We start from the raw sequence: 60948 nt of genomic DNA, 5'->3' as shown, positions 1-60948 counted from the left end.
ATAGAGATTTCTTATTAAGTGAGAGTCTTATTCAAGAATATCTTACTGAATAAACTTATATTCTTAAATTGAAGTTTGTGTACAAATAGAAAAGATATTCTTTGGATTCGGTTCTTGAGCGAATTCCTTAAATAACACGCTTTTCCAGAGTCTTCGGGGATTCTAGCTTATCCCGTGGATTCAGATGATTCTTCCTTCGATATTCGGTCAAGGCGAATCTTATGAATTCGACTGTCGATATTGTTCATTTCTTACTCTTTGGGCGAGATCCGATAATCACTTGAAGAATATATCTTGTACAGCTCGGTTCCATTATAATTATGATAGAATACGGTATCCATCAATAATCTACTGAAGGCCTGTTTTTACAAAAGGAGAGTATATTTTTACAAATAGACAATCGAAAAGAGATATTTTTTTTTTAAAGAAAATCTATTCTTTTCAATGGTAAAATAATAAAAAAAGGGCAAATGGCCTTTACAAGACTCGAAAGCGAAAGTAGGAGTAGTTGACGGCGACACGACGAGGCACCTCCCCAATTTTTGAGTTTAACACTACCATCGGAAGGTCAAGTGCATCACGTAAACACCAAAAAAAGACAGAAAAGAGCGAGTGTGTGAAATAAAGGCCAGAGAACAGGCGGGTGGCTGCAACACCACTTTATCCAATTATAATCTCTTTCCTATACACATTTTTATTATCCTTTTTTCTCCACACGATTTTTCTTTTTCTTTGTCTTCTCTCTCCCTTTTTTCTGTTCCTCACTGGCTAACTGACTCACTCGACCTCTACTATCCCATGGCTCTGCAAACGACGTCGTCGACGTCCGCGCAGCGTCTCTTCTACTCCACTACTAATAACACTACTGCAAAGCCACCGTGTTCGGTTCTAGCGCATACGAATCATTTGTTTGTTGATTTTGTTGGACTCTACTGTAAATCCAAGAGACGAAGCAGGCGATTCGGCCTCTCTTCTTCCAATTCATCCATTGCTCGTAACAGTTTGTCTCGATTTGTGCAAAAATCAAAGTCAACTCTTGTTGCTCAATCACAACCCGATTTGAAACCTAAGGTATTGCTGTCTCTTCCTAAAATTCTTGATTTTTTAACTGTATTTAGCGACTTGGAATCCACGAATGGATTTATATGAATATTTGTTGTTATTTCGAATGAACTGATTGGTGAATTATACGAACCAGTGGAATAGAATGAAGGAATACTGAATTGATTGGTGAATTATATGTCGCCAATTAATGTGGGATTAATTCAATTTTAAGTTATCAATTTCGACACGGCAGCTTTACAATTTAGTGTTCATACATTGTTTCTATTTTAGTAATTTCCAGCTGGAAATTTACATTTTTTTTGAATAGTCTAACAGTAAGGAGAGGTAAATATGCATGCTGCAGGAACAACCTTTTTGTTTCAACAATGGCATTGGAGGGGAATTCTCCTTGTTTAGTATATTGATGTATTTTCATTAACCATAATCGAGGAATGGACGTTTTATTTGCTTCTATTTACTTGGTCTCCGCACTCCTCAGGTTGCTAACTTGGATGACATTATATCAGAAAGAGGTGCTTGTGGAGTTGGGTTTATTGCTAATTTGGAAAACAAAGCATCACATGGAGTTGTTAAGGATGCCCTTACAGCGCTTGGCTGCATGGAACATCGTGGTGGTTGTGGGGCAGACAATGATTCCGGCGATGGATCAGGGCTGATGACTTCAATTCCATGGGATCTATTTAACAATTGGGCAGACTCGCAAGGGATTGCTTCCTTTGATAAATTGCACACAGGTGTTGGGATGGTGTTCCTTCCCAATGATGATAATTTAATGAAACAAGCCAAACAAGGTGAGTAGTAAGAATTTCGAGCTCTTTCAAATCTATGTCTTTTTTGGGGATTAATTATAGTTAAGTTTTGTTTTACATGAGATGAGCATTTTATTATATGTATTCACGTGCATTTTAATTATATCTACTTTGATGTTCTTGTTTAATATTATTCAAATGGAGGTTATATCTCTAACTGTTGTTCTTCACATGACAAATTTTCCTTTGAGTTTGATAGGAAGCTTAGTTCTTTTTGTTTGATGGTGCTATCTGATGATATTGTTAGTACTATGCTCAGATACATTCATTCTTTTATTAGAAAACATTGTTCTTATTCACCAATATTTTAGGTTGATATTAGGAGTGTCTCCGACAACCAAGTGAAGTGTGTCTTTACTATTGGCATGTGTTGAAAATATTCAAAACTTCTTTTTTCATTGTCGTTTCTCAGAATGAGTGGTTGATGAGTGTGGATTTCTATTATGTTATATAGGCAAAATGTTTTTTTTTATATCCATAACTTTAACTATTTTGTCAATTTTATCCCTAAAAGGTATTTTGACATTTTCGTTCGCCAGTTTTATAAATTTAGACAAATATATCCAGTCCTCAATTTAAACTTATTTTGGGTACATAATTATCATTTTAAATCAAAATAACCCTTCCTAAACTAAATTAAAGATCAATTATGTAAAATAATCATTCATGCAATCAAAAACTTATAACAATAAATCTCAAAAATATGTATAATTTGAAATTTGGATATATATGGCTTAAAAATTGACGGACTAGAATGTTCAAATTATATTTTAGGGATATATTAACAAAATTGTCAAAATTGTGGATATTCAAAATCATTTTGTCAATATATATATATATATATATATATATAATATTATGCAGTGAGTTCTATCCTTTCGTTGCAATCTAATCTATCTATGTAATGCTTTGTTTGACAATCCATACTGTTGATTGGATTTTTGATTGCAAAATTCTATTGTTTTTAGTTGTTGGAGATGTTTTTAAACAAGAAGGTCTTGAGGTGCTTGGGTGGAGGCCTGTTCCTATAAATAAGTCGGTTGTAGGTTATAATGCAAAACAAACCATGCCCAACATACAACAAGTGTTTGTTAGAGTTGTCAAGGAAGAAAATATTGACGACATTGAACGAGAATTCTACATATGTCGGAAGCTTATAGAAAGAGCAGCTTCTTCAGAAAGTTGGGCTGATGAGCTTTACATTTGTTCTTTGTCTAATCAAACAATTGTTTATAAGGGAATGCTTCGCTCTGAAGTTCTTGGATTGTTTTATTCTGACCTTCAAAGTGATCTTTATAAATCACCTTTTGCCATATATCATCGAAGGTTTAGTACAAATACTAGTCCAAGGTGGCCTCTTGCTCAACCGATGCGTTTTCTCGGTCATAATGGAGAAATCAATACCATACAGGTTATAGAGTTTGTTCTTACAATTGTTAGTATATGTCATGTGAAATTCACCTTTCCTGATTCTAAAATGTAAATGCAGGGGAACTTGAACTGGATGCAATCTCGAGAAAGTTCATTAAAATCTCCTGTTTGGCATGGTCGCGAAAACGAAATCCGTCCTTATGGAAACCCAAAGGCATCAGACTCTGCAAATCTAGATAGTACAGCAGAGGTACGAGCTAGTACTTTTTTTTATAAATTGTTACTTTACATACATTTTCCATTACTGCATTACAATCTAGAAAATTGTTACATTACATACATTTTACATACAACCGAATGAGGACAACCGAATGCAGAAGCCAACATTTCCAGTTTAAGTCTTTACAACCTAGTTGTGCAATCTTGCTTGCTTTTGGTACTCATTTGAAATTAAATACGGTTGATCCTATGTTTTTGCATATTTACATATAGAATACAGATAGACTTGATGAATACTTGCTCAGAAAATCATATTTTCATTTCCTATCAGAATATGATGTCACTAGGTTTGTTGACTAATAACATGTTCATTTTCTCCTTTGCTTTACCTCTCTTCTGAATTTTCCTTGTTTCTGCTTTTTTCAGTTGTTAATAAGAAGTGGTCGTACTCCTGAAGAGGCTCTGATGATTCTTGTCCCAGAGGCATATAAGAACCATCCGACACTAATGATCAAATATCCTGAGGTACAAATTTTTAAGTCCAAGGTTCTATGTAAGGTGCATAGGGTTGAGGAAATCCGACAGAGACCGAGCCTATGATTTTTGGTCTTAAATTTGGATTTGGTCGGTTCAGTTATAGGATTTCAAAATTTGGCTTTCGGTTCGGTTTGAGATTTGGATAATCCAAATTAGCGGAACCGACCAAATAAATTGAATATTTGTTATTTGTCATTTTTTAAAATTTATAATTATTCATTTTATTTTTGTTGGTTTTAACCGAACCGACCAAATTGTCGACCTATTCGCTTTGGTTTTGAATTTTTTAATTTTTCCGTCAGTTTGGTTGGTTCGGTTTTGAGCATTCGGTTGATCGTGGTTAGTTTGGTTTTGGGATTTCCTACTCGGTTTTAACCAAACCGGCCGAATGCTCACCTCTAAAGGTGCATATGGAGTCTGCTATTCTAAAGAAATTTCTGTCTTGTTGCACTTTTATTTGTTACTTTTAATCAGATGAATATTTTTGGTTTCTATTTTTTTCTTTTCTTGCAAAGATTTGGATTTGGGAGTTTTTATGTCTAATGATAACTCATTTTAATGTAGTCTTAAAAGTGGTGTCTTTAGCTTTAGTTTCTGGATCTTTTCTTATTCACTCAGCTGTATTACAGTATTTGGTAATGATTGGTATTCTTGGCTCTTTTGGTTGCTTTCAACGCAGTGTTTTCCTTTGAATTATTCAATGACTGAAGTTGAATAATTAGTGCTAATTTATTTGAAAGATACCTCTTCATGTTTGGCTTTTATGTAATTTCTTCATCGTCTCCAGATTGTTGATTTTTATGACTATTACAAAGGTCAAATGGAAACTTGGGATGGGCCTGCTTTACTCTTATTCAGGTAAGCATTTTAGGGGCCTACTTTTATTTCAAATATCACTGGTTGATAATAGAACTGTTTGTCTTGTCTGCCAAAGTACTGGTCTATATTTTGATTCTATAGTCAGTCTTAATAAGCTGTTCCTGTCACAAATACTTCTGTGTGCTTGAACTTTGTGCTCAAAGTGTGAATACATCCAGATAGTAGTTTATATCTGTGAGCTGCCTGAAAATAATTTAGAATTGTTCAATATTGTGAAACTTAAAAGTGGTAGCTGTGCAAGTTTTAGAGACACTAAAGAGCAGGTGCAAGGCACAATGCATGGGGGAACACCTAAGCTAGTTTGGTGCTCATCATTGAAATAAGGCGTTATGGTTAAAAAAATCAAACCTTTTCGACTTTTTGCAAATCTAACCATAACTTTTAATTTCAGCAGTTATATTCCAATTGTAAAAATTGACAGCAATTTTAGCTAAATTCCAAAAATTTAGTTAATTGATATGTAAAATTATGCATAAGAAACTTAATTGTTAGAAATTAAATATGTAAAAATACCAAAATAAAGTGAAAACATTCAAAAAACACATATACAATTTTATCATCATTTAAAATACTAAAAATACATATCAAATTGTACAATTATTGAAGTTAGCCAAAATTGCTGTCGATTTGTAAAAGTGGGATAAAATTACTGAAATTAAAAGTTTTGGTTAGATTTGTAGAAAGTTGAAAAAGTTTGAATTTTTTAGATGATCAGGCCTTGAAATAAACTATCTAAGATTTTATATCAGATAGTCCCTCTACAAAGAAGCACGGGGATGAAAACATAAGATAGATGACCTCCGTTGATGTGCAAAGAAGAAGGGGCCTCTTGCCATGTGCTCTTCACAAGAAATTTGTATGGCCATATATATAAGGACAAAATAAGGCTAAATTACAATTTGTTCAGTTGGCCTATAAGTTACTGCACAAATGTTTAAATTGTTGTCTGGTGAATTTGAAGCACTTAAGTTAAACAACCATTAAATCATGCAAACTGAACCAGTTGAATTGTTCCATTTTCATGTATTTTCGAAGTACCCCTGATCCTGTAGCAACTCAATAATGGTGTTTTATCAAACTTTGTGCAGTTCTTTATATTGTTTCTCTTTGGTCTTCTAGATTATTCAACTTTATGACAATGTCACAAAACGTTTGATATGATTCACTACACCTTAAAATGAGAAATCAAGGAAATGACACAAATCTACTATCTTACAACGTGAGACTTTCTTCTAGGCTAGGTTCGTGTTTAGTACTTCCAAGTATGCTAGAATTATATGCTTCACCTAGGGACAAAAACCTATAACTTTTGAGACAGCATACTATTAAATGTCAAGTGCAGTGATCTTTTTAACTAAATTAGGTTATTAAGTATTTGTGGCTTTTTGTTCATATGCATGTTTGTACTATCTGTATAGTGTTTCTTGACTAGAGATATATGCATAGCGAAAGTGGTCTATGAAATGAATTGAAGAAGATACATGCTGCTACGGATTTTATGTGATACAATCAGGCTTTATACATTATGTTGTTGTCTATGTTTATTAATATGAACGGTAGTAAAAAGATTGCATGCAAATGCACTTATACGAACCGATTGATGTGTATACATCTATCTGTAATGCAAGCTATAGGTGCCACATATGCATTTGAATCTATAGAGAAATAATTTGGTTTTGGGAGTTATATTGTTTAGTTATACATTTGTTTTTCCCAGGTGTCCTCCTTTCTGATTGTTGATATTCTATCTAAATGGCACAGTGATGGAAAAACAGTTGGTGCATGTCTTGATCGAAATGGACTTCGTCCCGCCAGGTATTGGCGGACAGTAGACAATTTTGTATACGTTGCATCTGAGGTGTGTTCTACATCTCCTATTGGCCTGAAAATACTTTATCATTTAAAAATGTGAAGGAAACTAATTTCAAATGTATAGTGAAAGTTAGAGCTCCTCTTGATGTTTAATTAACTTTCTTCCATTATGCTCTCTAATTATTCTCTTAAGATGTTGCATTATGCTGTGGACTCTTTATTTAGAGCATTAACCATACCTTCTGTTATTCAGGTTGGTGTTGTACCAATGGATGAATCAAAAATAACGGCAAAAGGCCGTCTAGGTCCAGGAATGATGATATCTGTGGATTTGCTTGGTGGTCAGGTTTGTGTAACGTTCTTTGTTGGTATACCTTGATACTTAAGTAAATTGCTTTTCATGTAGCTTGGTGATTATTGCTGATCCTTAAGATTAAAGGATTTGCTTATGCTGAAATTCTTTCTTTAATGTGTAACTCAAATTAATTTAAGAAGTTTATAATTCATTAATTTTAGCAGCAATGCTATGATTGTATGTAGTGTTCTTAGGTGTTGATAACTTTTAGTTTTGGTGTTTGAAGAGTTTGATTATGCTTCATTGTCACACTATGGGCAAACTAAAACCAATCGTCGCTTTCGTGAGGACTATCGAAAACAATCAAATAATGTTTGATGTCTAGATGAAGTTGCTATTCTCTAACTTGCAATGGATACTCTGCTGTTTATTAAGATGATCATCTGTGTACCAATATTTATAGTTGAAACCTCATTGGGAAAAATATGATGCGTTCCGAAAATGACTAATTGTAATCCAGTACAATAGAATGTTGGCTCTAGTATCTCATAATTTAACTATTATTCACCCAGATGGGATTAGCAGTTGCAGCAAGGGTTTTCTCCAAAATTTAGCTTAGTAGGCTGTATTTGAGAAAGATTAGAACTTTTCAAAAACTGTTCTGAAGCAAATCAGATTGTATTTTAGATAGGTCAATCTTCAACATTTTAAAATATAAACTCACGAGTTCTCTTGTAGTTTGATATTTTCCACAAAGATATGAGGCTTTGATAATTTATTTAAGTTTTGGAATGACTCCAATTTTCAGGTTTATGAGAACACTGAAGTTAAAAAGCGAGTAGCTTTATCAAATCCATACGGGGAATGGGTCAGGGAAAACCTGCGATCCCTAAAATCTGCAAATTTCCTATCCGCAACAGTTTTGGATAATGAAGGAATTTTACGGCGCCAACAGTAAGTGTTTTGGTTTCATCTGTTAATTGAGATGCATCAGATTTGTAATATTTTTGTTGGAAATTATTATTGATACTAGACCTAAGAAAAAAGAGCTAACTGAGAATTGGATCAATGTTTATAATCATGTCACTTCCGTGTCTAGATTATGCTATAAAGAGGTTTTTATTTATCCTATTATGAGAAGTTTCTAACTAGCTTTATGAATAAACTTTTTCCAAAAAACGGTGGTGTGTGTTTTTTGAAATCCAGAGTATTCTAAGTTTACTCACCTCTGCTAAATAAATGGTATTTGTAAATTAATTAATTTCACATTTTTTGTTGAACATGCAAAGGCCCCTACATAAATTTAAGATTCACCTTCCATTTTTCTTGAATAATGCGAGAGTCCCAGTGATTTTAGTTGATGCAAATCAAACATAGGATTTCATATTCCTTAGGCCTTGCTGAGGACCCAGCATTCACCACTGCTGATTGAGCAAGGAGAAAATACGAATAACTGCATAGCTGCAACTGCAGTCTGATAAGGTACAGTTTTGGTGAGTAATGAGCTAGGTACTGTGTGGAAGTGGACAAATTGGGCATATTTCTGGTAACTGGCTCATTTTAGAGAGAATAAACGGAACCAAAAGATAAACTTTGGACACCGGAGCTTTATACTACATGCACGTTCAGATTCATGCATGTATTGATACAGATTATACTGTAACGGCTATTTGGTTACTGCTCACCATTTCACTCATGTAACAGGGCCTTTGGCTACTCCAGTGAGGATGTCCAAATGGTTATCGAATCTATGGCTTCACAAGGGAAAGAGCCTACATTTTGCATGGGTGACGATATTCCATTGGCAATATTGTCCCAGAGGCCGCATATGCTTTATGATTATTTTAAACAACGGTTTGCACAGGTACCTTAAATCTGTTTTTCTTTTTTCTCCCTCCCCAGTGACCTTTTTTTAATCCAGTTAGAAAATCACTTTATTTTTCTGGAATTTCTTATGATCGGTATGGTTGCAAACCATATGCAACTACTTGGTAAAAAAAAAAAATATGCAACTACTTGGTTGATATATCTTCATTTTCTGTTCAAAACATTGCTAAGATGTTCTCTATTATGCCAATGCATATTGACACGCTCCTAACAATTCTTTTGAATACATGTGCAATTTACTAACGTGTGATCTTTTATATATACTATTCTGTGAGGGAACATGTTTCAGTATCCAATATAGATGAACCACATGATAAGAAGTGAAGTGTGCCTTTGATTTCTTGTTTAATTATTTTTGTGTGTGCATACTTGAAGGTGTGAAAGCTTCACCTATATTCCAGTGCATTGCTGCCGCCAACCCCCCACATCTGTCTTCAGCTAATGAGCATACTCTTTCTGGAACCTCTTAGCATTTGTTTTCAGCTCCTAGTATATATCCTATATGCTATGTAGTCTTGGTCTAGAGTGTCTATACCCATCTGCTTTGGGGCTTTTTTTTCTTGATGAAAACTAAAATTGATATCCTATATTTGTTTAATAAAGTTTAAGATGCCTAATTTAAGTGTTGAGTTGCTTCTCGCCATGTTTAGGATTTTTTAACAGGTTCAGTTAATTATCTTTTTTTAAGAACTTCTACTATTTATTTGTAACCATTGTGAATTTTAATATGAGTCAATGTCAAACAGATTCCTACTTTTCATGTTTATTACTCTATGTGCACAGGTTACAAATCCAGCTATAGATCCTCTTAGGGAAGGATTAGTCATGTCACTTGAAGTCAATATTGGGAAGCGAAGAAACATATTGGAGGTTGGACCTGAAAATGCTAAGCAGGTGCCCTTCTACTATCGTATTTATTTGAATCGAAATGGTGCATATGATGATTCTTTGAATCAATGTTCCTTAATTATAATCGTAGAATACAATTAATACTTCAGTATTTTGGACCAGGTTATCTTATCTAGTCCTGTACTGAATGAAGGAGAGCTCGAGTCATTGCTTAAGGATCCCTATTTAAAACCTCAAGTTTTGCCGACCTTTTTTGATATTCGTAAAGGGGTTGAGAGTACTTTGGAAAGAAGACTAGCTAGACTTTGTGAAGCTGCTGATGAAGCTGTTCGAAATGGTTCCCAACTGCTTGTTCTCTCTGATCGGTCTGATGAGCTAGTAAGTTACATTTAGTATCTTCCAGCAATGAAGCCTTATGAAATATATGAATGTTGATTTAGTTGAATGATTCCTATTTCTTGTTCTTCCCTAGTGTTTGTCCTTTTTCACTTCATTGTTTTTAATCAACAATTGTTTGTAGTGGAATTATTAAATTTGTTCAACTTCTTTTTTGTTGGTGCTCTTTCTGGCATGTAGGTTTAAGAAAAGACTGCTGATTATTCAGTCTGTTTTAGAAGGTTACCTTAGGGGAGAGGGGAGGAGAGAGTGGGTAGGGAGGGTAGGGGAACTGTCTTTGTGTCTGAGAGTGTGGGTTACTCATGCGCATGCGCATGTCAATTGCTCTGGTATCTGAAACATGGGAAGTTGGCTGTTAGGTTTATACAAAATTATAAGTAAGCCTATAGCTGATCTTGAAGTCCATTTATCTGATTAAAGGCCAAATTTATTTTCTTTTTCTTCTACGCACGCAGATGTTTTCTGCCTGTGTGCATTGCATCTATAAGGTTGTAATGTTGTATTATAGCATCTACTAATATGTATATGCGTATATATATATATATATATATATATATATATATATATATATATATATCTCATGCCATCCGGGTCCTTCAAGGAAGTTTGCTTTGAGATTGGTGCATCTTGACACTCAATGATGTCATATTTTTCTTTCTCAGGAGCCTACTCGGCCTGCAATGCCAATTCTTCTTGCTGTTGGTGCTGTTCATCAGCATCTTATTCAGAATGGATTGCGAATGTCAACATCCATCATAGCAGACACTGCTCAGTGCTTCAGCACTCATCACTTTGCCTGTTTGATTGGATATGGTGCAAGGTCAGTTTCATGTCACTTTCAATTGATATGTTAAAAATGGTGGGGGTACAATTTGTTTTAAAATCATTTACATTATATATTATGATACCTGATGGCACTCTCAATGCTTTTGCTCACCTAGGGTTAAAGTTAACCTTTGGTCTTTCACTGTATTGTACTGTATAAAAGACATGAAAAAACTTACATACTGATTATTGTATCAATTGAGTTGAATTGAAGTTATTATCGGTCACATGAATATCGTTTGTACTTTCTTTATCTTAGGACCTTTAATTTAAATAATTATTGTATTAACTGTTTCTTCTATATTAATTACTTTAATCCTGCCCTGTATATTGTACAGCTCTTATGATGCTCTACATTCATCTATACAAAATTCAATGTCATAACTGTTGCATGCTTTGTTTGATAACCAATATAGGGCCAGTCTCTTGTTCGTGTTTGACATCCACATTAAAAATTTGATTGCTTAAATTATATTTCAGTGCTGTATGTCCATATTTGGCATTGGAAACATGTCGGCAATGGCGTCTGAGTACTAAAACTGTGAATTTGATGCGAAATGGCAAGATGCCTACTGTAACAATGGAGCAGGCTCAGAAGAACTTTTGCAAGGTTAGTTAATTGTGTGTGTATATATTATTGGTTGTTCCGTACTAATTATAAATAGTGCAAGAGCACTGGGATGTGTTTTAAGTGTTATGCTAAATACTTTTGTTACTAAACAATTGAGAATGAAATTCTTTGTATTTTATGTCAACAAATGCATTGCTATTTATATAAGTACATAATTATATTCTAGGAAGGGAATTCTAATCTACGAAATAATACCTTAACAATCAATCAATAATCAATTAGTCTATAATCTATGGTTTTATGTTTTTTGGTAAATTAAGCGTGCATGAGTGTATAATAAGCATCGATAGAGGACTGAGATTAGAGTTTTATTTTAATGTCTAAAAAATGTCAACATGGCCCTAAGTTACCTAAAGCCGCGCCTCAAAAGCGCCTTACCTCGTGAGAGAGGCGCCAGAGGCACATGCCTTTGGGAACTCGCCAGCCTCTCTCGGCGGTTGAGTTGCCCAGGCTGGCGCCTTAGGAGCCTCTCGCCTAAGACTCGCCTTTGATAACATTGCCCCATATAATGTGGGACTGAACTCATATGAGTATTGGTCTAGGCAATAAAATCCCAATGCTAGTAGTGTGTAACAACTGTTACTTATAGGGAGGAATATAATGGCTTTCTAAATCTGTTATTCAGATACAACATTTCGTGTAATTTGTATTTTGTTAACCGTCAATGATCCCTAGTACTTCTCCGTAGTTTTTCTGTTTATTTGGGGGTTTTAATCCTGACGGTCACTGAACTTCTCATTTTTTTTCATTTCAGCCACTGAACTTTCATTTTTTTTCATTTCCGTCACTAAACTTTTATGTTTTTTCATTTCGGTCACTAAAAACTTTTTTCTTTTTGGTTAATGAACTTTCATCTTTTTTCATTTTGGTTGTTCCGGACAAAAATACCAAGGTGGCAGCCGGAATTTGACATGTGGCAACTGGATTTTCTAGTCTTATCCTGAAAATTTATCAAACATGCATAATTCTAGTTTGGAAATGAGTTTTTAGCTCAAATTCTGCATACATTTCAAGTTTTCAGGTAAAAATAAATAAATTCGGCTGCCACCTAAGTATTTTTGGCCGGAAAAAACTAAATTGAAAAATAGTTAAAATTTAATAACTAAAAAGAAAAAATAAATTAAAGTTTAGTGATCGAAATGAAAAAAAGTTGAAAGTTCAGGATCAATGACCTGTTTATTTGTTAATAAGTCTTGGGAGTTGTGAGCTAGATAAATTTAGTTCTCTCTTATTAAATGGGTAAAAGCCCTGTTTGCATTTGGGAAACACTCATTGACATTGATAATTTTTGGAAAGATGATACTGAAGGTCTATGGTTTCAGCCTTTAGAATATCATTTAATTTTGCGCATAATATTAGTACAGTTGACCTGCAGTACACTGATTATCTTTTACTATTCCAGGCCGTAAAATCTGGTCTTCTAAAAATCCTCTCCAAGATGGGCATCTCATTGCTTTCAAGGTGAACATTTAATTTCTATTTTCTAGGACTGTTGTCATTCACATCAATTTTGAAGATATGCCCCTTTTCCATGTCTGATATGCTTTCTTTTCCTGTATTTAGCTACTGTGGTGCCCAGATATTTGAGATTTATGGATTAGGTAATGAGGTTGTTGATCTAGCGTTTTGTGGGAGTAAGTCAACTATTGGTGGAGCAACTTTTGATGAGGTACTAAAAGCACGGATTTTCATATACAACTGCGTCTCACTTTCTTAATGTGTTTGTGTTTACTATTCTATTTTATTTTAATAACATGATCCATCAATTATTGGCATGTGCAATGAAGTCTTTACTTATTACATTAATGTCTCCTTTAAGATTGCTCCAAGTTTTGTTTGCAACTCTGCGGCAAGATATGATTTCAATGTTCATGAACTATGCTGCATTTACATTCACTACTTTCTTATACTATTAGGTTATGTTTGGTCCATTGAATGAATTAGACATGCAATGGAATAGCTATTCGTAACGCATGGAATAGATGTTCTTTTTTTTTTAGAGGAATGCTTATTCATAAAATCACGGAATAACAATTCCATGGAAAAAATATTCCATGAACCAAAGCAAGGAATAAGCATTCTATATGGAATAGTTATTCTATTCCTTACCTATTCCATTAACCAAACATATAGCCTTAGATTTAAGAGGCGATAAGATCAAGTTCCAAATCTTCAAATTAGCTAACTATTGATAAGGGAATGCTGTCCTTTTCTTAGCTTGGAATAGTATGTACATGAAATGATATTGCGCCTAACTATTTGAAAAATAGATATAACTACTGATGCTTTTTTTGATAGAATATAACTACTGATGCTTGAACTCAATTTTGGGATCATGAAATTGGCGATTTATGAGATGGTCATCCACACAGTTGATTTTATCTATACTTTATTTTTACCAACATACCATGCAATGTGCTATTTTTTCAATTTCAGGCATCAATTATCTTTAACATTTTTGTTCTACTTACCAACAGTTGGCAAGGGAGACTTTATCTTTTTGGGTGAAAGCGTTCTCTGAGGATACAGCGAAAAGATTGGAAAATTTTGGGTTTATACAATTCAGACCTGGAGGTATGCGTTTTGACCCATGTATTTTTCATTGTTTCAAATGGCTCATTGTCCAAATCTAGTTATTAAAACCTTGTTGAAATCTTATCTCAACTTTTTTGGCGATAAGTCTAAGGTTTAAGTTCGACTTTTACAAATTTGATATTAAAAAATAATTTATGAAATTTCAAAATTTAAGGTTTTTTTTTTGAACATTCTGAAGCAAACTTTATTATATCTGTTACGTAATACATAACAGGGGAGTATCATGGAAATAACCCAGAGATGTCAAAACTACTCCACAAAGCGATTCGGCAAAAGAGTGAAAGTGCATTTTCTATTTATCAGCAGCATTTAGCTAACCGGCCAGTGAATGTGAGTGCCGAAGTTGATTAATATACTATGGTCTTTGGCGTATTTGGTTTATCAATTATTGTCTTTCTTCTGCTGCACTTGGAGTTTTATAAATATATTGATGTGATTGCAGGTTCTACGTGATCTTCTTGAATTCAAGACTGATCGTACTCCAGTTCCTCTGGGAAAGGTTGAACCTGCTTCCTCCATTGTTCAACGCTTTTGTACAGGGGGAATGTCACTTGGTGCTATTTCAAGAGAAACTCATGAGTCAATTGCTATTGCAATGAACAGATTAGGTGGAAAATCTAATTCAGGAGAAGGTGGTGAGGTAGTTTGCTATCTATCTATCTATCTATCTGTCTATCCATGAAATGTTTTGGACGGGCCTGGGGAGGGATAAATGTTTCCCCACAAGGCTACCCAATCTCTGCTATGTTATCCATACATGACACTCACACAACTGCATGCACATATTAACTCTGAATTTGTTCAAATTGAAATCATGAAGCTTGTTCTAAGTGTCCTCATTTTTTCCGTTTTTCATGTGTAGGATCCAATTCGTTGGAGCCCACTTTCAGATGTCACTGATGGATATTCTCCGACACTACCACATCTCAAAGGACTTCAAAATGGTGACACTGCTACCAGTGCTATTAAGCAGGTCTTGATGATGAATTCTGCTTGTGAATGAATTCTATATGACACCATATGCAAGTGATAAGAAGTAGATTTTGGGTCCCTGATGTCAATTGCATGTCTTGCGAAGAAAAAAAATCTACTTTCTTTTCGAGCTAGTTAACTAGGATTTCGGCTTGTCTCTGAAAGTTCTACACAGAATTTACTTTCTGAAATTGATGTTTAATTCTTCAGGTTGCGTCAGGACGTTTTGGGGTCACCCCTACATTCCTGGTCAATGCAGATCAGTTGGAAATTAAGATTGCACAAGGTGCCAAGCCTGGCGAAGGGGGCCAATTGCCTGGGAAGAAAGTTAGCGCATATATCGCAAGGCTAAGAAATTCTAAACCTGGAGTTCCACTTATCTCTCCACCCCCTCACCACGACATATATTCCATTGAAGATCTTGCACAACTGATATATGATCTTCATCAGGTGATTTAAGCTCTATCTTGAATATGTTTTTTCTTGACTGAATTTTAATTATTCCGAGGTCTTATAATAGCTTAATCACTGTTGTTAGACTTGTACGAGTCACGAGTCGACTCGTCCGAGTCGAGTTGATTCAGTAGCAAAACGAGTCGAATCTACTAGGAGAATCGAAATGTGGGTAGAATCGGTCCTGAATCGTTCGAATCGGACCTGAATTGTTCGAATCGGACCTGAATCGTTAGACTCGGACTGACTCGGTCGATTCAAACGATTCTTGTAAAAGCTTGAAAAAATGTAAAAACATTCTGTTATGTTTATGTAAGCTTTGTTCATAAGAGACTCAGTTTTAAAAGAAAAAAGAAGCAGATGAGAAGAGGTTTAGAGGTGGAATAAAAAAAGAAAAAAGAACACAAAAGAAGAAAAAGAAGAAAAATTGTAGAGATAGAGAATAGGTTGAAGATGAAGAGGTTGAAGATGAAGGTACGAAAAGAATAGGAAAAGTTAAAAAAGAAACACAAATTAAGGAGAGTAGAGGGTGGAGTGTGGGTAGAGTCTGCCTGATGTGACAATTAACTTTTTGACATGTTAACAAATTTTGACATAAAACACATACCCTAAACCTTAGATAAAAAGAATAACATTCAAATAAAGAACATAACCAGTTCATAATTTTATATTCATTAGTATTTATACTTAACATATTAAAAATTAAAAGATCTGCAATATCTATTTTATAGTTCCTCAAAATAAAAATTTACTTTTATATAATATATTTTATTTATAATTAAAATTATCAATTACACCGAATCTTACGATTCGATTCGATTCTCGATTCAAAAAATTAAAATTTCGATTCTCGATTCGAATCTCGATTAACTATGAGCTTAATATCTTCTGAATGTACAGGTCAACCCTAAGGCCAAGGTATCTGTAAAGCTAGTGGCAGAAGCTGGTATTGGTACTGTTGCTTCCGGTGTTGCAAAGGGTAATGCCGATATCATACAGGTACCTGCTCATGATCTGTTTTCTACTTATTATTGGCTTTTTGCATCCATGTCATTTCAAGATCTTCCAATATTTGGAACATCCAGTCCAGCATACAAGTTTTTCTTTTTGCTGAAACCAACTTTCTTACCATTAATCTTAAAATATTCTAAACAATTTTTTATTTTTTTTATGATGTAAACCAACTATTCGGTTTTATGCGCTAGTAGAACTTAGTTTTCCATTTAGCATGTAAAGCAAAAGGTAAAACAGAAGCCTGATTTTTCTTGATAGTTTGAATTCCGGGTTCCAGATGGTATGTTGGTTGCTGTAATTTCTTTTTCCCCTCCTTATTTTTGCATTTGTTCCTAAAAACATTTACTTCAAAGCAGTATTTCAGAAGCCTGTACTGATGTCTATCGTTGGCTTTTCAGATATCAGGGCATGATGGTGGAACAGGAGCAAGCCCTATAAGCTCCATTAAGCATGCTGGTGGTCCTTGGGAACTTGGACTTACAGAAACTCATCAGGTTATTATACTTCTGTGCCTTGTGATTTGCTTATGAAAATTCAATATTTTACTTTGATTAAAAGTTTCTTTTACAGACTCTCATCGAAAACGGACTCAGAGAGAGGGTAATTCTTAGGGTTGATGGTGGCTTTAAAAGTGGAGTTGATGTGATGATGGCTGCAGCAATGGGTGCTGATGAATATGGATTTGGTTCTGTTGCAATGATTGCTACTGGATGTGTTATGGCTCGCATTTGTCACACAAATAATTGTCCAGTTGGTGTTGCCAGTCAGGTATCATTTGAACCTCGTCTCGGGTTGCATTGATATCTATAAGTTTTCAGTGGTTTGATTCTACTATGGATTTTACTGTAGAGAGAAGAATTACGTGCCCGGTTTCCTGGTGTTCCTGGAGATCTTGTTAATTACTTCCTCTATGTTGCTGAGGAGGTAATCTGTCTCTCTGTATTTTTATTGGCTGCTGAAATTATTGCATTTATAGTTTGCACTGCAGTTTGACATATTCTGTTATTCTAAAATTGAATCCTCATTTCAATTAAGTCTTATTTCTTGCAACTAATTAATTCTCAATTTTGTTCTCTAGGTAAGAGGCATGCTTGCACAATTGGGTTATCAGAAGTTGGATGATATTATTGGACGAAAGGATTTGTTAAGACCGCGAGATATTTCTCTAGTGAAAACTCAGCATCTTGACCTCAGCTATATTGTTTCAGTATGTGTTTGTACCATTATTTTCTTAAATAAGATGATTCAGTTTGGTGGTGGCTTAGTTATTTATTCTGCAAAGTTATTGTTTTTATATCTAGAATGTGGGCTTGCCGAAACTCAGCAGCACTGAGATCAGGAATCAAGATGCTCATACTAATGGTCCTGTTTTGGATGATGTTCTACTTGCAGATCCTGAGGTAACACAAGTTCTCTAATATATGAATGTTTCTAGTTTAGCAAATTGTATGTATTTTAATTTGATCCTTGTATATGTAAATGTAGATATACGAGAGACCATAGCTAAAAAGTGAGAGGAATTTTAGCTTTAAGAGTTTGGTTCATTGTTGCAGATGTATAAGCTCGAAGTTTTTGTGATTTTGCTTCTGTTGACTTCATATTTAGATCTAGGATCAATAACTATGATTATGATCTTTTTTTCTTGTGAATTTTTCATTTTTGAAAAATTAATTTTGAGCTCCTTCACCTTTTGATCCATCCAACCGAAATACCGCAGTCCGTTGAAAAAAATATCATTCCAATAGTTTTTGGTGTTCAAAGACTTGTCAAAAGAAATAGTAATTGGGAAAAAGTTCAAGAAAATAACCCAGTAAGTTGAAAACATAATAATACTATTATGTTAGGAAACTTGATCAATAGAATTAATCAGTAGGAAAAAATTCGAAGAAATAAGCCATTAAAAGCATCCTTGAAATACAAACCGAAATCGTTTTACTACAAATCTTTTATCTCTCTATATGTTGAATCAAGTACCTCACTTTTTTGGGTGATTAGGTTTTGCAACATTTCATGCAATTGTCACTTTGAAGTGTTTTGCTTAGCTGCATTACTGAAATATGAAATTTGTGTATTCCAGATCTTGGATGCCATTCAGAATGAAAAAGTTGTCAATAAAACGATTAAGATATTCAACGTGGATCGTGCGGTTTGTGGTCGTGTAGCAGGTGTGGTTGCAAAGAAGTATGGTGACACTGGTTTTGCCGGGCAGCTGAATATAACGTATTTCCTGGATTCCTTGTAGCAAACATTTTGATTTGGAGAAAGCAGACTGGAAATCTTGATTATTCAAGCCAAATGATTTAATTTCGTATGCACAGGTTTACTGGAAGTGCTGGGCAATCGTTTGGATGCTTTTTGACACCTGGAATGAACATTCAGCTGGTTGGAGAGGCTAATGATTACGTGGGAAAGGTTTATTTTTTAATTTTAACTCTATGAATTATTGGATGGCTGAATTTAGAACTCTTATGTGTTATTTAGATCAGCCAATAAGGCCTAGTGAGTTTTTATCTAGTTATTTGCACGTTTGTTTCTCTATACAATTTAATTTGATTAGTAGCTAGGTTACTTTTGTGACCCTAATGGATACCACCAGACTTTAAATAATTAACTTTTGGAGTTTGATGGTTGATTTATGTTGTAGAAACATAAACCGAAATAGATGCTTATTCTGTCAGTCAACCAGGGAGTTATTATTGGTACATGATTCTGAACTGTGAATCTAAATGTTTTCAGAGTATGGCCGGAGGAGAGTTGGTTATAAAGCCTGTGGAGAATGCTGGCTTTTGCCCTGAAGATTCTACTATAGTTGGGAATACTTGCTTGTATGGAGCAACTGGTGGCCAAGTATTTGTCAGAGGGAAAGCTGGAGAGCGTTTTGCTGTTAGAAACTCACTTGCTCAAGCTGTAGTTGAAGGCACCGGAGACCATTGTTGTGAATATATGACTGGCGGTTGTGTTGTTGTTATTGGAAAGTGAGTGTTGTCTGTTTACCTTGCTTATTTTCTGTAGCCTTGGAAATATAGATAGGACAGAATTGCTGAGCCCCTATTGTGTTTAAATTTTGACAGAGTTGGTAGAAATGTTGCTGCTGGAATGACTGGAGGACTGGCATATCTTCTTGATGAGGATGACACTTTGATACCTAAGGTTTGTACCCAATACATCCCATCCTTTAATTTTCACTTTGTTGGACAGCTGTCTCTTATTAGATATGTTAATCTTAAAAGTGGCAATGCTAGTTATGAAGTAGTTCTACATCCTCCAGTTATCACTTGTTCTCAAGCCATAAAGAAAAGCCTTAACCTCAGAAAAATTTGCAGCTTTTTTTGTCAGTAATGTTACTAAAGTCTTTCATGGCCATTAGCTTCTGGAAATTATATTCTTCCATCTACTTCAAATATGGAATCTCCACCAATAAATAATCCTCAAGAAGCATAAGAATTCCATGAAGTTCAGATTATGTTGCTGCCTCTTATGCTAGTATTGATTTTGTAGCATGAGAATCCATTTAGCCGACTCAGACTTCATCGAGTTCAGTTTAGTGCTCTTAAAAGTCCTTTCATGTTCATTAGTTCTCGCCCATTATCTCATTATATTTGTCTAAAGTAAAGAATGGAAATTGCTTTTCTTTGAAACACTCGAGACTTTACTTTATCAGGCCAAGTAATAAACAGAGGTTGTCGGGGTATGGTCTTTTAATGATCTCTCTCAATAATCTCTCTGTTTCATTAGTGGCTATTTTCTCCTTTTCAACGCTCAAGGGGATGATATTTCTTATGGGATAGTCATCTCCCATGTCCTTTGTCCTTTGTTCTTGTTGTTGTTTCTTTAACATATATCTGTATGGTCTCTTGATTTATAAACAAGGCTACCGTGAATTGGTCTCCATATCACCTCTATTTGATAATGGTTGAAATACTGTTTAGTTTTGTTCCATTTATATACTCCCTCTGTCCCACTTAAGAAGGGACATATCCCTTTTACACATAGATTAAGAAAATAATAATTACTCTTGGCATTTCTTATTTTACCCCTATTAATTACTGTCTTGTAGTTTGAGTGTAGAGTATTAGCTTTAATTATAGAAAGAGAAAATGGGGGTATAAGAGAGAATTCCTTGTAAAATGGCACAATAACCATGATTTGGCCTTCTTATGTGGGACAAAAAAAATTGAGATATGTCCCTTCTTAAACGGGACGGAGGGAGTATTAAATAGGAACGTTACAACTATAATTCTAGGCAAAAAGGCTGAAAAACTACCCACCTTTCATTTTTTTTTCAATAGCACCCTGACCTTGTAATCTTTTCAATAGCACCCTATTTCGTATTTTTCGGTTTCAATAGCACCCTAAAGCATTAAATTGAACTTTTTTCATCTGGTTAATATTAAAAAAAAAATCCTTCATATATATCATAAGTTCTAAATATCCTACGATGTTTTAAATTATACATAAATGCTATCTTCTTCACAAAATAAAAAAAAATATGAATAAATGTTTAATTTTAAATAAAAAAAAAACCGAACCCGCTCCGGAGGGCTCGTCTTCCTCGGAAGACGAGCAGCTCGTCTTCCGAGGAAGACCAGCGGCTGCTGGTCTTCCAACATGGAAGACCAGTAGGAAGACCAGATCTGCTGGACTTTTTTTGATTTAAAATTAAATTATTAATATATATTTATTTATTTTTTTGGATTTATTTGAAAGGTTTTTAAGTGAAGGGACTTATTTGAATTTGTCCAAGTAGAAAAAAGTATAAAATGACCCTTAAATTTAATTATTTTAAAAAGTTTAATCCTTATAATAGTAAAACCATCTTTTTTTTAAAATTTAGGGTGCTATTGAAATCGAAAAATACGAAATAGGGTGCTATTGAAAAAATTACAAGGTGAGGGTGTTATTGAAAAAAAATTGAAAGGTCGGTAATTTTTCAGACCTTTTGCCATAATTCTATACATCTACTCCCCGTCAAGTTGGTGAATAGATATCACACATGCCCAATTTGGATAGTGAAGCATAAAATGAGTCACCAGTAACAACATGAGTTTTTTTTTGATGAATTAAAATGTTAAGTTAAAGAAAATGGATTAGCTGGTTTGCAGTTTTAATGATGTTGTGCTGGATTGTCAAGTATCTAAATAGCTGCAGTATTATCACAACAAAAAACTATAGGTTTCTTTTGACAAAATCCGAGTTCTTTTAAGATAATTTTTAACAAAGTGAGTCCCTGGTGGCTGGTAGCATGATCGAAGAGCACAATATTCGACTTCAGCATCTGACAGTGACATATTTTGTTTCTTATTCCTCCAACGAATGACATACCCTAAACCCTTCTATCTAATTCTAATATAGAGTCGGCAAGTCAAAGTCTGTATAACCCAAAATATTTAAATGTTCATGTTTGGAGAATATAATACCTTTGTCCGAAGAGGACTTCAAATAAGCCAAAATATACGATTAATTGCATTCATGTGTCGGTCATTTGGATTGTGCATAAATTGACTGGCAATACTTACCGCATATGATAAGTCAGGCCTCGTGTGGGTTCGATAGATTAATATCCATGACTAGCTTACAGTATCTCTCTTTGTTACTTGGAACCTAGTTAGGATAGATAGATAGGCCATTAGTCACCTTAATGAGACTATTTACAAGTTCACAGGTAGAATTACCAATTTCAGCTAAAAGATCTAAAATATACTTTCGTTGGGAGAGACAAAGTCCTTGCTTGGACCGAGACACTTTAAAACCCATTGAGTTAATTAAGATCCCCAAGTCTTTCATCTCAAATTCCTCGGCCAAATAGCTTCGAAGCTTCTATATCTCACTAGCATTACTACCTGTAACAATCATTCATCGACATAAACAATTAGTAAGATAATATCATCACATATCTCAAAGTCTATCAACTTATTTGACTCCACATATCTCAAAGTATTTATACATCAACCATACAAGAATATCATAATCAATTTAATAGGATATTACAACTATGATTCCTAAATCGATAGCATCTGTATATGTTAAATGTTTTTCTAGTATGCTTGTGGAGTGTTATTAATTGATAAACAAATGCTTGTCGGTGTTGCATCATAGTGTACATTTGCTATTATGTCATTTTGTGCATTTATATAATGAGAGAAATTAGGATTTGGGCAATAAATTCATAGCTCTTTGTGCATCTTCATTTTCTGTTTTTCTTTCTTTCTTGATACTCAAAATCATATTCGGCACTCTTATCTATCTTTCGTTCATAATCTCAAATTCTACAATGTGAGCAGGTGAATAAAGAAATAGTAAAGGTCCAACGAGTGACTGCTCCTGTTGGTCAGATGCAGCTAAAGAGCCTTATCGAAGCCCATGTGGTAAGTCAAAACTGCAAAAATATGAACATATGCATGCTGGAAAACTCATGCCAGTTGCAAAGCGATATTGTTCCATTTCTCGATTGATTTAACATTAGATCTTCTTATCTATAGGAAAAAACTGGGAGCGGTAAAGGGGCTGCTATTCTGAAAGAGTGGGACAACTTTCTTCCGCTTTTCTGGCAGTTGGTTCCGCCTAGTGAAGAAGACACTCCGGAAGCTTGTGCAGACTATCAAGAAACAGTTGCTGGGCAAGTGATGCAGTCTGCTTAGGATATAGCAGTGCAAATGGCCAGCTATGAACCCTAAGATTCAAATGTGTAACCTGTACAGGTCAATTACACATGATGGTTTCTTAAATCGGAATGAAGTTTTAGTGAGAATCCAGAATGCTTTGGTCACCAGGAGACAGGTTTCATAATTAAGAAGCGGCATTCCCTTGGACGATCCATCATTCCTCAAGGATTCCGCTTGTCGGGCGTTATAGAATTTGTACAGTTGATTTTCTGGCAGAAAGTGTAAAGCTAAATTCGTTTCAGATTTTTCCCATCATTGTGCGAGCTTCTATTGTTTGATTATTAATAATGAAAAAGAGACTATTTTATGGCTGGTCAACTTTTCTATGCTAATTTCATGTTCACAGCTAAACATCATCACTGAGATTAACTTTACTTTATCAACATTCCCTCTGCTCAAATTGATAGGTACTATTTTAAATTTTTTTGTTCCAAATTATAGGTGGTAATTTATTATTTGAATGCTTAAATAACATATTATATCCATATTAATTATAATATATTATATTAAAAAAAAACCTATTAAAAACAAAGTTAACATTGCATTAAATAAGGGTAATCGTGGTATATTTTTATAAAATTATTTGTTTTGTATAGATTTACTTTCTTAGTATTTGTCCTAAATTGCCTATTAATTTGGGACGGAGGGAGTATTGTTTATTTTCGGGATAATTACAAAGAGGAAATTAGGCTGACCACTGGAAAGACCCAAAATAATCCTAATAATACGCCCCGGCTATTCCACTTATAAAAGTATGAAAAAATTAAAAAAAACACTCTAATTTTTAAAATAATAGCAAATTTTACCTTAATAAGGAAAAGATAGAGAAAATACTTCACCTTTTTAGCACATTTTTTTTATTCTAAAGTCTTTTTTTATTACTAGTTTCGTTTTATGTGTTTCAAATGTAACTCGTAGTGTGACTCGTCATATTATCAAATAATATTTAAATAATAGTTAATTAGTAATAGTTTATTTTTTTAATATCTTAGATGACTGTTTTAATAATTTTACATTTATAATTGATACTCAAATTTTATAATTATAAGAGAATTTAAATACAAAATATCAAACAATAATTAAAATAATAATTTATTTAGTAGTTTATCATTTATAATTCTATATGATTAAAAATAATAATTAAAATAGTTGTTATTAAATATTTAAAGTAGTTTATTTTAATTAGTACTTTAAGCAATTATCTTAACATAGAAGTTTATTTTAGTTAGTACTCTAACTTTAATAATTATCTTAACATAGTAGTTTATTTTATTTAGTACTCTAATTTTAATAATTATTTTAATAATTTTTATTAATAATTATATTTTATAAAGTGAAAAGGACATTAATATACGCAAAAATTTAATTAATTGTATTAAATTTAAATATTTTTTTTATAATATAAATCATTTTCAAAAAACTCGTTCATCTTCCTTGTGACGAACCCAAAGCGGGTTCGTCACGAGAAAAACGAACCAGATCTGTTTCAAACGAACCAAATCTGGTTTGTTTTCCTCCATAAAAGATGAACTGAGTTCGTCTTCCTTGGAGAAAGACAAACAAACTGGTCTTATCTTTCTCATTGAGGAAGACCCGTTCGTCTTCCTCACTGAGGAAAACAAGACCAGTTCTTCTTCCTCCATGGAAGACGAACTCATCTCCTAACTCACCCTGTCATAATCCACCTAAACCACCAAAAACATCACCACCACTTCCTTACTACAAAAAAGTCCTGAAATGGATAAGGAAGGAAGAAAAAATACATAGAAACCCTATTGTGACAGAAACCCTTTAAATCTGTATGTTTCAATCCCCTTCATATGAAAAGTAATATCCTCCTTTACCAGAAACCTTAACCTCCACTCAACCCATCAAATCAACCCCATTCATACAAAATCCCTCCACTGTCGAATCAGACGGTACACTCAAACAGGTTTTTCAAGCAGAAGCAGTCTTGAACTGGCAAACATAGAATGTTATTGCTCAGAATCAAAAGCTCACTAAGCTTGAAGGAAAGATCGACCAAGTCTCTCTTAAACTTAGTGATAGATGACAAGTTTCAGAAAGATATCAAAAATAAAATCGCTGGTCTTCAAAGCAAAGTTCAAGCAGGCCAAGATGAGATGAAGGTGTTAATTCAAAAATTATCTTTAAATGCTCTTGGTGCTAAGGAGATTGAAATAGGCAAATTGAAGGCAGGCATTCAAGCCCTTGAAAAACATATGGAACACAGATCTTCTTCTATAGATACATCAGATCCCTTAAACCCTTTTTCCTCCTTCTATACACAAAATATTTCCTTACCAACGAACACAAATAACCGTGTCTATGAGCTTAAAAGGCCTTCTGAAGATGAGCTTAAAAGTCTTGGTCTTGAAAGAGAATTGTTTAATAAAAGGCTTCGAAAAGGAAAATTTCCCTCCACCAATAAAATTTCCTCATCTTCGGCTGACTCGGACGATTAAGACACTAAACCAAAAACTCCTTTTCCCACCTATGATACAATGATGGTCAATCCGATCCATAATTTTCTTCAGACTCGTGCCACCAACAAGATGCCTACTTTTGATATTGGTCAGATTGATACATAATCCTCTTCATCTAGCCATTCAGAAAGTCTGGGTAGTTCTGACTCAGATAGTGAGGATCAGATACAATTTATGGCAGCACCACCGAGTACTTCTCAGCAATCTTATTATAAAGAGCCTCCAGAAGATGACAATGATGCAAACAGCTTTGAATTCTCCAGTCCACAAACCACATATGCACCAACTTCAGGTGAATATACTAAAGATACTGGATTATTCTTTACCTTGGATAATATCCCTCCTTCCCAATATAGGGATAAAATTCAAGAGTTCAGTGCTTGGCTGGAAAGTCAATTGCTTAAACCAGATGTTGTTCTTCATGATATCCTCCAGTTTTCTGCTCTAGATTCACTAGAAAGTTACAAGATTGGTTTAATGGATTACCTCAAGAATCCAGGTTTACTCTTATAAATGCATCCACGGCTACATCATTCTTGGGATGTATTTATAATAAATTCTTGAGAAAAATCAATGATGATGAGGAAATTGCACGAAAAGAGTTCTATCAAATGAAGTGTTGCTCTTTAAAGAAAAAAGATCTTGATATTCACTTCCAGAGAATCTCTAAAAGATTTTATCGTCTTTCTAGCAACAATAATCTTGATTTAAAGCAAGCCTTTTTAGCCTCTTTGCCAGAATTGCTGTCTACCAAGATGTTCACTCTGATCCAACAAACAGATAAGAAAATAAATAATCTTAGTCTTGGAGAACTCTATCAAATTATGCTCAGAGCTTTATCTCAACTATGTGAACAAAAAAAGGTCTTGAATATGTATTTTTCCAGACAGAAGAATCTATTGATGAAGTTATCATGCAACAGACCAGATCTAATGGTCAAATGTGATTCTTCCTCTACATCATGCACTTATCTGTCAAAGAAGAAGAGCCATTCCTTCAAGATGAAAGGACAAAAAAGGTTCCATAAACGATCTTCTAAAAGATGGCGCTATTTTAAGAAGAAGAAGTTCCGAGGAAGGAAAAAATCAAATTGTGTGGAAAAGAAGGTCACTTTGCAAAAAGTTGTCCTACCAAAGCAAAAAAATCTTCCAAACTTATCCAGCTAATCCAGCAAATGAATTCAGTTGATCTCGATGATGCTGATATTGAATCCTTATTTTCTGAAGAATATGAGCCTGGTCCACATAGTTTATTTGTTATCAGCAGATGTGACGACGATCCTTCAGATGATGATCTTCAATTCTCCTTCCAGCATCAAGCTGACTATATTTATGCTACTTCTTCCCAACTTGTCCCACATGTTATCATACAGATATATCCAGAAAAGTTTGCACGACCTATCAAGGCCATAGCTTTCATGGATACTGGTGCTCGTAAGACGATTATCAATCCTGATGTGCTCCCACCGCAATATTGGGTATCCCATAAAGAATACTTCAGGGCAGCGGATGGAAAGATTTTCTATACAGACTGGAAAACGAAGAATACAATCAAAATGCAGTTCTTCCCTGGTTGTCACATATGGACTCAAGTTCTTAGTTCTTCTCTTCCAAACAAAGACATAGTCCTGGATTTGACATTTTTAGGGTATCAGTGGACTGAAATTTTTATCGAATGGGATCAAATACAAGAAGTATTTTCAACCTTATACAGAGCTTTTTGGCAATTAGGCATCGAACCAGAGGAAAGATATAAAACAGCCTTTTATATACCAAACCATCATTATTAATGGACAGTCATGCCATTTCGTCTTAAGGTTGCTCCTTCCATTTTCCAAAAGGCCATGGTCAAAATTTATGAGCCTCTTCTCCCATTAGCGCTCATTTATATTGATGATATTCTATTATTTTCTTCTCATACATCCAGTCATAAGAAATTACTCCAACATTTCTCTGACATCACTAAGCAATTTGAAGTTATGTTGTCTCCTACTAAGATGTATATTTGCAAACCAGATATGGAATTGCTCAAGTTTCCAGATCAAGGTTTCTCTCAAAAACAGGTTCAACAATTTCTTCGAATTGTTAATTATTTGAGAGACTTCATTCCAAATTTCACTCAAAAGGCGGTCCCGTTACGTAAATTATTAAGGAAGAATCCTCCTCTCTGGTCTGATAAACAAACACAAGCAATCAATCTTCTCAAAGACGAGACACAAGAAATTCCACCTCTTCAGATTCCTTAGTCGGGAACCAGAATACTACAGACGGATGCCAGTGATAAATTTTGGGGTGCTATTCTGTTAGAAGAACAAGACATCAAACAAAGGATATGCGCTTATGCTATTGGAAAAATTCTCAAACGCAGAGACTCATTATCATTCCACATTTAAAGAAGTGTTAGCGGTCAAATATGGGATCAAGAAGTTTGAATTTCATCTGATCGGTCACAAGTTCAAAGTGCTTATGGACTGTTCTTCATCTCCAAAAATGTTCAATTTTAAAGAAAAAATTGTTCCTAACAATCAACTACTTCGATGGAGTGAATGGTCCAGCAAGTATGATTTCATGGTAGAACATATTAAAGGAAATCAGAATCTTATTCCAGATTTTCTCAGCCGACCTCCTCAACAAGTGTCACAAGTCATTCCTATGATCTATACTTTTAATTTTATCATGTCTGCAGAAGATTTTCTTTTGATGCGACCACCACCAGGAGTTCTTGATAATATGTCTCCCGGACAGCTACATAGATTTGCAAACGCACAGTTGTTCTACTATCAAACTGAGCTTGTCCGGAACTATGGTCCTAGGTTCCTTTATGAGCTAGGGATCCATCCTACATATCCATTCTGCAAACCTTCACCTTGCTAGATCTAAGCCCAAAAGATGAAGATTTTGAATGGCCTCAGGAGTTACTTTGTTTCCTTTGGTTTTTCCTCCATCTTTATTCGATAGCTTTTGTTTTTCGACCCCCTCACCTTTGTCGTTATTTTCACCTGGTCCTCCAAGGAAAAAAAACAAAACTCTCATCTTTTGACCTTTCTTAAATGATTTCAAACCATCTCTCAATATTGTCTATATCTAGATAAGGCCTTTCCAGAAAAAGAAAAACATATTGGAAAAGATCCTTATTCGATCCTTATCCTTCATCGTTCTCATCTTAATCTATCAGACAGTTTTACTACATGTCCAACTTTCCATGTCTACCAACATTTTTCTTATTTCAATCTCCTTAGCATCAAGAGCATTCAAAGATAATTTTTGAATTAACACCTTCATCTCATCTTGGCATGCTTGAACTTTGCTTTGAAGACCAGCGATTCTATGTTTGATATATTTCTGAAACTTGTCATCAATATCACTAAGTTTAAGAGAGACTTGGTCGATCTTTCCTTCAAGCTTAGTGAGCTTTTGATTCTGAGCAATAGCATTCTGTGTTTGCCAGTTCAAGACTGATTCTTCTTGAGAAACCTGTTTGAGTGTACCATTTGTCTAGACAGTGGAGGGATTTTGTATGAATGGGGTTGATTTGATGGGTTGAGCGGAGGTTAAGGTTTCTGGTAAAGGAGGGTATTCCTTTTCATATGAAGGGGATTGAAACATACAGATTTGAGGGGTTTCTGTCACAATAGGGTTTCTGTGTATTGTTTCTTCCTTCCTTATCCATTTCAGGGCTTTTTATAGCAAGGAAGTGGTGGTGATGTTTTTGGTGGTTTAGGTGGATTATGACAGGGTGAGTTTAATGGTTCTTATGGGGAAGGCGTTGTCAAATCTGCTGGAGGGGAGTATGACATTAAATAATCATATTTTTCAGATGGTTGGCCAAGCATCCCAATAAAAGGATCATTATCATCATATCTCTTGTGAAAATCAGCTTCAGAACAACAGCTTGAGTTTTTGAGATCATCTTCTATTTCTTCATCCTCCAAATCCGTTAAGCAATCATCACAATCACAAGTATCGAAGAAACAATGACCATCCCGTAGAAAGGCATATATCGGACGCCCTTCAAAATTAAAAGAGACAACATGAACTCCTTTTTCTTGTGGAAATGGTTCAAGCATGAACTGTGTAGAAAATACTTGAGGAGTGACATCAATATGTTTTGCAAAGGACGTCTTAACAGTGCCATCAAGTTTTTTTGTGAATACTGGTGTACAGGATTGAACAAGTTGAGTAGATTCATGCATTTTTTCATAGTTGGTAATCCACTTTTCAGGAAAAAGGTGTAGGAGTTCAAAACTAGTGATTTGTTTGGTTATGTGGAAACAAGAAGCGGTATTTTGGGAATATGTTTTTATCAAAAGGGCATCATTATGGTTTGTGGGTAATGTGAGGTTTAAAGCATGGTTTTGCAAACGATACACCATTTGATAGTGAAGAGTAGCTGCAATTGAATCAACAACTTGTTGAGCTCTAGTAATTTGTATTTGCACCTTTAAAGCCGTAAGAGCCATCAGATCAGAGAGGGCAAGGTTGTAATTTGGGAAAAAGGTGAAAAACACTGAGCATGCATTCAAGGAAGTTTCAACAAATTAAAAAAGATTACTAAATCAGATAATAATGTACAAAGTACAAAAAAAAATCACCTAGGAGTCCTATTGTCATATCTGCTAGTGACCGGGAGGTTCGAACGCAAGTTGTTTCTGTTACGGTTCGCCCGACGACCTGTACTGATGGTGAGGTAACGTCGACCTGGGCGACCATCACCATCTCCCTCTCCTGCATCGGCGTCCTCGTCGTCGTCTCCGTCGTCACCCTGCTGGTCCTCGGGAATGGCCGTACTCGTTGTTGCTGGTGGCGGGGTAACAAATTCTTCTTGTTGGCGGAACATCATAGCCTCCATGCTGTCTAGACCTAACCAACTGCTACCATATGACAGAAAGTCTGTAGTCCCAGGTGTCTCTGGAAGTCCCTGTGAAGCTGGAAAGTCCTGTGTACCCTGTGTAGGCTGATCCCACTGCACCTGAAAAGGAGGCACCGTAGGTGGTACATAAGCAGGCGGCGGTGGAACAAAAGACGAAGAAGGTCCTGGTGGCACTGGATATGAACATGACCCCTGAAAATAGTGATGTGCCGAATCCCCGTAAAATTGGCCAGATGAAGAAGGAGGACCCGATGAAAAGGGTGGCGGTGCAGAGCTGGACCCCGCGTAATAGTAATGCCCTCTGAAAGGATGAAAAACCACTGGGGGAGGCATAGGATCGGTCGGACGCTGAGGTGGTGCAGGGGGGTGATGCCGCTCTCGCCGTCGATGTCGCAGTGTAGTCGGATCTATCGGCGCGTCAGGTATGACTGGTAGTCGATGCGGCGGTATAGAAGGCTCGATAGGGGGCGATGTAACATCACGACGGTCCTCTCTAGTGCCTCTCTGTGTGCTGGCTGCGAACCGCCGAAGCTCAGTGTCAACAGGAGAATCCCTACGTACACGCTCAACAAAATCGGCCTGCAAATAAAAATATAATACGTTAAAAAAAGTAGGACATTAACCCACAATTCATTGATTAATTAATTGAAAAACATATAATTTAAGAAAATACCTGTGCTTCGAGCTCAGCGCCCTGTCGTGTGATCCAGCGACGCGTGACATACCAAAACCAATTCATAATGTTTGAAATGTCATGTTGCAGATGCAATTACGTGTCGATGGTCTTGGTTCATTGATTGGCCGCTGCATTGGTGGGGGCCGTTATATCTTGTTATCATCCAGTCTGTCTCGCCTTTTAAAAGCGACGCACGCAACCTCCAATTGCAAGTGTCATTGTTCACACACACAAGAACTATTATTTTACCAGTTGTTTCACTGCTCTTGTATTCTTTATTAGCTGCAATGTGATAACTCGCCGCGCATGTCTGGACATCATACCTCGAACTAAAAACCATCCCCAATTCAAACTCTTTGCCAGCTTCCCATATTGCATTTTCTTTAGGCCACAGATTCATATTGACACACATGTCGTCAACATTCTGATGCGTGTACTCATGAGGAAGGCGCGACTCAAAATGATCTGTATTTTGTTCCGACTCACCACCGACATTCTCACCATGGGTGCCATCTCCATTATCACCATCGATGTCATTATCATCATCATCATCCTCGTTGTCATCAGCAACGGCCCCGTAGAAGTGTTCTTCTTCCTCATCTTCATCACTAAAATCATCACTATCGTTTACATCCGCACAGTCATCTACATCCGCACAGTCGTCTAAATCCGCACGTACTTGAGATAACGGATTGTACACAATATAAAACTCAAGTACCCTCATTTTTGGCGTCCCCGAAACATTACGCCACATTGCTTCCATGTGAACATCTGTCTCCATAGGAAAACCATCATATTTTTGAAATCTTCCATGTTCATCGAACCGAGGCACTCGTAGATAAATCTTCACTATCTCGTCAGCATCGTTCAGCCCAATTACCCTTCTAATTGCGACTTGTAGTTGTGCAAAATTCACTACACTCGTCAGCTCAACCAGTTCAGATTTACCGGAAACATAATCAACTCCACCCGGAGTCGATAATATTGTACCATCCCAATAAATTTTTAGGGCTGGCAGCTCATTTGTCGTCATTACTACATTTATCAAATAATTAAAAAGAGAGTTACTCGCATTTGTAATATCATTCTACTATTCTACATGTCAAATTCAAATTTTTAATAATTAACCGATTTAAATGTAAATTCAAATTTTTTATATTAACTTTTTTCACAAAGTTACAGTTATAAAAAAATTTATATTTTCTCTAAATACTGTAAAAAATAAATACCTATTTTTATATTTAATTTTTTAGTATTCCGAATCTATTTATATAATATAAAACATAAATTTTAATTCCAACCTAATTTAAAAATATTTTAAAAATTTCATATATTCGATTTTCTAATTTTAATTTACTCTATTTTACATTTATATAAATTTTATACACATTATTCTAATTTCATTTACACATTAATCTAATTTATTATATAATACATATTTTTAAAAAAATTAACTAAATCTAACTATATCTATGGGTTAACTCTATATTTATTTAACTAACTACATTTCAAACATTATTTTAATCTAACTACACATCAAACATCATTTAAATCTAACTACATTCAATAATTAAAAATAACATATCTATAAATTTTAAAGACTCACCCGATAATTTCGCTAAAAAATAATATTCTGCGCCAAAAAAAATATTCCGCCACGAAAACCGACTCCGAAAAATCTTCTCCACAATAATACCCCGATTTAGGAAATTTTCTCTCTACTATCTCTCTCTCTCTCTCTCTCTCTATGTTTTTTAAAAAATTTGTTTCAATAAGAGGGAACGGGTTCCCCCTTATATAGTGGTGTAGACCGCGGAGCATTTCCGCGGTCTACAACCACTCGGTGATAGGGAATAAATTCCCTCTGTAAACCGCGGAAGAGTTCCGCGATTTACAGTGACGTGTCACTGTAAACCGCGGAACTCTTCCGCGGTTTACAATGACGTGGCTCCACCTGCGTCCAGATGGAGCCACGTCTGCAGACCGCGGAACACTTCCGCGGTTTACATCAAACCGCTTAAGTGTTCCGCGGTCTGTATGGCACAAATAGGGAAAAACAATTAATCTGGGGCTAATTTTAGAAAGTTTCTTAATTTTATAAATAAAAACGTCATTAATCCATAATCAAACTTATACTTAACTTTATAAATATTTTAATTATTAAAAATTAATATTATAATTTTGCATGTCCACAATTTTTATTTTGTAAAGAAGTCTAATAATAACTTTGCGTTTGAATATGTTTATTGTCAAGTTACAAACTTAAATGATTAAAAAATTATACATTTTAATAACAAAATTGAAACATTAAATGTGTTTGTATAGATAATGAAGTAGGATTTGGCTCTCTTGTATTATTAAAGTAGTAGTAACAGGGTAGTGTATCGCTCAAATATAATAATAATAATTGTTCGCCTGGAAATATTCCGGACTCGAATCTTTGAATTTATAATCGGGATCGGTTTGAGGTTTGATACTTTAACGAACCTATGCAGATATTCACAGGGCTTGTTTGGTTAAAAACACTTAACCACGTGATCTAAAAAGTAATAATCTGGGAGTCACGGACTCAGGCGAGATTAATACCGAAAACTACTCCTAAATTAAAACAATCCGGAGATTGCGAGATAAAAAGCACTGGGCTTGGTTTTTGATTGATTGATTTGTTGATACAAAAATAATGAAGCTCTGAGCTATTTATAGCTCCTCATAATCAAGACTCCTAATTCAACTAGGACTAAAATTCTAAAAGATAAAATACTCCTAATGAGTTACAAACTCCTAATAAGAAGAAAAAAGCAATAATTAAAAGACTTTTCATTTGGGCCTGACCCCTTTGTAAGCCCACTTGAAACTCCTGACTCAGCACCCTTTTGGGCCGGTGTAAACAATGCCCCCAACAAGCCTGAAACAATTATTTTTGGGCTTGTTCTTCTCCTCAACTGGCCGAGCAACGAGGCCCGAAGCTCTGAGAAGCAGAAACAAAGGGGTGCGCATCTATTGACTCCTCGGTACCCTCTCCATGCCACATCATCACCAGCTGTCCCCCACGATGTCACACTTTGGCTCCACGACTTTTCGGCTACCTTCCATTTTGTCTTTTAAGAAAAACAACACTTCATTTCTTTTCTCACTTACTCTCTCTCTACATTTGTGAAGTTTTCTCTCTCTAAGCAATCCCCAGCTCTTCGCTAAATCTGCTCTGGTAAGTTCTTATCCTCGTCCTCTATGCTAGGATCGCCCTCTTTAGCTTTTCGCCTTACGGAAATGTTTTTGATTTACAGTTACCATGGCTGCCCCAAACATGAACCTTGCTGAACAAGTATCGGCCAAGATTGACGAAGTCCGAACCAATGCCCCGAACACCGAGTTTAAGGTAATCACCGATGCTGGCGACAATCAAGTTTGTGTCGGCCCAATTATTACCTCACCCAGCCATCTCTGTGACCTAGCCTCCCCCTTCCACGAGAATGCTCTTCCAAGGTTCTCCTTACCCCATCAGTCATCATCAGTGTGGGTTAGCACCACCTTCAGAAACTGGCCGATTGAAAACACGGGTTTCTCAAATTGGGTAGTCAGACTCTCCCCCTACTATCGCCAACTGTGGACGGACATAGGGATCTTTGATCTAATAGAACTGTGCAAAGCGAGCAGGCCCATCGCAAAACATTACATCATGGGGGCATCACTCTACTGGTCAAGCGCGATCAACTGCTTCTGTTTCAAGTCTGGGCCGATGACCATTACTCTGCTCGACCTAGCACTAATGCTGAACATCCCTATCAACGGCGAGCGTATCACCCCAAACCTCTACGCCGAGTGCCCGAAGTTCAACTTGTCAAAGGCGCAGAAGAGTTACGGTCCCTTTGTGAAGTTATTTATGGGCGAAGAACCGTATAAGCCTGATCAAAAGGAGCATATCGCCTTCTTGGCTTTCTTTCTGGCCAAGTACATACTATGCACCCCTTCTTTCCGGGTTACTGAAGACTGCTTCATGTTAGCTGCAGCACTCGTCGAGGGACGCCGATGTAACCTGGGCGAATTTATTCTAGCTCACTTATATCGCTCCTTAGGCGATATTGTGCCTCTCAAAGACCCTCGCACCTTCAAGTGCCCAGGTGGCCCTCTTTGGATCGCCCAACTGTGGCTGGCAATGTACTTCCCAGAACTTTTCGAAGTTGGTCCACCCATCAAGGCCGAGCTGTGCGGTTTTCAACTAATCTCGGCCGGCACCCGACTTCCTCACATACTTGATGTGCTTCAAGTTTTCAACAACCATGCGATAAGATCGCCAGAAATGATGTGTCCCGCTCTTCAGCTGACCTATCCCCCATCTTGGCTTTTCGCCGGATGGGATATTGAGAATATGGAAGAGGCCCTTGAGGCAGACCCTAGGTTAAAACTCGGCGGTCCTTACTGGGGAAGTGCCCTTAAATCAAGAAACTTGATAGTTGGACTGGATTACGATCGTAGTGGAATTGAACCCTACTGTCCGAACTACGTGTCTCGCCAACTAGGTTTCGCCCAAGGAATTCCCTGTCCTTTATTGATCGCCTTCAATAACCGCGGGACCCACAGAACTTCTATAGAAAATTTCACCGAACTCCAGTATATAAACCGCCTAAACAAAGCCTATCTCCCCCCTTTATCCGACCTTTCTCGCCCTTCTGTCAATCCCATTCCTACTCCTGGATTCACCGACTGGTGGACTTCCATTGTCCAAACATATTTTGATTTATCGCCCAAAGAAATTCTTTCTCTTCATAATTTCGATTTACCTCCTTTAAATAGAAAACCTACTCATGCCGATTTATTTCTTTTGCAGGCCCCAAAAAGACAATCCTTCACAGGTATTATCGGCTATCATTTTGAAATTTCTCGTTTTGAACGCTTTTACAAATTCAAATTCGACCCGTTAGATCGCCCAGGAATGAACCTTAAAATGCAAGAACATAGGAGAGTAGCTCGGTCTAATTTTTATAAAAAATGGGATAAAATCTGGGAGGAAAAATATAAGCACCTGCCATACCAACTATTTCTAGAAAAAGTTCGCCCTAAATTTAAGTATAAGTCTCATCATGTTCCAAAATGTAATTATTCCACTATCACACCCATTAAGAAACCCAGGTCTAGAAAGAAGAAGGCCAAAGTTGACTTAACTGATTTAGGGGTCACATATACTGGCATCCGATTCCCACCTTACGAAGAGTCTGTGGCCGAACTGGTGCGCATCGGTTACCAGAGGATCCCAGGTATTTTGAAAATGCTTTTTTGGTTACCTTTCTTGACTATTTTTTACTAATACTCGGTGTGCCTTTTCAGTTGGTATTCCCCACTTTGAAAAAGAAGATAACTGGGAAAATGATCATGAAGAAGAGAATCCCGCGAAAAAATCCAAGAAGAAGAGGGCTGCCAAGCCGTCCAGCAAAGAACCGAGGGCGAAGAAAGGGCGTGCCGAGTCTAAAGGCAAATCGGTCAAGGAGGTGTCCGAGCGTAAAGGATCTCATTTATTTGACCCATCTCCTGCTGCTACCCCTTCTCAGAGCTGCCATTCGTCCTCCCGGGGCGATACACAGACTGGCGGCGATGTTCAATCCCGGGGTGAATCCCAACCTTTCGAAGGTGGAGATAACACGCAAACCTCGCTGGCCACTAGCTCACAAACTCCTAACGCTTCGGAGATTCTGAGGCGAATGGAGACCCCGCAACGTATATCCCCCTTGGCTTCAGAGTATCTCAACTTCAACGCCCAGCCTGCTGCTAAAAACTCCAAGGTACGTTGAATAATTGCTTATTTTAGACTGTTCGCCTAGCAGCTTATCTTTTATTGTGGTCAAACATGGCAGATCCCTCTAAGCCCAACCGACCCGGATGATGTGGCGGCGAAGGCGGCAGCTTTCTTGGATTCTGACAGTGATGACGATCAGCTGCCCATCCTGGAGAGTGAATTGCCTGTAGAAGTGAGCAGCGGCCCTTCTGAGAATTGGGGCGATTACCTGGACATCATCTCACAGATGAAGCCTGAAGGTACTTCCATCTTCAAGTCGCCTCAAGCAGCAGAAAAGTTAAAGAAGGCTGCCACAGCACTGGCCGATGCTCCGCCAGAGGTGCTTAGTGAGAAAGCTCGTGGAGCTATGGCGAAACTATCGGCCTCTTTTCCTGCCTTCCAGAAGATTCATGATGAGTTAACGCTCGTCCAGACCGAAGCTGACACGCTGGCGAGCCAGGAGGCCGAAGCTAAGGAGAGGCTGGAGACGCTGAAAGCTCATGTGAAGTCGGCTGTTGCGACCCTCACTACTCGCCGTGATCGTGCTAAAACCCTTCAAGATCAACTGGCTGCTATCAAGCAAGAGCTCGACACTGAAGAGAAAGAGATCGGTGAGCTGGAGGTCTCCATGGACAAAAGCTTGCAGCAGGGGATCGACGTCAAAAAGAGCCGAGGGATTTTAAAACAGAAAATTGCAAGGGTGAAGCCGCAGGTGGACGATGCTCGCAAAGCTTTTATCACCGTTCAGAGTGAAATGGGCGACATTTTTAGCCATTTTTAAATTTTTACAAGTTCAGAACAATTTTTAGCTTTTCGCAAGTCCAGAACAATTCAGTTGCTTTGTGCGTTTTGTAATGGCTCCGAATTTTAGTACCATTTGATCGGTCGGGTGGCCGTATCTTGTCTGATTTTCATCAATAATCAATGTTTACTCGGCCAGAGAGCCGTAAATTTCACTTGCATTACTTCAATGTCTGATTATTCTCATATTATCGGTCCGTAATTGGTCCGATACGAAATAATGTTATTTATTAAAAAAGATTACAATATGTTGAGAAAAACGGAGAATCCGTAGAAAAAACTCAACGGATGTGAAACGCCGAAGCATAAATGGTACTACCAAATGATCGGTGTTTACATAGTGTGGCCGAACACCCCATGAATTTTCCCACTCCGGGATGTTCGGCGGAAGTTTATAACCGATATTATTATTCCTCGGTGGCTCCAAACAACCGACGGTCTACGCCCTCCCAACAGCTAGGGACGTATTTTTTCAGGAATTGGCCGTTGATCGCCCTTTCGTGTTCTTCTCCATCGATGTTTGCCAGCAAGTAAGCACCGCCTTCTAACTTGTTGACCACAATAAAGGGGCCTTCCCAGTTCGGGCTCCATTTGCCAAGCCGAGTGTCTTTATGGCCGATAGGCAAGACTGCTTTCCATACTATGTCGCCCACCGTAAAAACTTTTCGTTTTACCCGTTTGTTGTAAGCTCTCTCGACCCTTCTCTTCTGGGCTTCTAAGTGATCTAACGCCGTCAAACGTTCTTCGTCAAGGTCAAGAGAATCTATCACCATCTTGTCAAAGTAGTCCTCTTTGGAAAATTCGCTCTGGTATCTGCGGCGAGTGGACGTGACGGTCAGCTCCATTGGCAACATCGCATCGTAGCCATAAACCAGCCTGAAAGGCGAGGTCCCAGTAGCCGACTTCTGACTGGTTCTATTCGCCCAAACAGCTTCTGATAAAAGCACATGCCATTGCCTTGGGTTTTCTTCAATCATCTTTTGAACTATGAGCTTGATGGCTTTGTTCGTGGCTTCGGCTTGCCCGTTGGCCTGGGCGTAGTACGGTGTTGAGTGCAACATTTTTATCTTCATTTGGGAGGCCCACCAACTTATATCGCTTCCTGTGAACATCGTCCCTTGATCTGTGGTTATGGACTCGGGCAAGCCGTGTCGGTGGACGATGTATTCTTTGAAGAACTTGATCACCGCTTCTTGTGTCGGCGACTTCAAAGGTTTAGCTTCGACCCACTTGGTGAAGTAACAGGTGGCGATAATCACAAAAGTATGACCATCAGACGAGCCGGGGTATACTTTCCCTATCAGGTCGACCGCCCATCCTCTGAATGGCCATGGCTTGATGATGGAGTGCAGGTCTTCGGCCGGGACGTGTTGTATTGGGCCGAATTTCTGACAAGCTTCGCAACCTTTGGCATATCTTATGCAGTCTTGTTCCATTTTCGGCCAATAAAAGCCGTATTTATGGATAAGCCACCTCATTCTGGGGCCCGCCTGGTGTGCGCCTGCTATACCTTCGTGTACCTCGGCCATAGCAAGCATCGCCTCTTTCGGACCGATGCATCTGAAGAGTAGCCCTTCAAAGCCCTTCTTATATAATTCGCCCGCTAAGACCACGTAACTAAGGGCTAAAGTCCTCAACCTCCTATTCATGGCGTCTGGTTTTTCGAACCACTTCAGGAGCTCGTCCCTCCAATCTTGGGTGACGTCCAGCTGGTAAACCGAGAATTGTCTTTCGTCGATTGTGATGCCCCCGGTGTGGAGGTTTGGTGTTTCCCTCTCTATAGCGTCGAACTCTCGGTTTACCTTGTAACCACTACCGTGCTGAGCTAGGTCGTTTGCAACGCTGTTATCGGCCCTCTCTGTGTATTCTATCCTCGTATCCTGAAAGCCTCCGATCAGGTGTTTCGCCTTGTTGCAATACCTCACCAACAGCTCGGACTCGCATTTGAATTCTCCTGTCACTTGTTTAATGACTAGCAAAGAATCTCCTTTTACACTGATCGCCTTCGCCCCTAGTTCGGCTAAAATCTCGAAACCGAATATGAGGGCCTCATATTCTGCCTGATTGTTGGTGCATTCGAACTGGAGTCTGAATGACAACTGATAGGATGCCCCCAAGGGCGTGACGATATGTACTCCCGCGCCTGCCCCCTGGCTTGTCCTGGATCCGTCGAACCACATCTCCCACACGGCGATGTCGAAGAACGTGACTGCTTCTTCCTTGAGGGTAATACCAGGGTGGTCGGCCAAGAAGTCTGCCAACACTTGTCATTTTACTGCTCTTTGGGGAACATACACCAATGTGAATTCGGACATCGCAATCGCCCATTTTCCAATCCGATTCCTTAAGTATGGTTTTGATAAAATATACTTAATGATATCGGTCTGGGACAAAACATACACTACGACCGGCAACATATAATATCGCAGCTTACAGCACGTGAAGTACAGACATAGACACATTTTTTCTATGTCGGTATAGCGAATCTCTGTGTCTGTCAGTCCTCGGCTCAAATAGTAGACTGCTCTCTCGATCCCATCGTCCTCTTGGGCGAGCATACACCCTAGGGATTCGTGCGCAGCCGAAAGGTATAGCAACAACGGCTTATTCGTCTTTGGAGGGGTCATGACCGGAGGTTTCGCCAAGTAACCTTTCAAATCGTCAAACACCCTCTGTTGCTCGTCCGTCCATATCCAATCATCGGTCTCTTTTCCCCTCAGCAAAACACTCCAGCTGCGAAGTCGGCCTGCTGTGTTTGCTATGAATCTTCTTAGGAAATTGATTTGACCGATGAGTCTCTGGAGCTGCTTCTTGGTTTTGGGTGGTTCAGCATTGATAATCGCCTTGGCTTTGTTTTTGTCTATTTCTACTCCCCGCTGGTGAACCAAGAAACCCAAGAAGTTTCCAGCCGAAACGCCGAACGCGCATTTCAGAGGATTCATTTTTAAACCATTACGTCGTATACGCTCGAAACCTTTCCGGAGATCGGCCAAATGAACTTCGCCGGTATTTGACTTGATTACGACATCGTCGATGTAGACCTCAAGGCATTCAAGGCCTCTGAACATCTTGTTCATCGCCCTCTCATATGTTGCCCCCGCGTTTTTTAAGCCAAAAGGCATTACGACCCATTCGTAGGCTCCGATCGGCCCGGGTCATCTAAAAGCCGTTTTGGAGATGTCTTCTTTGCTGATTGGAACTTGGTTGTACCCGGAGTGTGCATCGAGGAAACTGAGTATCGTGTGTCCTGCTGCCCTGTCTATCAGCATATCGGCCACAGGCATCGGGTATTCGTCCTTAGGTGTAGCCAGGTTGAGGTTCCGAAAGTCTACACATACTAGTAGCTTCCCGTTTTTCTTCATCACCGGCACGATGTTAGAGAGCCATTCGGTGTATTGGGCTTCCCGAATAAACTTGGCATCTTCCAGCCGCTTAATCTCATCTTGTATGAGAGTATCCACTTCCCTGGACATTCGCCGGGGAGGTTGCCGAAAGGGCCGAAACCCACTCTTTAATGGAAGCTTATGTTCGGCGATATCAGGATCAAGGCCCGGCATTTCCTCGTACGACCAGGCAAAACAGTCGCGGAACTCAATGAGTAAGGCGATCAGTTGCTCTCTGAATCCCTCGTCCAGTCCTGCATTGATATATATAGGCTTAGGCGATTCATCTGTCCCCAGATTGATTTCGAGGAGGTCGTCCTGAACTTGGGCAGGATCGTCTTCTAACTTCCCGGTTGCCAATCGTATGTCCCCGATCCGCAGCGATCCTGTTGGGTCTTGCTCCTGGTCCTCATAGATGCATTCGGCCGATGTAATATCATACAGCGAGGTTAACTGTCTAATTTTCTCCCTCAATTCTTTATGCCGTGCTATCATTTTGAATCTTTGAGGATGGTGGATCGGCCTTTGCCCCCGAGGGTCACTGATACCGGCCGATCCGAGTTAACAAGCAAGCGAGGAACGCTCGTCTCTCCTTTCGAACTAAGGGATTGTATGTTGCGCACCTCTTCATCGTATAAACGTGCTTCGAGTATGTTATGGTCCTCGCCGAAGGGGTTGGGGTCACCCTGCACAACTTCGGCCTCGCCGTCATCTCGCCATATGAAGAGCATCTGATGCATAGTTGAGGGTATACACATGTTGGAGTGTATCCAATCGCGGCCGAGCAAAATGTTGTAGTTGCTCCGGGCGTTGACCACGAAAAACCCTTCTTCGGTTTCTACTCGCCCTACCTTAATTCTGAGGGTAATGTACCCCTCGGCCGGCGTCTCGCCCCCTGCGAAGTCAGTCATGTAAACGTCGGTCGGGTCAAGCTGATCCCGTGTTATGCCCAATTTTTTGAGCATTTTCGCCGGTAGTATGTTGACGCCAGCCCCGTTGTCGATGAGGACTCTGTTAATCGACACCCCGTTCAGATCGGCCTTGATGTATAGCGGCCGAATGTGCCTGGTCATCCTTGTTGGAGGTTTGCTGAGGGATACTACCGCGGTATCATCGGCGCTATCCCCTTCTGGTACGATTACATCGCCTTCCAACGTTGCCTTCTGCCCTGGTTTACTTCTGTATGAGTTGGGGAGCGTGACCACTCTTACTCCGTATTCGTCCCTTACCACCGGGACCCATGCTTTCAACACACCCTTCTTGTGCGAGACGACGACTTCGCGTTCTTTGGGCAATCTTGCTTTAAGTTGGCCACCGTGGTGCGATACGAGTACGTCCTTGTAGGACGATCGGTTGCTGGAATCTTCGTCATTCTTGTGAACCACTGCCGTTACGGACACATCGGCCGACTGTTTTTCGCTCTTCGGTATCCATACCTTCCTTACCTTGGCATTTCGCCTATCAGGTGATTTGGCGTCCGCATCGGCCTGGTTCCTTGCCCCCAGTCTCTCGGTTACTGGCCTATTTCCGTGCTGCTCTCTGGGAGCCGATTCTGCCCCGTGATTCGCCCGCGACTCTTGTCGCAGCCTTTGCATTCGCCTCTTCTGGGTTTTCGTCATACGAGGGGTCTCCTCCGTTGGCCGAAATATCCTCTTGAATACGTTAGTGGCAGGCCTCCGTTGTGGCTCATGCCTCTGCCACTGTTCTGTGGGCGATCTCGGTTTAAAGGTCTTGGGATGCTTCCTCGTGTTCTCGCCTCCTTTGACCTTAAAACACGTACTGCATGAGGGGCAAGTCATATCTGCAGTGGGCGAGCTGTACCGCTTCCTTTTCTGTTGCTGAGGTCGCCCTTTTTCGCCTCGCCACTTTGAACCGTCGGTCTCTACTCTCGGCTTGGGCCTTCTAGGGTTCCACTTGCTTTGTATCTGCCCTTGCTCTAGGTAGCTATCAAAGTGAGGCCGAACTGTGTTAATAGACACGTATTTAGCATCGGCCTCTTTCTTTGTTGGGAACAGAAGTTTCCCTTCGTTAATCGCCTTCTGAATCACGTTTCTGAAATTTACGCAATTGTTCGTGCTGTGCCTCCAGGAATTGTGGTATTTGCAATAATCCTTACCGACTAGCTCCTCCGACGGTGGAATCGTATGACTTTCGCTTAGGGCGATCTGCCCATCCTTCAACAGGGCATCGAATATGTCGTCGGCCTTAGTTAGGTCGAACGAATACTCTTTTTGTACCACTGCGGTTTTATTTCTTTTAACAAAGCCAGGCTTTCGCAAGGCCGAACATTCCAGGGGTTTTGTTCCCAAAAATTCAGCCATGTTGACTTCGTCTTCGGATCCACTATCCTCGCTATCGGACACCACGGCCACGTCGAGCTGGTCTTTGTAATAGGTCCCTTTAGATGCGCCTCTCCTCTGTTCTTTCTCCTGGTGGAGTCTTTCGTAGCTCGTCACCCTGTTCGTTAGCTCGAACAAGTCCCGAAACCTGTGGCCCTCGAAATGCTCCCTCATGGCGAAACTCATTCCTCTTACCACCATCGGTACGCAATCGGCCTCTGACATTTTGGTGGAGCACCTAGTCCTGAGGTTTCTAAATCGGCCGATATACTTCTCTGCCGACTCACTTGGTAGCTGTGAGATTCGGGCGAGGTCAGCCAGGGTGACATCAGGTGGTGCCCTGTAAAACTCTTCATGGAAGAGGATTTCGAGGTCCTTCCATGTGTCCACCGAATTGGGCGACAATCTAGAGTACCATGTAAACGCCATTTTTGTCAAAGAGCTGGCGAAAAGCCGGAGCTTCCAGAAATCATGAGCGGCTGCTTCGCCGCATTGGGCTGAAAATCGGGCGACATGTTCAACCGTCGATTGGCCCTTCTCCTCGCCCGAAAACAAACTAAACTCTGGCACTTTATACCCCCTTGGGAAAGGATATAACTTGTCGATCCAGTCTGGATACGGTTTCATGTACGATGGGCGAGGCATAGGTCGCAGATCCACCCCGAGCCTTTCTAGCATGTCCACGAGTTGCCCTTGATTGTATATACTTGGATCGCCTCCCTCGGAGTACGATCGTTCGCCCGTGTTGGGCTCCTGGGTGTTGGCTCCAGTAGCTCCCCCTTGTGGTCTAGCCTCGCCTTGTGGGTTGGACGAGCTTGCTCCCGGGTGATCGGCCCTTCCTAAGAACTCGGCCTCGTTCCTCGTCAAGAGCTTAACGGAACCATATGTATACCCCATCTTGTTGGGTTGTTGTTCGGCCGAACCACCTGGTTGACCAAAACGGCTCGGTGTTTGGTTCTGTTCGGCCCTTCTGTACCCTTGATCGGCCGCGGATTGCCCAGAAAATAATCGCCCTAGGTTTTCCATTGCCTTGTTGAGGCCATCTAAGTTCCCTTGGATCTGCCTCTGGACCGATGTTTGGTCGGCCATGATGTTCCTCATTACTTCGGACATCTGATGCATAGCACCGTCGAACATTTGCTTGTTCTCTTGCGCTATTTCGCCCCTCATGGCCGAGAAGTCGGCCTGTGATAAAGAAGGGCGAGAGGGAGGAAGCTGGCGCGAGTAGTCTATCATGTCATCGGTCGCGTCGTCGACCTTGTCCTTAGGTAGGCTCCCCTCGGTGTCCGTTGTATTCGGCACCTTGCTTGATTGGTTCACCTGTTTGTCCTTGGCCATGGTTTCTGATCTATCCGAATTTGATTCGTCTACTATGTCACCTTCCTTCCGTTGTTGTCGGCGTATGGACCGAGCGTGCCTGGAATCGTCCTTAAAGTCCGTTTTTGTGCTAACCATAAACTGTTCCCTAGTGGAGTCGCCAAAAGATGTTCGCCTGGAAATATTCCGGACTCGAATCTTTGAATTTATAATCGGGATCGGTTTGAGGTTTGATACTTTAACGAACCTATGCAGATATTCACAGGGCTTGTTTGGTTAAAAACACTTAACCACGTGATCTAAAAAGTAATAATCTGGGAGTCACGGACTCAGGCGAGATTAATACCGAAAACTACTCCTAAATTAAAACAATCCGGAGATTGCGAGATAAAAAGCACTGGGCTTGGTTTTTGATTGATTGATTTGTTGATACAAAAATAATGAAGCTCTGAGCTATTTATAGCTCCTCATAATCAAGACTCCTAATTCAACTAGGACTAAAATTCTAAAAGATAAAATACTCATAATGAGTTACAAACTCCTAATAAGAAGAAAAAAGCAATAATTAAAAGACTTTTCATTTGGGCCTGACCCCTTTGTAAGCCCACTTGAAACTCCTGACTCAGCACCCTTTTGGGCCGGTGTAAACAATAATAATAATTATTATTGATTTATTTTTATTTTAGTAATATATTATTTCTTATACTTTATTAGGGTTATGTTTTTTTAGTTTTTTATTTAACTATTTTGTAAATCGATACTACAAAGGAGCCAAGCAGATTTTATAAAATCAATCAGAGTTATAAATTTAAATTGATATTATATGAGATAATATTAAGGCCTAATACCTCAAAAACCCCGACCTTTTAATCCGTTTTTTTATTCTACCATCACGTTGAAAACTTGTCAATTTTACCATATTTTGTTTTTTCCATTTCAATTGTACCCTAAATTTTAAATTTTTTACATTGGTTTTATTTAAATGATGAAATCATTTATTTAACTAAATTTAAAATTAAATTTATTTTCATTTAAAAAAATACACATAAGTCTTTTATTTTTATAAACTAACTAAAAACCATAATTAAATTAAAATTAATTTAAATTCTTAACTAATTTAACTAAATCTAAATAATTTTTCAACATATATAATTAATATATGCTAGACATGGAGAATGTTTTTTAATTTTTTCCAAACGAAAAAAACGTCAATTTAATATTTCAGGGTACAATTGAAACACAAACTAGGGTTAAATTGATCAGTTTTAAACGTTAGGGTAGGATTGAAAAGGGGCTAAAAGATCGGGGTTTTTTTAGACATTAGGCCTAATATTAATATCATCAAAAAGTTCATACCTTTTACACTAATTTCCACATTAATGCGTCTAAAAACTCAATCTGTAATGAAAAAATTATAAAACATGAAGAAATGATCGGTATTTACAAAAAAATGAAGGAAAACCTATCTCTTAGATCATTTCAGATATCAAAAGTTAAGTCTAGACATGAAATACTCTCTGCAATAGTAGGTGTAACAACTCTATAAAGCCAACACATGACCATAGTGTTGCATTTCTTCCAGATTTTAAAAGAAATCTCATCTCTGCTTGGAACTTCAATGGAACCCTCAACAAACTTAAACTTGTTTTTTTGATAGCAATGCCATCATATAATACTCCGTATTTTATAAGCCACGTATAAAGCTTTTATTAGCCGGAAATACGTAAATTAAATTTAAGCGTTAATTTAATTTTTAAGTATTCCTAAAAATATATTATAATAATAGAAGTTTAAAATGTAAATCGGGGATTTAAATTTTAATAAAGAGATATAAACGGGACTAATAGAATAATAAATACGACTGGAGTCGTAAGATAAATATATATTGATAATTAATATATCAATATACCACTTTAATTGTAGAGTTTAATATTTCGAACAAAACCCCGAAATTAAAATGTCGAAACTCGGAAGTCTCGACGTGTAGGTAACGAATATAAGTTAAGATATATATATAAAAATATATTATATATATTTAATAAAATAAATAAATAATAAAAATAAAATAAATATAAGATGATAAACTGGATAAATAAACGGATTCACTTATCTTACATTTCTTCGAACTCCAAGGACTCATAAAAATCATTAAATTAAAAATATTTAATTAAAAAATGGCCTGTCATGAGGAGGGTGATTCAGGTAAGGATTGAGAGAGACGATTCTAAAGCGGATGAAGGAGAAGGTTCGACCAGTAATCATATATGAGATAACGAACGGTATAAATTTATTTATTACTTGTTTTGTTACTAAATTTATTGAATTTAGAATTTAGATATGCACTTTCTGTTCATTCCATTGTTGAGTCTTAATCTGATTCTGAAGCTGCATCTCAGTCATGTTGGAAAGAAGCCATGAAGGCAGGAAACTCAGCTACTGAAAGTCAGTCAGAAGGCCCTCTCTATTGGTCTTCTTTTTGTCCCGTATCGATATATGCTTTACCTTAGCTACTACCTAGTCTTTCTTCTAGGCCTTCCTTAAGTCCAGGGACGAAGTAGCTGGTTCGATAGATGTCTCTTGAGAGGAGTAACATGAAGCTCAGAATTATGGGTGTCTTCAATACTCCCTAATAAAAAATTGGGTCTTGGCAAATCGCTTGACCCATCTCATGTTTACCACTGGCCAAACTGATACAGTGAAAGATCCAGTTCTAAAAAATAAAAATTAATTAATATTTTTTCTATTTTTTAATTAATTTTTATTTAAATAATTTAATTTTCTTGAAATTTTTTAAAGAGTCGAATTTTATTCGACTTTATATACTATGATGTATTTTACTTTTTAAGAAAAAATCAAAACGAAATAACATTGAAATACGTTTTTATTGACGGACCTAACATAGGTCATATCCCTCACGACATAAGATTGAAAGATTTAAACCTTCCTCTTCGGAGCGGAAACGGCTGCTAATACCCCGTAGGCTGAGGAGCAAAAGGAGGACTAACCGTATACTAAGAAGTATAGGGTGGAGGACGGCATAGAGAAGACTAACACTAGCCGAACAACCAGTAGAGCGGGGGTAACTGCTAAAGCTACGAAGCAGTCCTTGAAGATTATAAATAAGTTTTTCCTGGTCAGGTCAATACGGATCAACCCCTTCTTCTTGCGCCAAAGATCTTACCATTTACAAAGGAATAAGGGTATATTAGAAATGATAAGGAGAGAGGAAGGGTATATTAAAAGGTATCAGCAGTTTGTCAGCTCCTTGTCTGATGCCGCGATCGCTTTCTATGTTTCCCAATCGATGCGGTACTGCCAATCGTAAGAGGTTTTGATTGATCAAAAAGAAGAATCTACTTCAACCGACATGCCCTTAGGCCCCAGGTGGCAAAGAGCCGACATCGAGGTGCCAAACCTTCCCTAGAAAAGTAAAAGCTTGAGCTTGAGAAGCTTCTGGTCCAGTGGGCCCGTAAAACTCCCTTTGACCCGGTTCCTGACTTCTCAGAGTTGGGCTGTTCGCCTATTAAAGCGGTACGATTTTTGGGAAGTATCATGATCATCCAATAAGAAGGGTTTCCCTTTTTTCAAATGAACGATTTGAAGACTGATCGTTTGAGTCTCGATTGATAAAGCCTTTCGAAGCACTTTCTAAAGAAAGCTCGCCTGGTTGCTCAAGGCTATGAAAAAGAGTATGGTGAAGTTAAATAGTTAAATTAATGAAATTGCAATTCGTTAATTTCTTTATTTTTTTTTCTGGCGAGCCGGTATTTTTTTACTCAAAGGCGGAAGGCTTAGCAAAAGAGGGATAACGATGGACTTTATATTCTGTTTTTTCCGTCTGTACTTTACTAAAAGTCTGGTTATATGACATTTCTATTTCGTCTATAGGCGTGAAAGACCTTCTTTCACGCCTAGCGGTAGGAAGAGAGTCACTAGACCAGACACACCTGTCGATTGTGTACCCATCGGACGGCCAGGCCAAGCAGCTAGGAAGAAGTGTAAAGAACGAGAGTTGTTGAAACTAGCGGAAGAGGGGATTTCTTTCTGGCTGTCCTAACAAGTCTAAGGACGGGACTGCTTCCTGCTTGGATCTTTGATTCACATTTTTTCCATCAAGAACGTTTTATAAAACTCTTGGACTCCCGAATTTGAAGTATCTTACTTTCACGCAATTCGCAGGGTTCAAAGATTTGACCTTTTCGAACTCTGTCTGTAACTCACTATAGGCTCGGGAAACAAAGAGTGTTTCATTTCTTCTGGAACAATCACAAACACTTTTTTGATTATGGGTAAGAAAACTAAAGTCACTTTCTGCCTGAAATAGAGTACCGTACTCTTTAGAGTCCCGGCGTTTAACCTTATTCCCGCTTTCTTTATTAACTAAGGCCTTCCACCGACAACAAAGACTTCGGACTTCTTCCCTTTAGGGTGTTCAAAAAGAAAAAGCTATAAATAATGATTAGTGCGAGCTAAATTGAGTTTTAGTACGAATAATATAAATGATCTATGATTCCCATATGTAAGCTGCTAAAGGAACTGACAGACTTAAGATAGGAATCGGATTCATGGGTAGTCATATCACATCTCAGCTGGGTATGTATATTTTTAGGCCTATGTTGCACACTGACTCGAAATCTCCCTCATCCATTCCTGCTTCATCGCGGGCCGGCCCCAAAATGAGACCCTTCCCCTCGGATGATCGCGGAAATAGCGAGAGAGAACAGTGCATCGGAGCATAACTTCTTTCTCACCCTCACCAACTTATACTCCTAGGTGGGAAACGGTAAGGAAAAAGGGCAACTTTAATCCCTAAACTTTTACTTCAATTAGTTTTTAATTATAAACTAATTAAATATTATTCGTTAGTCCAAATTAAAATAAAATAAATTTTAAGTCCCCAGCGAATAATTTTGGTGTCATTATTCGCGAAATAATTTGACGAAGCTATCGTCAAAGTTTCATGAAATTTGGACGTAAAAAGTTTAATCAAGTGGGACTGATTTGTACCTAATAAATCTTCAGAGATTTATTAAGAATAAAATATAAGTCGGATAAGAATAAAAATTATATTTTTATTCTTTTTATATTTTATAGGATTTTTGGGTAAAGTTTCATGAAATTCAGAAGTCGTTTCCGTTTGAGCTACGGACGACTAATTAAGAAGTTGGTTTAAAGTGCATAATTGAGCTAGTACTAAATTGCACATTAACCAAACCTATATATATGTGTTAAGGGTTCATAATTAAGCAACAGAATTCATTTCCTTAGTTAGGAAATGAAATTTGAGAGCTGCTTCCTCTAAAGCAGTCGATTTCGTCCGTTTCTCGATTCTAACTCCGTTTCTTCAACGATTACTCAAGTAATCGAGGTATTAATCCTGTGTTAAATGTTTATATTGATATATTTTGAATATATATACGTTTATAAACGGTTACCGTATCGAACGATCGATTTATATGTCCAAATTGTGATTGGATTGAGTATATGTGAAATAGGACATTAAAATAGCATTTTTACAGCGTTTCGAGATTTAAAAGAACGTCGGAATGGCCCGGGGATCGAACGCACAACAGTGACTTAGCGGGACGTGTGCGTGGGGACGTTTCCGGACTTTTTTGGCGGACTTTCGAGGGGCGATTCCGAGATGTTTTCGCCTAGTAACTCGACGTGTATTCCGACCGAATCTAAAATATTTTAAATAAATATTTTTAAACCTAATGTTAGGTGTTTTAATATGAGATTTTAAAAGTAAAGTTTAAAAAGAACTTTAAAAGAGTTAAAGTCGACGTTTAACCAGTTTAAAAGATTTAGCAATCGGCTTTGCTAAATAATTAGTATACGACTGTGAATTGTTTTGACAATCAAGTCTATACTATTAAATGATTTTAATTAGGTATTTCTATACCTAAAATTACTTCTAGAGAGAAGTCTAAACGTTTTCTCGAAGTGAAAACGATTTATATGGTTTTTAAGAAATAAAAGACCATAAGTGTTATGTGTTATATGTTTATATGATTTGTCTGGACCTAGGTTTCAGAACCTAGATGTTTATAGCAGAAACAAATATTGATGTTTGTATTGTGTGTTTTGTATGTTTGATCCGACTAGCTGTCCAGCAGTCAAACCAGGACTCCAGGGAGTCAGTCACACATACGGCGGTGCTAAGTAGTAACTTAGTAGTACTGTGAGTTTACGTGTTTACTTTTGAATATCAGTATTCAATTATTTTAAATCCATAAATCGCAGTTGTATAACTTAGCCAAGAAAGGTCCATTGGAACGAGCTACCTATTGGGCAGCAATAGGGTTGTGTGATCACCAACACCGATTTGTTTTATGTACTTCTGTCGAGTTATAGAGGTATGTCTGTCGTGTAAGTCATTGGGAAAGTAGATTCCCTGACTTCACGGGTAAACCCTGAGACGACAGTAATACAGTAACGGTCGCGGGTAAAACCGCGATGGCAGTTTCATGATTACGGTCCAGGTACCAGAGATACAAAAGTAGACGGCAGTGACTCGGGTCACGGTCTTTATTCTGTTGTCTATAAGCTCGTGAGATGAGTGTGTCTGTCAGGACAATTGTGGACTAGGGTTTCAAATCGATCGATAAATTGGTAATATTTTATATACATAACTGTTTTATATATATGATGCGATTTTGGTATTTTCCTGTAAACTGTTTACTCACTCAGAAATATTTATATTTCTGACCCCGTTTTTGTTATTCCATTTTCAGGAAATGAACTTTGAGGTCAGTCGAGCTTCCACATCCCTTCTTCAGGAAAGCTCTTCTTTGGTAATGTACATAGGATTTTGTACTCTTAGTATGCTGCAATAGTATAAGTGTGATGTGCCAGCAGCCGTGCCACTAGTCCTTTGTTTAGATACTCTGATAGGATCTAGTGCATGTGTGTACCTATTGGGTGGCTGCTTAGTGGCATATTGTATCTAGTTACCGAGTCGGCCTCGTGTGTTTTTGTGAGGGTCAAACACAGTATGTTTAATATACGCCGGCTATGTGTAACCGGTCCGCTGTGTATTTTAATATGTTTAATACCACTGTTGCGAGACGCAAAGGTGTCCGCACTATTTTATTAAACATATTAACGGTGCCGTGTGGCTGGGAACAGGGCTGCCTGTGTGTTAAGGCAAGCGAAAGATAAGTCCCTGGTTTCCAGTGATCACCACGCCAGGTTTTCAGAAGGAAACGAGGGTTGAGATAACAAGGTTATCCAACCAGTACTTCTGAAACCATATTTCACTTATATGTATATTTCAGAAATGTGTTTGCATTAATCGAGAAAGGTTTTAACAGTGTTGTCTGAAAACGGATCGTATGCGAGGTGCGATCCACTAATAATATTTGCGAAACATTTCTAGAGGTTTTAGGCTTGCTACGGGTTTCGGAACAACCATTCCCATTCCCTAGCGCCGGTAGTGACTTGGATTAAGGTGGAATTCGGGTCGTGACAAAGGTGGTATCAGAGCAACGTTTTAAGTACTCGACCATCCGAAGTACTGTTGGTGATACTGTTAAGTAAGATGTGTTAATAATGTGAGGATTCCTAGTAGACTATTGCAGCAACATAGGATTCAAGTCATGTCTTTATCAGTTTTCAGTTGTTGAAATCATTCAGCTATAATTAGCAATCCTTATACTTGTATAGTGTATATGTGATGTTTGATGAGGAACATATGAAATGTTCTTGTGTTTGAAACACGTCGCTAATGAGGGATCATGTGAGATGTTCCTGTGTTCGAGACGCTCTATTAGAGTAGTACGCAACGGTCAGATCAATTGACCAGTATTCAAAGAAGTTGATTCTGTTCGAATGAATAACGAGGCGAAGATTCTAGAAGAAGCGTTTGTTCGAGAAAATAGTTAGATTTTCTCTGAACTATATGTGTGATTGATATGTGCTTTGTTTTTATATGTTTATAAGGTGGTGTGTGTTATATGAAAATTGTGTTTTTCTATAACTGTCATATTGGCTACTCGCGTTATGGCTACATGTGTTTCAACATGTCTGGGCCTAGTCGAGCTCAGCTACATGTTGTGCCTGATCCACATGGTTGCCCGATCAGCCAGTTGTACCTAGAAGTTGAAGATTTTTCTTCAGTTGATGAGATGGATACGGACGATGATGTGAGTGAGACGCTATGCGAGAATGTTCACGAGGAAGGTAAAGGAAAACTTATACGCCGGTACGGACAAGGAAAACGTCTGATGATTCGAGAGGCAATACCGCCTCGACAATCATCCTCAGGTAACATTTAGATATGTGTCTTATGTTTAAGTTAAGTACGTTTATGTGTTTTAGTATGTGATACTAAAACTAGAAAACATAAAGTACAGATAGAGAATATCCGTAAACAAGAACACACATAACTAATGAATAATAACTGTTAATAAACAGCCTCATAATGAATAATAACATAAAATGTTGAATAAAGAATGATAAATCCTAATGTGAGGATTAGGAAACCTTGAAATGACACAGAGAAGTAGTTTGAAAAGAAACTTGTTAAAGTTTTGTTTAACAGTTGAACGTATAATTGTGCTCAGATGCATTAAAGGTGCATGTTGCGAAAATCACTATAGAAGAAGTATACCTGAATTTTATATATATGATATATATTACATAAAATGATTTTGATTAGGGCATGCATCATATATATTGATATATCAGTATATCAATAAAAAGTGAATTAAAATAGCAACTCCTTAGGAATGAGAGATGTCATCACCCTGAAGTACAATTGTATGAAAAAGGTTTTTGAACCGTGAATTTGAGAATTCACAATTTGTTTTTAAAGTGAGATTTAAAGAAAGGCTTGCAAGCAAAACAAATTGATTTGACATTATTGAGCGTCAGTGTACGCGAGACAAAACTGTATTTGCTCAAACGAAAACTCTTGATAGTGACAAGGTAGATGGAAAAAAAAAGATAAAGAATAATGGTTTTTTATTATAAGAATAAATAATAAAGACCTAGATTCTAATGTTTCATTCCGAGATATTAGAGATTAATGAAAGTACAGGAAGAGTAGAGTGAGTGAGAATCTATATTCTTACTCAGGTGTAGACTGGTATAAGTCTAGTGATGAACTTTTATGGTAAATAAAAGTTCGAGGGTAGACAATAGAAGATTGTCACGATTAAGATAAGAGAATAGGATCTAATTGAACACGACTCGGTTTGTTTGACTTCAAGTAGCTATAAGTGAACAAAGTCATACACACGTGTTTAATTAATCGGATTGGATATTAGTCTTACAGACAGAGCAGATGTCAGTAATGGACATATCTCTTAAATCCATACGAGTGGTTAGTTAAACCATAATTCATAAGTTTGAGAGGAGTAAACCTCAGCACTTAAACTATAAACAACAACGGAACATCTAAAAGAAAGATGATAAAGGAAATATGAGTATTCTTAGAACCAAGTAGGTACACTACTAGTTCTGATATGAGTAAAGAGGATTAATGAATATGTTAACGACTGATGGAATTGTCAAGTCGTGTTAACAGATATTCATTAATGAAAATGATTATTAAATCATAAAACGAATAAATAATATACTTAAAAAGTATATCAAACCTTGAACCAACATAAAATAAAGATGTTATCAAGGTGTAAATGAGATGGAGATAATGAATTGACGGAGCTAGTTTCAGCTATAGTCTGGAAACTGACGGGGTATAGTAAAACCCTAATAACTTATGATCGAACCGTTAGATCGGTTTGATATTGGGATATGACAATCCCAAGACGGTTATCTAAGTTTTAACCGTTGCGATCGTCGAATGGAGAGGCAGGAGATGCTCGATGATGGAGATGTTGTCGTGAAACTTGCGTGAAATTTTGGCGGTAAGCCAAAAGTGCAAGTGACAACGATAAGAAGTATAAACTTTAATTAACTTGGAATTATCAGCATAAGCTCCAGATATGTATATAAATGAATTTGAAAGCTGTAATGAGACATTAATTTCAAAGGATGAAAATTCCGAGAATCGAGCCTTATGACTGTGAGGTCTTGGCTGGATGGTAACGGAATATACATGTAATGTACATGTATTTTCAATGTCGGGCCAGAAATATGTATAGTATGGCCGACTAAAAATAGAAAAATGTTAATAAATATTTTGTTTTCAAAGTGAAATGTTTGAAAACGGAGCAAAAGTTGATAGTTAGTTAATTAAATGCGATAGTAACAGCTATAGTACAGTTATAATAACTGTTAGCTGTGAACAAGGAGAATATGTATGTGGGAAAGAGGCTAAGAAGTCTAATTAACCTTGGAAATACCGAAAACTAGTGGCGAAAGTATAGTTTTGCGGTGAATGTGAACGAGTTAGGAAGGTGTTTCATGGGAGATGATTAGGTTATAACCTACACTTACACCCATACAACCACATCATTAGTGAGAAAAGAGATCAGTTATTCTATCTGTAACAAGAAGTTACTATAGATTGATAAGGGGGAACAGACATTCTATACAAGATATAGAGTTCATAATGAAATGTAAAGGATGTTAAGAATGAGTAGTCTGTTAGTGAACGAGAAGTTCAAACAGATGAAGAGGGTAAGGTTAAAGATTAAAATACTTAACCAACATTACCCTAAAGTGATTAAAAGATACAAACAATTTATAATAAGATTAAAAATCTTAGTTATAAAACGTACAATAAAATGTACAATCAATAATAAAAATGAACTAGAGAGTTCAAGGAGTAAAAAGAAAGTGAATTCAAAGGTGATATCATAAGACTTAATAATAAGTTGATATCCCAGAAGTGAGTTCAAAGTTTGTACTGTTTGTAAAGAAGTACAACGAAAAGGAAAAGTAATAAGATGTATAAAAAAAATGCAAGCTTGGCTAGTAGCCAACTTCAAGGATGATTTCGGAAACCGAAAAGAGGTCGGATTAAGTTCGACTCTTCACGGAATTTGTAGATTGGATGTCAAAATATGGGAATTTGAAATTTGGAAAAAGACTGGTTTAAATGCTTGGTTCATTGGCTTCAATAACAGCCATGACATCAGTTTTGCAGTCTTTCAAAATTAGCTCAAAGAGGCAACTTTGAAGTCAATTTCCGATACCTTCGAGAAAGAATCTCAACTCGAAGTCTAAACGGAAGTTGTAGAACTCATTTCTGACTATAAGAATACCAAATTTATTTGGTAAACGGACGCTTCATGATAAGCGATCCAGATAGTCAAAGTAGCCTTAAAAAGAGGAAACATAAGGAAATAACTCGAGGTTAATGGATACCTAGATTTCTGATAACAGAAGTTAAGGTTATAGGTTGAGAACCTATAAGTGAATGTATAATGAGATGAGATGTAAAACGATTGAGAGATATGAGATGCAGTCAGAAGAGAACTGCAAGATGCTAATGTAAGCATTCGTATACTAGTAAAATAAAAGTATACGGTTTATGAGAACAAGTAAGTATGAGATGAAAAGTTAAAATACAGAAGATAGTGCACAACAGTAGTGCCATAGATGACAGCAGTTATGTCCACATACGATGACATAATGTTTATGCTGTAAAAAGCATAGAACAATAAATAGAAAGAGTATTGTTAGCTATATAAGTAAAAGAAAAAGTGTATGTAAATTCAAGGACGAATTTATATAAGGGAGAGAGAATGTAATACCCCGTATTTTATAAGCCACGTATAAAGCTTTTATTAGCCGGGAATACGTAAATTAAATTTAAGCGTAAATTTAATTTATAAGTATTCCTAAAAATATATTATAATAATAGAAGTTTAAAATTTAAATCGGGGATTTAAATTTTAATAAAGGATATAAACGAGACTAATAGAATAATAAATACGACTGGAGTCGTAAGATAAATATATATTGATAATTAATATATTAATATACCACTTTAATTGTAGAGTTTAATATTTCGGACAAAACTCCGAAATTAAAATGTCGAAACTCGGAAGTCTCGACGTGTAGGTAACGAATATAAGTTAAGATATATATATATATAAAAATATATTATATATATATTAATAAAAAAATAAATAATAAAAAAAATATAAGATGATAAGAAAAGAGTGAGCGTGAGAGTGGAGGCCAAGGTAAGGAAAAAGGGCAACTTTAATCCTTAAACTTTTACTTCAATTAATTTTTAATTATAAACTAATTAAATATTATTCGTTAGTCCAAATTAAAATAAAATAAATTATAAGTCCCGAGCGAATAATTTTGGTGTCATTATTCGCGAAATAATTTGACGAAGCTATCGTCAAAATTTCATGAAATTTGGACGTAAAAAGTTTAATCAAGTGGGACTGATTTGTACCTAATAAATCTTCAGAGATTTATTAAGAATAAAATATAAGTCGGATAAGAATAAAAATTATATTTTTATTCTTTTTATATTTTATAGGATTTTTGAGTAAAGTTTCATGAAATTCAGAAGTCGTTTCCGTTTGAGCTACGGACGACTAATTAAGAAGTTGGTTTAAAGTGCATAATTGAGCTAGTACTAAATTGCACATTAACCAAACCTATATATATGTGTTAAGGGTTCATAATTAAGCAACAGAATTCATTTCCTTAGTTAGGAAATGAATTTGAGAGCTGCTTCCTCTGAAGCAGTCGATTTCGTCCGTTTCTCGATTCTAACTCTGTTTCTTCAACGATTACTCAAGTATTCGAGGTATTAAACCCGTGTTAAATGTTTATTTTGATATATTTTGATATATTTCGAATATATATACGTTTATAAACGGTTACCGTATCGAACGATCGATTTATACGTCCAAATTGTGATTGGATTGAGTATATGTGAAATAGGACACTAAAATAGCATTTTTGCATCGTTTCGAGATTTAAAAGCACGTCGGAATGGCCCGGGGATCGAATGCACAACAGTGACTTAGCGGGACGTGTGCGTGGGGACTTTTCCGGACTTTTTCGGCGGACTTTCGAGGGGCGATTCCGAGATGTTTTCGCCTAGTAACTCGACGTGTATTCCGACCGAATCTAAAATATTTTAAATAAATATTTTTAAACCTAAAGTTAGGTGTTTTAATATGACATTTTAAAAGTAAAGTTAAACGTTTAAAAAGAACTTTAAAAGATTTAAAGTCGACGTTTAACCAGTTTAAAAGATTTAGCAATCGGCTTTGCTAAATAATTAGTATACGACTGTGAATTGTTTTCACAATCAAGTCTATACTATTAAATGATTTTAATTAGGTATTTCTATACCTAAAATGACTTCTAGAGAGAAGTCTAAACGTTTTCTCGAAGTGAAAACGATTTATATGGTTTTTAAGAAATAAAAGACCATAAGTGTTATGTGTTATATGTTTATATGATTTGTCTGGACCTAGGTTTCAGAACCTAGATGTTTATAGCAGAAACAAATATTGATGTTTGTATTGTGTGTTTTGTATGTTTGATCCGACTAGCTGTCCAGCAGTCAGACCAGGACTCCAGGGAGTCAGTCACACATACGGCGGTGCTAAGTAGTAACTTAGCAGTACTGTGAGTTTACGTGTTTACTTTTGAATATCAGTATTCAATTATTTTAAATCCATAAATCGCAGTAGTATAACTTAGCCAAGAAAGGTCCATTGGAACGAGCTACCTATTGGGTAGCAATAAGGTTGTGTGATCACCAACACCGATTTTTTTTATGTACTTCTGTCGAGTTATAGAGGTATGTCTGTCGTGTAAGTCATTGGGAAAGTAGATTCTCTGACTTCACGGGTAAACCCTGAGACGACAGTAATACAGTAACGGTCGCGGGTAAAATCGCGATCGCAGTTTCATGATTACGGTCCAGGTACCAGAGATACAGTAGTGGACGGCAGTGACTCGGGTCACGGTCTTTATTCTGTTGTCTATAAGCTCGTGAGATGAGTGTGTATGTCAGGACAATTTTGGACTAGGGTTTCCAATCGATCGATAAATTGGTAATATTTTATATACATAACTGTTTTATATATATGATGCGATTTTGGTATTTACCTGTAAACTGTTTACTCACTCGGAAATATTTATATTTCTGACCCCGTTGTTGTTATTCCATTTTCAGGAAATGAACTTTGAGGTCAGTCGAGCTTCCACATCCCTTCTTCAGGAAAGCTCTTCTTTGGTAATGTACATAGGATTTTGTACTCTTAGTATGCTGCAATAGTATAAGTGTGATGTGCCAGCAGCCGTGCCACTAGTCCTTTGTTTAGATACTCTGATAGGATCTAGTGCATGTGTGTACCTATTGGGTGGCTGCTTAGTGGCATATTGTATCTAGTTACCGAGTCGGCCTCGTGTGTTTTTGTGAGGGTCAAACACAGTATGTTTAATATACGCCGGCTATGTGTAACCGGTCCGCTGTGTATTTTAATATGTTTAATACCACTGTTGCGAGACGCAAAGGTGTCCGCACTATTTTATTAAACATATTAATGGTGCCGTGTGGCTGGGAACAGGGCTGCCTGTGTGTTAAGGCAAGCGAAAGATAAGTCCCTGGTTTCCAGTGATCACCACGCCAGGTTTTTAGAAGGAAACGAGGGTTGAGATAACAAGGTTATCCAACCAGTACTTCTGAAACCATATTTCGCTTATATGTATATTTCAGAAATGTGTTTGCATTAAACGAGAAAGGTTTTAACAGTGTTGTTTGAAAACGGATCGTATACGAGGTGCGATCCACTAATAATATTTGCGAAAAATTTCTAGAGGTTTTTGGCTTGCTACGGGTTTCGGAATAACCATTCCCATTCCCTAGCGCCGGTCGTGACTTGGATTAGGGTGGAATTTGGGTCGTGACACATCCTCATTGATCTATACAACTTATGATAATTTTCTCCATCGAGTAAAGTAGAAATAAGAACCAGAGATGGTTTCTCACCTGGATGTAGAAAGAAAGGGCTTGAAACTGATACTTTTTCTTGTCTAAAGTTTGTGTTTGCCATTTGAAAAGAAAATAGAATTTTTCTATTTGTTTACTATGAAAACTGAACATTAAGTACTGAAATAATTTCAGAGAAATAAAGAGCTCAAGGCTCTGATACCATAATAAGAAAATAAAGCTCTATTAATTTAAGAAATTGAGAATGTTTTATTAGGAAGAAGAAGTTACAAGCCATTCCTTTTATAGCACAAGGATGACAGTTACAAATAAATCTTATTGGCTGATAAGAATGACAATTGCATGTTAGCTGTAATTCTAATAACAGAAAACTAACTAATGAAGCACATGTTCCTTGCTTCCTTGATGACACTCCACATCAGCATCGCACACTTCTTGCTGAGTTCATGAGAGGAAGCTTGTAACTGAAGAAAACTTAGTGTAGAAGTAACTCGCAACTACTATAAGCTGAGTTCATAAAGAATCCAATGCTCTAATGCTGAGCATTCTGAGTTGTGAATTTCTCATTGCATAATCCTATGTCTAAAAGCTGAGTTCGTAGAGAATCCAATGCTCCAATACTGAGGATACTGAGTTGTGAATTCCTAATTACATAATCCTGTGTTAAAAGCAATATCGAATTTTCATCACCAACTATAAATTTGATATTCGAACTAAAGATACCCCAAACTATTTTATCCAAACAACAAGTACGACGAATGCCTTTCCATATAAATGAAAATTTCTTCGTTTCACCATTCATAAGAGAGTCCCAATTACTAATAGTAGAACACAGAGATGTAACCTTACAACCAAAGAGAATATTGGCTATTAATTCTCAACTTCCAAACCCATTTAAATAAAAGACTTTGATTCCTTATATGCAAAGATTAATTCCCATACCTCCATATTTAGAGTCTTGACAAACTGTCTTTCAAAAAACTTTACTAAGAGCAAGGAAAGACACATCTAAAGGTACAAAATTATTACTCTATATACATACAGTTGTATATAAAAAATAAATTAAGGAAAAATACAATCACAAGAGAGCAAAAAAAGAGATTTGATTATATGTACAAATGTTATCATACCATGAAACATTTTTCTTGTCGAACATAGATAGCAGTCATGAAATAGCAGCTTAAAGATTAA

General features: G+C 37.3%; 2 protein-coding genes across 2 annotated transcripts; one reads left to right on the top strand and one right to left on the bottom strand.

Moving 5' to 3' along the window:
- The first annotated feature begins 688 nt into the window (after positions 1–688).
- Positions 689–23589, top strand: LOC126677696 (ferredoxin-dependent glutamate synthase, chloroplastic-like). The gene is made up of 33 exons (XM_050372452.2): positions 689–1071; positions 1544–1856; positions 2843–3285; positions 3364–3495; positions 3891–3989; positions 4789–4859; positions 6642–6738; positions 6946–7038; positions 7796–7941; positions 8692–8851; positions 9658–9768; positions 9886–10101; positions 10782–10939; positions 11425–11554; positions 12978–13036; positions 13139–13244; positions 14053–14149; positions 14385–14500; positions 14613–14810; positions 15033–15143; positions 15353–15592; positions 16496–16594; positions 17008–17103; positions 17180–17377; positions 17459–17533; positions 17688–17816; positions 17911–18009; positions 18687–18829; positions 18928–19021; positions 19346–19584; positions 19681–19759; positions 22891–22974; positions 23089–23589. Exons 1-33 carry the CDS (start codon positions 799–801, stop codon positions 23245–23247), a joined length of 4863 nt encoding a protein of 1620 aa, XP_050228409.1. The 5' UTR covers positions 689–798; the 3' UTR covers positions 23248–23589.
- A 14688-nt stretch (positions 23590–38277) lies between these two features.
- Positions 38278–40947, bottom strand: LOC126678339 (uncharacterized). The gene is made up of 4 exons (XM_050373241.1): positions 40764–40947; positions 40305–40577; positions 39058–40124; positions 38278–38937 (listed from the first exon to the last, which is right to left on the bottom strand). The coding sequence occupies exons 1-4, from the start codon at positions 40945–40947 to the stop codon at positions 38278–38280; spliced, it is 2184 nt and encodes a 727-aa protein (XP_050229198.1).
- Positions 40948–60948: the final 20001 nt, after the last annotated feature.

This window comes from Mercurialis annua, linkage group LG4, assembly GCF_937616625.2.
Source record: "Mercurialis annua linkage group LG4, ddMerAnnu1.2, whole genome shotgun sequence".
NCBI classification, from domain to species: Eukaryota; Viridiplantae; Streptophyta; class Magnoliopsida; order Malpighiales; family Euphorbiaceae; genus Mercurialis; species Mercurialis annua.
This window is presented reverse-complemented; position numbering and strand designations above follow the sequence as displayed.

What these genes read in the sequence shown, in the direction of transcription:
- LOC126678339 (XM_050373241.1), bottom strand. Translation starts at nt 40,947, where the DNA reads ATGAACAAGATGTTCAGAGGCCTTGAATGCCTTGAGGTCTACATCGAC. An exon ending in TTCGGCTGGAAACTTCTTGG is followed by an intron (nt 40,578 to 40,763) that starts GTTTCTTGGTTC and finishes TGAGGGGAAAAG; the next exon opens with AGACCGATGATTGGATATGG. An exon ending in AGTCGCCGACACAAGAAGCG is followed by an intron (nt 38,938 to 39,057) that starts GTGATCAAGTTC and finishes TCCCAAATGAAG; the next exon opens with ATAAAAATGTTGCACTCAAC.
- LOC126677696 (XM_050372452.2), top strand. Translation starts at nt 799, where the DNA reads ATGGCTCTGCAAACGACGTCGTCGACGTCCGCGCAGCGTCTCTTCTAC. An exon ending in GTGGAGCAACTTTTGATGAG is followed by an intron (nt 13,245 to 14,052) that starts GTACTAAAAGCA and finishes ACTTACCAACAG; the next exon opens with TTGGCAAGGGAGACTTTATC. An exon ending in CAGTTGGTGTTGCCAGTCAG is followed by an intron (nt 17,378 to 17,458) that starts GTATCATTTGAA and finishes ATTTTACTGTAG; the next exon opens with AGAGAAGAATTACGTGCCCG.